Source organism: Trichomycterus rosablanca, chromosome 16 (genome assembly GCF_030014385.1).
Source record: "Trichomycterus rosablanca isolate fTriRos1 chromosome 16, fTriRos1.hap1, whole genome shotgun sequence".
Taxonomy (NCBI): domain Eukaryota; kingdom Metazoa; phylum Chordata; class Actinopteri; order Siluriformes; family Trichomycteridae; genus Trichomycterus; species Trichomycterus rosablanca.
In genome coordinates this window covers 23,541,389-23,604,576 of record NC_086003.1, presented here as the reverse complement: position 1 = coordinate 23,604,576, position 63,188 = coordinate 23,541,389, and the positions used below count along the sequence as shown (strand labels likewise).

The 63,188-nt window shown below is 39.7% G+C and overlaps 1 protein-coding gene across 1 annotated transcript; it reads left to right on the top strand.

Annotated features, from left to right (window-relative positions):
- The first annotated feature begins 17,845 nt into the window (after positions 1–17,845).
- On the top strand, positions 17,846–49,883 carry cxxc5a (CXXC finger protein 5a). Its single transcript, XM_063011645.1, has 3 exons — positions 17,846–18,057; positions 30,134–31,240; positions 49,527–49,883. Exons 2-3 carry the CDS (start codon positions 30,377–30,379, stop codon positions 49,569–49,571), a joined length of 909 nt encoding a protein of 302 aa, XP_062867715.1. The 5' UTR covers positions 17,846–18,057; positions 30,134–30,376; the 3' UTR covers positions 49,572–49,883.
- The last annotated feature ends 13,305 nt before the right edge of the window (positions 49,884–63,188 follow it).

Sequence of the window (63,188 nt, the reverse complement as noted above, 5' to 3'; positions counted from 1 at the left end):
TTGGGTATCCTGAAAGGCGCTTATAAATTAAATTCTTCTTATTATTATTATTAAATCACTGGTTCTGCTGAGTAAACTGTAAAAAGACAATTGTAATGACTCAAAAATCATCAGGTCTTTAGAATAAAAGTAAAAATACACACAATGAACTAATTAGGTCATAAATCTAAAAAAAAAAAAGAACTCTCTCAGCATCATAACCTAATAGGCCCATTTGCTGGACTCATGTTGACCGACAGGGGGAGTAGAAGCATAGATTAACTAAGCATTGTGTGCCTAAGTGTGTTCGCTTAAGCTGCAGACACCCCTTTCTAAACAGTTTTTAACATCAGCTCAGGGCTAAGTTCTTGTCTTGTCACCTGCTTGTTTTTCTATGTGTCTCTTTGTTTGTTTGCTAGGTTGCTAGCCCTGGCTAGAGGTTGGACTCGATGACCTGCCTGGCTTCTCCCACCGGTCCTGTTGATCTGGTTTCTGGGAACTCAGCCGGTGGCTCTTCTTGTGCACTGATGTCAGCATTTCTGAGTGTAGCTGTCATGAGAGAATGATCCTGGATGCAAGCTGCCTCCAGAGGTCTAGAGGCAATTCCTGTGTGCAACTGTCACAAGAGAACAATCCTGGATGTGAATGTAAATGTAAATGTGAGTAACGTCCATTATTGGCATGGCAGTCTTTTTTGTATAAAGTTTCCCTTTCTTGTTGTTGTTTTTTTTCTTTGAGAACCTGGCTTGTTACTCGCTGGTGGATCAAGTAGCTGAGGGAAGTGGAAATCCAGCGCCCCTGTATTTCTTCTCTAGTCTACCTCTCTCAACATTGTCTTTAACTGGGTTATCTTTGTCTAATATAAAAGTGTTTTGATGATCTAAAACATATAAGTGGTAGCAGTGGTCTGGGGCAGTGGTAGCATACAAAAATAGACCACTGCTAAATTGCTAATGTTGGGTCCCTAAGCAAGGCCCTTAACCCTCAATTGCTTTCACTGTATTCAACCACAATGGATAAAAGCGTCTGCTAAGTGCAAAAATAAATCAAATTGCTTTTCCACATCATTATAACTCAGCAGTTAAACTGGACTAGTAGTGAAAAGGTTGATGGTTCAAGACCTACCACCACCCGGCTGACACTGTTGGGCTCTTAACTAAGGACCTTAATCCTTGTACTTATTTAAATGTAAGTCACTTTGAAAAAAGCATCTACACTGTGAGTCAAAAAGGGACCTTTGTATGTTTGCCCACAACTTTTACTGTTATTATTCTCTAATTATTTTACTGTTGCAATCAGAATTAAATTAGCAAAAAAGTGATTATTATATTGTACACCACATCTTAAGCATGTACAGTGTATCACAAAAGTGAGTACACCCCTCACATTTCTGCAGATATTTAAGTATATCTTTTCATGGGACAACACTGACAAAATGACACTTTGACACAATGAAAAGTAGTCTGTGTGCAGCTTATATAACAGTGTAAATTTATTCTTCCCTCAAAATAACTCAATATACAGCCATTCATGTCTAAACCACCGGCAACAAAAGTGAGTACACCCCTTAGTAAAAGTTCCTGAAGTGTCAATATTTTGTGTGGCCACCATTATTTCCCAGAACTGCCTTAACTCTCCTGGGCATGGAGTTTACCAGAGCTTCACAGGTTGCCACTGGAATGCTTTTCCACTCCTCCATGACGACATCACGGAGCTGGCGGATATTCGAGACTTTGCGCTCCTCCACCTTCCGCTTGAGGATGCCCCAAAGATGTTCTATTGGGTTTAGGTCTGGAGACATGCTTGGCCAGTCCATCACCTTTACCCTCAGCCTCTTCAATAAAGCAGTGGTCGTCTTAGAGGTGTGTTTGGGGTCATTATCATGCTGGAACACTGCCCTGCGACCCAGTTTCCGGAGGAAGGGGATCATGCTCTGCTTCAGTATTTCACAGTACATATTGGAGTTCATGTGTCCCTCAATGAAATGTAACTCCCCAACACCTGCTGCACTCATGCAGCCCCAGACCATGGCATTCCCACCACCATGCTTGACTGTAGGCATGACACACTTATCTTTGTACTCCTCACCTGATTGCCGCCACACATGCTTGAGACCATCTGAACCAAACAAATTAATCTTGGTCTCATCAGACCATAGGACATGGTTCCAGTAATCCATGTCCTTTGTTGACATGTCTTCAGCAAACTGTTTGCGGGCTTTCTTGTGTAGAGACTTCAGAAGAGGCTTCCTTCTGGGGTGACAGCCATGCAGACCAATTTGATGTAGTGTGCGGCGTATGGTCTGAGCACTGACAGGCTGACCCCCCACCTTTTCAATCTCTGCAGCAATGCTGACAGCACTCCTGCGCCTATCTTTCAAAGACAGCAGTTGGATGTGACGCTGAGCACATGCACTCAGCTTCTTTGGACGACCAACGCGAGGTCTTTTCTGAGTGGACCCTGCTGTTTTAAAACGCTGGATGATCTTGGCCACTGTGCTGCAGCTCAGTTTCAGGGTGTTGGCAATCTTCTTGTAGCCTTGGCCATCTTCATGTAGCGCAACAATTCGTCTTTTAAGATCCTCAGAGAGTTCTTTGCCATGAGGTGCCATGTTGGAACTTTCAGTGACCAGTATAAGAGAGTGTGAGAGCTGTACTACTAAATTGAACACACCTGCTCCCTATGCACACCTGAGACCTAGTAACACTAACAAATCACATGACATTTTGGAGGGAAAATGACAAGCAGTGCTCAATTTGGACATTTAGGGGTGTAGTCTCTTAGGGGTGTACTCACTTTTGTTGCCGGTGGTTTAGACATTAATGGCTGTATATTGAGTTATTTTGAGGGAAGAATAAATTTACACTGTTATATAAGCTGCACACAGACTACTTTTCATTGTGTCAAAGTGTCATTTTGTCAGTGTTGTCCCATGAAAAGATATACTTAAATATCTGCAGAAATGTGAGGGGTGTACTCACTTTTGTGATACACTGTATGTACTTAAGATATATAATTACCTTTTAAAAAAACATATTTACCTTCTAATATGATCATTTACACAAACAAAAATATTTTTCTATTAATGACACATTACAACTTTAACTATGAACAATAAATGCCAATTTATGACCAAATTCAACATCGTTTTTTGCAATTGTAATAGAGTCCAGACTTGCAGTTGTGGATGCAGACCACAAACTGTGTTTACTGACATGGCTTTCCAATCATTTCTGAGCCCCTGGGATTATATTTACTACTGAAGTGTGCTGATTTTTAACGCAGCGCCGTCTTATCACAGGCAGTCAAGTCACACTTCATTACTTCATAATGCACCATCACATCTGAAGAGATAGCAGCGATCCTGCAAGCCTACCCTTTAATGCAGATTCTGAAGCGATAAAGACCAATTTCATTGCTAAATAGTGCATCTTCTTTCTTAAAAGCATCAGTTTAATCATGAACATGTCCATGCTGTGCATTAGTTTAAACGAGGTGTGCTTCTAAACGGTTTTCTTTAAAAAATCCACACCAAAGTCATCACACTATTTCTTAGTAATGTTACCCTACGCTGAAACAGATACATCTTTCACACAATGTTGCCAAAGTTAAAAGCTATGTATGTTTTAGCATTGATATGGATCCAAGGTGTCCAGTCTCACAGTTGCCTCTATGGTGTTAAGCAGGCTGTGTTGTCCTAAAGATTGCTAAACAGCAAGAATTACCGTATGTATGTCAAGTTTTTTACCACCCAAGCCAACGTTTGGTATTGCACATGATGATCCTAAGAGTGTGTGTCTACTCCACCGTGGAAACCTAGTTCATGAAACTCCTGATGAACAGTTCTTGTAATAACATTTATTCTTGTAATAGCAAAAGCAGTTTGGAAACCAACAGAGTTTAATTAGTACAAATGTGGTTGTAGGTTGTCAGAACAATAAGCTGTGTAGTATGTTATTTTTCCTCCACCCATCAGATCATCATATGGTCATCAGAGTTGTGCCCCACCACAAGTCAGATCCATAAAGCTGTAGATGAACAGTTATAGCACTGATGCTGCATTCAGATGCAGTTTGCAACTTAGTAGTAAAGATTAGACAGTCAGAGAAGGACTGAAGAGGTGTGAAACCATTTAAACAAATACAAATTTAAGCAAATAAATCTTTCATACCTGAATATCCCATGTGTATTAAAATGTCAAGGGACCAAAGAAAGTAGCCCACCCTCTGCTGTTGCCAGAAAGAAAAGTGTGCTGATTGGTGGTCCAGCTCTAGATTTTCAGGCCAAGCAATAGAAATGCAATCAGAAACTAATTTCTAATGAGAGTAAAATTGACCAATCATATCTTCCCTCTAAATGTGTGTTTTGTTATCGATAACTTTATGACTTTGTCACTAAATTTTGCCTGCTGTGCAGGCTGCAATAATATCTGTCTGCTGACTCACGTGGGCATGAGTTTTGAACTTAGGTCCATTATCTAAAGTTTTGGTTCCATTTCTAAGGCTGAACTATCATCTATATTTTTGTTTCCTTATATTTCTCTAATAGAACAACAGACAGATAAGCAGGTAAGCTTTTCTTCGTATTTCAGTGCAATTTACCACACGTTGGTTTTGCAATGCAAACAAAACATTATCAAATATAGATTTTTTTTGGGTGGGGGTGGGGGGTTGGATGCTCATTTATTTAAAAGAAAACAGCCAGGATAAATTGTTGATTGTTATAGTTTTTGTTTGTTTTTTATTCTAATTTTAACGTCATGTTTTACACTTTGGTTACATTTATGACAGAAACAGTAGTTACTTATTACACACAAGGTTCATCAGTTCACAAGGTATATTGAACACAGTCATGGACAATTTTGTGTCTCCAGTTCACCTCACTTGCATGTTTTTGGACTGTGGGAGGAAACCGGAGCACCTGGAGTGAACCCATGCAGACACAGGGAGAACATGCAAACTCCACACATAAAGGACCCGGACCGCCCCCACCTGGGGATCGAACCCAGGACCTTCTTGCTGTTAGGCAACAGTGCTACCCACTGAGCCACCGTGCCGCCCCTGATTGTTATTGTATGATTGTTATTTGTTTGGTATAAAATTTGTCAGTATTGATATGCATACTATAATTGATCAGAAATGCATTTTTTTGTTTTTAAGCTAACCTATTACATTGCTGAAAAATACAAACAACAAATTGCACCTTGTTTATATGTTAATGATACAGTTACAGTATGAAATATACCAATTTATCCAAAATAATTTTTCACAAATTTGAGTGTATGTTGATGTTAGGTACTTGTTAATGGTACTTGGCTAATTAGTTTTTCAAAATAGACAATTTGCGAATTTTTAAATTTGTGGCAAATTAAAAGTAATAAACACTACAGAGATCCATTCCTATAAACGATTAAAGCTGTATGGTGAACATAACACCACTAGATGGCGCTCCATCATTGATGTATTACCTCCAAATGTTTATTCCACCAAGAAGATATTGTACTCACTGGAAAGAGGGGTCAGCATCAGCTCATATTCATATCAGTGGGGTTTGCTCACTAGTGTCACCACGAAATATGCATATAATGAAATTCACCTGTCACTATAAAACAGTTTAAAACAAAACACCAAGAATATATAAGCTGATAAATGTCCACTGAATTTCAGTTTTAGTGACACAAGGAAGATTTGAAAATGAATAAATTAATATAATACAGCTCTGTCATCAACACAGCTTATTATTACTCCTTATCTAACTTTTTTAAATTAGACTTACTGCCAAAAATGTCTAGTATCGATTTAACTTGTCAGGTAGCGTATTCATGATTTCTTTTAATAAAATGTGGTTCTGGGATGGAGTCTTTAAAAAAGACAATCTGATATCTGTTTCTGAATTATTACAGCCCACATACCTCAGATCAGATTGATGTCTTTCTATTTATAACTATATTCATTTTCATTACAAGTGGCTTATGCAAAGTTATTTGAATCGCGTGTTTAAAAAAACAAACGATATAAACACCAGCGAGTCAGGTCTCCACCCATCTTGTTTGCTGTATTTCTGATCTATGGCATTTTGTTCTCAACGCCTCATGTGTGGACATAAGTTTTAGGCCCCACCTGTCTCTGTGCTGACAGTGTAAATCACTAACATACTACAATGAAAACACACAAACCTTTGCCTTTCTATGGGGACCGCACAGTGCTCAGCTGCCCCCTAATTTTGTTTTTCTTCTTAAATATCGTACCTCTCTGCTGCTGGGTTGAGTCAGAGTCTATTCTCCTCTTTTATCACTAATTTGTTGAAGGACGACTTGGAAAAGCACATTCACAGTCTTAACACCTGAAAAAATTTTTGCAAAATGATTTGCAAACAAGGTTCATGCAGGAATGAGTCATTCAAATGAACAAAATAACATATTTAGGCTTGTCCTAATAAATATGCATTTCGGTAATACAGTGCAAAATAAATGGTGGGGTCAATACAAATGTCTGACCCAATAAAATATGATTATATAAATTAATTCAAAATAATTCATATAAGTAAAACACAGATACTAATCTTCTGCATTCTGTACTTCAGATGCAGTCATTGACTGGGTCTCAAATTGTTTACTAATATGTTTAAATATTATGGCAAATAGTAGTGACCCAATTGGGAATCTGGGCTGCTGATTTGACAGTTTAGACTTGATTTTTGGGTTTGTCTATATGGTCTAATACACTTTAAGATTACATCCACCCAGTCTACATTAACATGGCATTGGCTTCGATGTTGTTGGGCGAGAAAGAGGCCATTGCTCCAAAATTGGCACTTTAGAGCCCAACAAAAGTTTGTTGCTGACTAAACAAAGAAAAAGCAAAGAGGGGTCTTACTTGATCGGTCACCTCTAAGTCTTCTTAGAACTTGAATGTGGCCAGTGTCATCCTTGTTACATTTGCCCATTATGGCATAGTTTCTCTCAGTATGTATTTGACACAGATGACAGTTTGGGTTACATTTCTAACTTTGGCAAAAGACTACTGTTCCATGTGCTTTGTAATGGGTACAAACAAGCCCTATTTACCTGAGTACAGAGAAGCCACCATCTGCAGTCACAAGCTGTATTGGGCAGTAGTGGCTCAGTGGTGGCCCAATGCTTAAGGTACTATGCTATAATAGTAAAGGTTAAAATTTCAGGCCTTGCAACTGCCAAATCGCCACAGTTAGTCCTTGAGCAAGGCTGTTAATCCTGAGTTGCTTGAAATGTATTATGTCTCCATTGTAAATTGCATACGATAAAAGCATCTGGCTGATGCCTAGATGTAATCAATTAGAAGTACAAACAAGGTATTAAGAGGCAATGCCGCAAGGCTAAATGGCACAAAGAATTGTTTTAAGAGCTTATATCCATGTACTGTATAAGGGGCTTCTACTAACAATTAAATTAAGGGACTGAGTCAATGGTGTCATATATATTACTAAAGCATTTAGAATTTTTAATGCAGTTCTGTCTGTGGGATCAAAGGTCATAAGCATTCAATACTGTTTTATGGTTTTGCCCCTTTAACACATAGTTCACTGGAATTTTACAATCTTTTACTAGTGTTATGGACTGTAGATGGTAAAATCCTTAAATTGCTTGTCCATGAAGAAACATTGTTCTTTAACAGTTTGGTATTTTGTTTAAACAGTGGCCTATATGAGTCCATCCTTAAAATGGAGTATTGTGTTAATGCTCCTTTTAAACATAATAATTCTAGCATTACCTGTAAGAAGAAAACAGGTCCTTTTGGGGCTGGGCTGACATACTTACTGACAGCCCAAGCATATTGGAGGGACTAGAAATGTGTTGGACCCACATCCTAATAAGAACTCTATTTTGATTTTGTTTTCTGCTTATATCTTCTTTTAAAGTCTTTTTGAGATTAGCAAGACCAGTAGAACATCCAAACCTTATGTAAATATTCCTACCTGTCCTTTGCAAGATACCCAAAAACAATACAAACTATCTGGTTGCACATACAAATAAGTGAGCTGTGTTGAGGCACCCGGATTACGAAAAGCAAACCACTGGAATAAAATAACCAGGGTCCATCCTGTCCTGCTGTACTATCACGAGTCCAGCAGCAGGCCTGAAGGAAGCCTGTGTGCTGGGGCGGTGGTAGTGGTGGGGAGTTAAAAGGAGTTCACAACATTCCTCAGTGTTTGAAAAGCTGTACGTCTGTCTCTTTCTCTATCGTTGTCTGCGTCTCTTTTTCTCATTTTCGGGCGGTATTTAGGGGTGCTCCTGTGGTGCTGGTCTTGTGTACAGCTGGAGCGGGAGGCAGTGTAACACTAATCCCCCCCCCCTTTCAGGAAACCGCTCTGCCTCGTCTCGCACACGGCGAAAACAACAAAGATCTGAGTGTGGCCGCAGCCTTGAGGCTCAGCGTGCCCACCCAAACCTCCCCTTTGTCACGGCTCGCTGTTTTCTTTCTCTCAGCCTGTGATTCTCTCTTCAAAAAACATGCAAACCGATTCAGTCAGATCTTTTTAATTTTTGTCTTTAGTTTAAAGACGTTTTTTTAAACTAGATTTTGAAACATGACAAATGTAGCCACAGTGACACTGGGTACTATAATTGAGTGAGTCATTTATTTGTGTTCTTAATTTATCATTTATATGTCATTGTATGGGTATACCTGTTTACTCCCCTCATTCAAAATTAAAAGCACCTTTAAACGAAATTATACACCGATTAGGCATAACATTATGACCACCTTCCTAATATTGTGTTGGTCCCCCTTTTGCTGCCTCATACCAACAATCTGTGATGCACTGTGTACTCTGACACCTTTCTATCAGAACCAGCATTAACTTCTTCAGCAGTTTAAGCTACAGTAGCTCGTCTGTTGGATCGGACCACACGGGCCAGCCTTCGCTCCCCACGTGCATCAATGAGCCTTGGCCGCTCATGACCCTGTTGCCCGTTTACCATTGTTTCTTCCTTGGACCACTTTAAATAGATACTGACCACTGCAGACCGGGAACACCCCACAAGAGCTGCAGTTTTGGAGAGGCTCTGACCCAGTCGTCTAGCCATCACAATTTGGCCCTTGTCAAACTCGCTCAGATCCTCACGCTCGCCCATTTTTCCTGTTTCTAACATCAACTTTGAGGATAAAATGTTCACTTGCTGCCTAATATATCCCACCCACTGACCGTAATGAAGAGATAATCAGTGTTATTTACTTCACCTTTCAGTGGTCATAATGTTATGCCTTGTCGGTGTACATTTACATTTTCGGCATTTAGCAGGCGCCTTTATCCAAAGTGACGTACACTACTGGGACAGTATACAGTCTGAGCAATTGAGGGTTAAGGGCCTTGATCAGGGGCCCAACAGCAGCAACCTGACAGTGTTGGGACTTGAACCAGCAACCTTCCAATTACTAGCCCAGTACCTTAACCGCTAGGCTACAACTGCTAATTATAACTTATAAGTACCTGCTAAATCAAACAATTTGTATTCTGATTTCTGATTTTCATCCTTTTCTGGTATTCTGTTTCATGCATAACTATGTATTTAGTTTGATTCCTCATATTTAAATAACTTGTGCTTTAGCATCAAGTACCTGCCACGTGGCTTCCTGCAGCTAAACCTGTCAAATGCGTTGCCACCTTTATACTTTTCACCTGCAGCTGAGAGCCAAGAGCTTAGCTTTGTGTACCTGTGGAATTTCACACATCCCAGCCCCGAGGTGTCAGAAATGACACTACCATGTGTTCACGCGTATACTACGTGTTGGGCATTAGAGACAAGTATAACGAAATCCTGAGGGAGATTGTAACAGGCAAAAAAACACAGCCAAATTTATGTATAACAAACTTAAAAGTACTGAGAAGTGGCTGTTAACTTTAGCCATATAGGCAAATGCCATATAGGCAAATGTTTTACACGGTATAAAATCTAATATTAAAAATAAAGTATTGCCTCCTGCTTGCCTCTGTTATTGCAAATCTGTCATGCTGAAATGTTATAATAAACAAAACTTTTAAACACAGGAACCACAGCAAAAACAACACATTTTTGTTTATTTTATTTATTCATTTTCTCCCAATTTAGCGAAGTCAATTTGTCTTCCGCTGCTGGGGGATACCTGATTGCAGTTGAGGTGGGTATATTGCTGCTCACGCCTCCTCCGACCCACATGCAGCCCTTTGCGGAACCCTTTTTCACCAATGCATTCTGCACAGGCGCCTCTCTATGTGCCAATCAGGGTCCTTACAGAGCTTTTGAAGACCCCACCCACGTAATCCGGTCAACCCGCCCTAGCAGAACCGTTTCTGCAGCAGGCACTGTCTATTATGCCTGCTAGATGGCGCCCAGCCGACCGGTGGCAATGCCAAGTTTCGAACCAAGGAGCTGGTGTGCTAGCAGAATATCCTGCTGTGCCACCTGGGCGCCAACAACACATTTTTGACATAATATTAATTATTAAAAGGACAAAGGTACCCATCTTTAGGTAAAAGAATAGCTTCTTAACCTTATAACTGGTTCAGCCACCCTTAGCAGTAATGCATCCTGCAATTTAATATTAGTCTTTCACATTTATGTAAAGAAATTTCAGACCACTTTGTGGAATTGCTTGAAATCATTAAGCTCGGTAGCTTTGGTATTTCAGATCTGAGTCTTGCTGCACACCTCTGTAAATTGCTCATGAAAAGGTGATTCTATATTTTCATTAGGAACGTTTTGAAACAGTGTTTACTTCATCAGATCAGATTTATTAGACCAGGCAACACTTTTTAACTGCCAACTCTTCAGCATTCTTAGAGCCTTAACCCATTGCAGACCAAGATTCCTGTTCTTGACCGACAGCAGTGGAATTCAAATGCAGTATTAGGCTGTTGTAGACTATCTGCCTTATGGTTTGACGTGTTATGCATTTAGAAATGCTTTTATTGATCACCACACTTGTAAACATTGGTTATAAGTAACAGTAGCCTTTATCCAAGCTTAAACCAGACTAGCCAGTCCCTATAAAATATCTCTTATCAACAGGGTGATTCTGCTGAAGAAGTACTGCAGTGTGTCTAATACTCATTTAGTCAAAAAAGTATTAGTAATGGCAGGCATTGATGCTGCATAAATAGCCTAGCTACCAATGAATGTTTTAGTTTATCTCCAAGATGTTCAGTGGGGTCATGTGCAGTTGACTGTAGTTTTCATCTACATTAAACTTGTCAAATTATTATCAATATGGACCTTTCCCAATCAGTTACCAGAAGACTGGAAGTTTATTTCTTTATGTAGTTGATTTTATACACCTGTTAGGAAAGGGTGTGGCTGAAACACTGAGATAGAAAGACTGACACACAAATAGAGAGGGAACTGAGGTCATGACTTAGGTCAAGTATCTATAATCAGTGTGACCATTTATAGACCCGCTCAGTGTGCTCTATTAAAGCAGGCTCCGCAGGACGTTCAGGTCTGTGGTAAACAGTGACTAAAAATGGCGTCATCAGTGCAGTGTTCAAGACCAACGTCTGGCTAACACTTTGTTTCTCTGAAGAGCAGAGAATGGTCAGCTACTTCAGCATGTTTGTGATCTTAACAAGCTAAAAGAGGATGTGCAGACGGACATCTGCTTAATGTAAGACATTGTGAAGTCGGTATTTTTGCAAGGAATGCATGTCCAATGTTTTCCCCCCCAATGGACGGACTGTTTAAAGCCTTGAGGTGAGGAAAAACCCAAGCACAAAACAAGTCTGCAACAAAAATATCAGTGATTTCAAAGAGTTTACCTCTCCTGGATAGCTGACTTGTTTATGTACAAGGGTTTTTTTTGGCATAGACTTACTGAGTACAATGAGAAAACAATGATTCAGGTAGCATAGCATTATCAGTTTAGTTGTGATATCACACTTCACAACTTCTAACCAATCACATTTATTACTTTCAATGATTTATTTAATATAATAATGCACTTTTCTGAAACTTTCCAATTTATTATTAAGTTTGTTAGCTGACTGGCTTTCTGATAGTGTTATTTTTAAATAACCGTATCATCCTAGTAAGGTTCATTGAGAGTTAGGCACCACCAAAAGATTCTGGGTGCAAGACAGTGACAATACACAGTGAACTGGGCAACATACACACTAACTATAAATCATATAGAATAACCATTCAACCTTCCAGTATATTTTTGGAAAAACAGGAGTGTTGTGAGTATGCTACCCATGGATTGGCTCTCTTTTGTGTTATCCAGCATTACGCCCAGTGTTTCAAGATGGTGCCAGATCCACAGTGGCCCTGACCAGGATAGAAGTTATAAAATAAAGAATAATAAATACATTAATAAATTATAACCAAGTCTGTGTGTATTGTATTTGTATGATTGTATGCTTATTATATTAAGATGCCCTGTTATAACACTTTAAATTGTGGTTGGGTGCATCCAGGTTACTTTAATTTTCCTTAAGATGGGTCAAAGTAAGGATATAAAACAATCTATAAGGCTTTGAGTGTTCCCAGGACCACAGTGGCCGAATTAATTGTAAAAAAGCTTGACACAACTCTAAACCTTCCTAGAGTTGACCATCCAGCTAAATTGGGCATCTGGGCTACGAGGGACTCAGCCAGAAAGGCAAGAAAAAACAAGAAAAAAACTTCTAAGAACTTCATAATTTAGGTCTTCATGTCAGGGAGGCAAGATGAATTAAGTGACAGGTGAATGCAACCAAAAACAGGACCATCCTTGAAAAACAAACGTTTCCAGAGAGGAAGCAAACTCAGACTAGGGTAACGGCTCACCTTTCAACATGATAAATCACCCAAAGCACACAGTCAAAACAACACTGGAGTGGCTTTGGGGCAAGTCTTTAAACGTCTTTGATTGGCCCAGCCAAAGCTAGCATGTAACATCGGTGGAGAAACGTGAGAATGGCAGTTTACAAATGCACGGCATCCGATCTGACAGAGCTTGAGAGGATTTGTCATGATGAATGGTAGTAACTGTCCAAATCCAGGTGTGTGAACCGAGATTGTATTTAAGACTGGAACATCGACACATTACACTTGAACACAACTTAACTGGATTTAGTTCCACTCTTAAGTGTTTAATGACTGAGATGGCTCCAAAATGCTTTTTTCATTTCAGATACCTGTTAGATAGCTACCGGAGACGGTGATTCTGGGCATATGTTGGTCTAAAAGGGCAGAATTCTACAGCCATAGAATTATTAGCATGAAGCAGGTTATTGGTTAATAGCTGTGTTACTTATTAGTGACTTCCCACCCAGGTTCCTGTTAGAACTACTCTGTAAAATCCTGTGACTACATCATCAAAATCAACCATCCGATATATTTATCCATCAAAACCATGTTTTAAATTGGATGGTTTAATGGTAGACATGTTTACCTGAGAGGATTCCGAACAGAGTAAAAGCAAACAAAAACAGTGAGGTTGAGTTTGTGCTGACTGGAATAAAGAGGAAGGTTTTAAATGGGAGATAAACGCCTCATGAACGTGGTGATCTGGTGGTGTTTGTGAGAAAATAGGATCTCTCTCTCTCTCTCTCTCTCTCTCTCACGCGCTCTCTCTCTCTCTCTCTCTCGTTATTTTCCAGCTCGGAAAGCCTGGAGCCGCGCGGCCCGATCGATTCGCATCGATTGTCCCTGACGAGCTGCTCCACTTTCTAGCCAATGTCAGGCAGTGTGTGATGAGGAAGGAGAGAAATGAAGGAAAATCTCTGCCGCCCTGCCGGTGTCATTTCCACACACTCTGCCTGGCTGCCTGCCAGCTCAAGGGCTACCAGTAAGAGCTGGAGTAGACTTTCATTCTGTGTGTGGAGAGGAGTTCTTACTGTTCACGACATGCTTAATACCAAAACAAATACTGTGTACAGCCATTCATTCAGAGCTTACACCTTTACACTTACATACAGTATACAGTGCTACCTTGAAACTCGATGCCTATTGGTTCTGGGAGTGGCGTTGAGTTTAAAGGTCGTTGAGTTTCAAGGTATTTTTTAACATAAGGATGTTTTGGAAACCTGTTTATGCATCCATGGTCCCGTGGAACTGCATATACTTTAGGCTAATGTAAAATAATGGGGTTGTTTTGACACTTATACATTAAAAATAACACAAATATAATATAAATCACTGAAATACAATTGAAAAACAGTTAAAAAAAATACAATAAAACCTTATTATTTACTTACACCTCTTAATCGTGGACATGCTTGATCTTGGAATACTGTATATCGTTCAGGAAGGGTGCACTCACATGAGAAGCAGCAAAACAGCTTTTTCACTGGCTGTACCGCTATTTTCTATGGAGCGTGGTGATGCACAAAGCTTAACGTGACTTATTGTACTAAAACGAGCGAGAAATTTTATTAGTGGAGAGAACGTATGAGCAGTAATTATTAAGAGAAGTTTAGTGTTTCTATGTGATTCTTTCAATACATTACAAAAAAAACCTGAACACGTTGAGTTTAAGTGAAACGTTGAGTTTAAGGGTACAAATTTCTCGACGAAGGGCATCGAGTTTCAAAGATTTTGAGTTTAGGGGACGTTGAGTTACTAGGTACTACTGTATATATAATCACACTGCATACAAATCATACAGATATAATGTATGCAAATTGTATACAGAAATTGAATGGTTCCATTAATGTTTAGATTAAAAAGCAGTATAATGATCCCAGTGACTTTGACTGTGTTATTGTTGTTGGTTGCAGACAAGCTGATTTAAAATAATTAATAAAGCATGGTTCGATATACTGGGCGAATGGGGGGGCTGACCCTCTTAATTAACACTTGGACCTCCCCCAAAAGAGGTAAAAAACAATCGTTCAGAGGGGGTCGTTAAACTGCAGCTAAACTGTAAATTTAGGCAAAACTTAGCTGATGTGAGCAATCATCAATGCGCCATCAAGACAATCCAATTCAGAAACTCAGAAAGCAACAAAGTGTATTAAACAAGCCAGATAGCTAGCTACTAACCCTAACATATAGTGCCTTCTCTGGTTTGCGCAACTGCAATCTTAATGAACATATCTGGCAATAATTATTTGGCTATGACAGAAGTCAGAGGAAAAGTAAATGGCCAGACTAGTTTATGCTGACATTTAATAAACAATAAACAAGAAGAAATAACCACACACATAAGGTTACACTCCTATCAGCAAAAATCTATTTATGAACACAGTTATCCACAAAGGTATCCACAGTTCAGATTGATGGTGGTGGTGTACTGGAATGGGTCTAGACATGTTGGGCTTCCTATACCAATAAAACACTGTTTGAACGTTCTAGCATGTGTGAGTATTGTTGCTGACAATGTGAATTACGTTATTACCAAATTTACACATTTGCCAAATCACAAGCAAAACAATGTGTTTATTGCACCTCAAAGGCCTACCCAGTCACCAGACTGTAATTCAACAGAGCACATTTAGAAAGTGGCAGAATGGGAGATTTTCAGCAAGAATGTGCAGCTGACAAATATGCAGCAATTACATGATGAAATCATGTCAACATGGATCTAAATGGTGGAGAAATGTTTCCAACACCTTGTGCATTTCATATATTAAAGAAATTAGGCTAATCTGAAAGCAAAGTGTGCCCCCCACAGTACTAGTATGGTGTTCCTTATAAAGTGGCCTGTAATTGTGCATGTAATAATATAATACTGGTTACTACATATTACCAAGTAATGCATATAGAATTTTAAAGTAAATACAAACAAACGTCTTCCATTTAATGTCGTATACTTAGACTCTGCATTTGCATTATTGGATTACATGCATGTATAAAGTTAATAATTTCATTTCATTCATTTTGATTACACTACTATAAAGTATATAACTGCAGTCTATAACCGCGTTTGTATTATTTGCCTATTTTGTTTTATTTTGTCTTGAAAAACCCCACAATTGTCCAACATGGTAAATTATAATGAAAACAAAATAAAATCCAATAATTTTTGCAGAATTTAGTTAGCTTATGGCTCAGCTGTTGTCCTGTTGAGGTAATGAGCAGTAATGAGAAGTAATGAGCAAAAATGAATTAACATTACGAATTTGGACTATTTAGACTACTATGTAATTATATAACTTGACTGGATTGGGAGGTATTAGGAGTGAACTATTTCCATTGGTTTAACTTTCTCAATGTAATTTAGGTAGTGGCAAAAGTAGAATATAGGCCATGGTGCAGAGAAGTGTTGAAATAAGCCATTCATGTTTTTTTTTTCAATCAAGCAATGCATCAAGAATTTTAAAGCAAATACAAGCTGTGAACTATCCATTCATAAATAACCACACACTCAAAAAAGTATATATTACATTTAGTTCCCCTAACAACTATGTTATAAGATGTTAATGTTATCTTATTTAATACAGGTCTGTATAAAATAAATCTTTTTAACAGCTGTGGTACATATCTAACATGCGTTACTGCACCATGAAGATTTCATTTAAATACCAAAGTTGGCTGTGCCACATGAAGTCAGGGTTAAAAATTATGTAAGTATTTCAATTATTTAAAAAATAGTAATCAAGTTTTGACTTATAATCATTTTGCCTATGTTATTAAAAATGTATATCAGTAAATTATCATCTTAACTCATGGCCAGAATGTCAGACCACCTAATGTTGGATTAGCATTACAAAAACGCTTTGGTATATGTACGAGGATCTCTGGTCTCTTGCCAAAGTCAGAAAAAATCTTAAACTGTTACCTTTCGACCACTGTTCAATAACTTTTTAATGGGTGGATAATATTGACTGATTTTAAAATTGTTATAACTGTGGCGATGTGACGTCATGCATCACGTGACATTGGTAAGATGGCGGACGTAGTACGTACAAGGTTGCGTGGATACTGCACACTTGCATACTGAAAGAGCTTACTACTTTACCGGCTGAGCAGTGCACACTGCCTCAAATTTAGTACTTACTGTTTAAGTTTGTTTGTTTATTAGGATTTTAACATCATGTTTTACGCTTTGGTTACATTCATGACAGGAACGGTAGTTACTCATTTCAAGGTTCTTCAGTTCACAAGGTTATATCGAACACAGTCCTGGACAATTTTGTATCTCCAATTCACCTCACTTGCATGTCTTTGGACTGTGGGAGGAAACCCATTCTGTGTATATTCATAAGGCAGCATATTATCCAAAAACACAAAAAAATAGAAATAAACAAACAAGACACTGAACTCTAAATGAAAATCTTTGTCAAATGATAGTTTTATAACTTAAGTATTGATTGACTTATTTTAAATGAAGTATTTAAAAATAAGTATTAAAAATAACTTAATATCAGGTCAGAAATGATGGAAGTTTGCAATATAAATGAAAAGAAATCATTAGGTCTGGTATTTTTTTCTCCACCCTTAGAACATCAGATTCAGCATGCTTTGGAGTATGGTTGTAACCACGTGCTTTTCTGTTTGACATTGTTTGACTGTAAACATGAATGTGCTCAAAGAAAGTTCAGTCTTAAAGAGGTATGATATCAACTTTTGCTCATACACTGGAAAAACCCACAGGCTGTGTGCCATGCACAGGCAAGAGGAAAACAGCAGGATGACGCGCCAGCCACATAATAGCGATAAAATTGTACCGCTTTTGTATCGACTGTTCGAGATCGTGCATGAAATGTATCCGTTTATTATCCGACGTGAATAAAAAACGAGCTGTTATGATCGCGAACGTTTTTTGTCTGGTTCTTTTATTATTTTCCTGCCTCGGTTAGTGGCGTTGAAAGAAAATCCAGTTCGGGTTTTGCTTGCAGCTTCAAAAATCTATGCGATGTGTTTGCATGCTGGTGTGCGCGAGCGGGGATGTAGAGGTGGTGGGATTGCGCGAGTGGAGAGGTTCGAGAGCCCACGCGCTCAGGCGCTCATCAGTAGTGCGTTTGTGTGTGTGTGTGATTGACCGGCCGGTCCGGCGCTTCTCTCTCGCCATCTGGCTCCAGGACTTCGCGATAATTAGGAGAAACTAGACGCTTCTTGTGCAGCCGTCTCAGCGGATATCTGCGCGCCAGGGCTCGGAGACGGACCGCTCGGACACTCGGCGCCCTCCCCTCCGCTTGATGGTAGGTACGGATAATAAAGACGGGGTGGGAAGAAGGGTGCTTCGGTAACATACAGGTTTATGGAAGGCGTGGGTGAGGAGGAATCATACTTTGTTAAAGTGTGTGTAAAAGTTGAGGTGTCATGTTGATCAGATCAACTGGTTTGAGTGAATGGGGGGAAATGGAGCTGTTTTACGCTCCGACTGCACGCTGTCCGCCGCTGCTGGAACTGCGCGTTCTCATCGGCGAGCTCAGACAAAAGGGATTCGATCCGCTTTTAAAGCCCGTGTGCTTCCATGGCATACCTGATGCGTTTCTTTTTGAACTTGCCAATATTACCAATTAAAAGTATTTCTTCAAGTTCCCAGAAATTCCCTTCTTTGTAATTGGGATTGGGCTGGCAAATAAAAGGGTGCGCACTAGGGAACTTGGTGTTGCACTGAAATATTTGCCACCGTGACTGCTGCGTGTACGGACAGGTGGGTTTGGAAACGGAACCTCAAGCTGCGCACCTGTGCGGTTTGAAACCTAATAAAACAACGCGACCCTTTATATCCAAACCCGAAATCGTATCAAATAATCGCCGTCGGATTTTCAAGCAGGAGATTTTAATCCAAAGGGAACGTGTTGCTGGATGGGTGGTGCGGCTGAAATGAAATGTTGGATGGGATGTGAGGTGAACTGTGCCCTGTATTGTTAGTCATTTTCTGAACAGCTGCTATTACTCATACTCAACTTCGGTCATTAGAAGCGCACTTGAACAACTTTTTATTTATTTCTACTAAAGACATTTAAAACGTCGATCACTCTTTACGCTGATGTTAAATTTCACACCCTTTTTCGTCGGTTTTTTTTTTTGTTTATTGTTATTTTTGAGGGGGCGCGGTGGCTTGAATAAGCGCTTTTGAGCGTTAGTTGTGTGTCGTTTGTAAACGAGTTGGTTCAAATGAATCGACTCTTTTATATGAGCCGACTCGCGGTGAAGAGCTGTTTTCAAAGACAAGTCAAAGTTACACCGGAAATCATTTAATGTAATACAGGAATAAAATATAGAAACTTACTTTGAAACCAGCCTAATATATTCATATTGAAAGAATATCTTGCTGTACTTTCACTTTTTCATAATCCAAGAATAAAATATAGAAACTTACTTTGAAATTAAGCCTAATATATTCATATTAAAAGAATATCTTGCTGTACTTTCACTTATTCAAAAGTGTTTTAATAACAAGTACAATTTAATACGGGATTTAGACCTCGTGGCACAACGATAGGGGTATCTGACTCCAGATCAGAAGGTTGCGTGTTCACATCACCTAGGGACCTAGGGACAGTGGTAGCTTAGTGGGTAAAGCTTTGGTCTATCAATTGAAAGGTTGAGAGTTCGAATCCCAGCTCTGCCATGCAGCCACTGTCGGACCCTCTCAGCTCCAGGGGCGCAGTATGATGGCTGACCCTGCGCTCTGACCCCAGCTTCCAAACAAGCTGGGATACGCAAAGAAAGAATTTCATTGTACTGTATATGTATATATAACAAATAAAGGCATTCTATTATGTTATTCTGTTCATTAGGAGGTAGATGGTAGACTAAAAGTAGACAAAACAAAATAAAGAGTTGGGAAGAATTGATTGAAATGTTTTATAACTAAATATGCTTTATGTGAATTCATTGAAAAAGACAATTATGGTTGGAAGAGTTGAAGGAACACGGAAAAGTATGGCCAGCAACAACATGGATAGATACAATTTAAGGAATAATAAATGAGCCATTATGAGGCCTAAAGACCCAACCAGAAGACAGGATGTTCTAGGGAAATGCTAACCATATGGTCTCCAGGAGCTGTCTGGGAAAGGGCTAGCCCTCACTTACATGATCTATTACAGTGTCCTATGCTATTCAGCATACCAGTCCACCATGAACTGATACATAGTAATGGTAATAAGTCTTGAAAGGCTAGCTGGCTTCTTTTGTTGCAAAAGATAGCTATAAACAGTGTTTAATAACAAGCCCAGGCTATGCTAAATCTGTAACACAAGCAAAACAGCTTAAACTTTAGTAAACAAGGCAAGTCTTTAAAGTTGGTGGTTCATTAAAAGACTTACTATTTGAATTAGGTTACTGATTGTTTGTTTGCACTGTTGGATTTTTTCATTTTTTCTCAGTTGACACTGACAGTACACAATTTAGCCTAAAACATACACATTAGTCTGGAAAAATACACATTTTAACACATTGTTTCCACTTGTGAGACACCACAAGTCAATTTACATCCACTTTAACTGAGAGCATTATTTTAAGTATGCTAAACAATACAATTACATTACATGATGACATTACAGACAGGCTGTGCTAAAAAACAAAAAAACAAAAACATGTTTAAGCGTGAAGAGTTGATCTCATTTCTGAGTCAGTTAATAGGACTCACTGACGAGCCCCCCCCCCCCCCCCCCCCAACTTATACACATTTGTGCGTGTGTGTAATTTGGAAGTGTGGGGTCAGTTGTGAGGTGGTGGATGGGGGGGGGGGTGTACATAGGAGATGAGTGTGTTCATGCGTGTGTGCGTGCTTGTTTGTGGTGGAGTGATGCCTTAGATTCCGCATTGCCTGGACTAATAAGCATCTGGCTGCGTGACGTCTGAAAGCAACCTCAAGTGGATTTTTTCCTTCCTGTTCATGCTGTCAGCCTCGCAGCCGTAAGCACCGCTGCCATTCCCTTACTGCACGTTGTTTTTGCAAGTCTGCTAAATTTCATTTCACTCGCTCATCGGGACAGTATGGTCTGTGATCAGATATAGAAGAGACTCTCTGAACGATAACTTGCAACTATTTTTGCGAAATTGTCAACTTGAAGAAGTTTTATAACCTAGATTAATTCAAGTAGTGTTTACATGCAAACTTCATTACTGCTGCAACACTGCTGACTTTATTATCTCTAAGAAAGTGACTTAAACTTGTGCTTTTTTTTTATATTGTGACACCACAGATTATATCAACTCAATTTGTGCTTTTCTAAATTGTCAATCATGCTAAATTGTCAATAAACCTACTCAAGTTTGTGTATTAACCTACTACAGGAAGTCAAGAGCTTATCAAAGGCTTAAAGACTTTGAAAAAAACTGGAACATCTGGGCACTGGGCACAAATTCCCACATACATACTTCAAAGCTGATCAGTGGGGCTGAGGTCAGGGCTTTTATGTGGTTAGGCCAATGGAGTGTCTTCAAACTAAGCTTTTATTAATGTCTTTATAGACATTGTGCACAGGGGCACAGAGATGCTGAAACAGGAAAAGGCCTTCCCTAAACTATTGCTGCCAAATTGGAAGCATAGAATCCCATTCATATAATTGATTACACCTATTAGCAATTACTGTGGCTGAAACACATAAATTTAAGATATAGAAGCGGTATCCCAACAAATTTTTTGATATAGTGTATAATTTATATGCTATATAATTATATAATACAATATAACACAATACAGCTTTAAATTATAATACTATTGGCATAAAATATTTTATAAATGTGTAATTATTTTAAATAGATATATCAGTTATTTTATTTAAGTGATGTTAATTATCCAATGTTGTTGACTAACTCATAATAATCAATATCAAACACTCATGTGAGTACCAGTATCGACTGCATTTTAGCTGAACCTGTAGATTAGTTTTGGGATTAATCTGGACAGGGACGGTGTGGGGTACGCAGGGACATGGGTTTGGATGAGATTGCTCTCCTGCAGAGGAAGACCAATTACCACCACACACACCCCTCCGGGGAGGAATCATGAGCTGTGGCTCATCATGTGGCTGTGAGCAGATCCTCCTGATGGGATCAGTGCAGGGCCGGGAGCTGCTGTACTAAGCAAGGAAAGTGTTTCAGCAGAATGGTGCTAGTTGCATGTACAGCTTCAGACTCAGACTCATGTTGTTAGCATGACTTGGTCTAGACAGCAGCTGGTGCATAAACGGTTACATCTTTAGTTGGTTTATAAGCTCTCAACTACCTGCCTTATTATTCGGCTGACCATATTAAATATTATTCATTAACATTTACATTTGCTGCATTTAGCAGACGATTTTTTCCTCAAACAACTTACAAGGAATGACTGAAAACAGTTTGAGCAGTTATGGGTTAAGGGTCTTGCTCAGGGGTTCAACAATGGCAACTTGGCAGTGGTGGGGCCTGAACCGGCAACTTTTTGATTATTAGTCCAGTGTCCATCACCTTAACCACTGATGTACCACAGCCTCGAATAACAAGTAGGAACTATTGAGTAGCTACAGTGTAACAAATAGGGAATGGAGTTAGGTATGTAGTCTAGGTGAGTCTGAACTAGCCAACAGGACCCATGGTTAATGAATTTGGTAGATAATATGTTAATGGGTGGTTTGACCAGTTGCTCAAAGTTTAAATCAGTCTAAACAGTCTAACCTGACAGCCTTTCTCACCAGGTTTGGAAAAACCTTCGATAACTTTCCTATAGTGCTAAATGCACTCATAACTTATTAACACTAATAATAATGCATGTAGGACCAACAATAAAAGGCCAAACGTACCAATATATTAACATCAATAAGCTTATTATTAGTAAGATCATTCTTTGCTTCAATCTAATCATAAATGTTTTGTGGTGGGACGTTAGACCAGTCTTCAAAAACACAGTTACACACTGGACTTCAGAACCACTTATTATGGTTCACTGACTTTAAATACTTTTATACTGGTGTTTATCAAAGCACCTTTGTATGGGTTTAGGAAAAAAATAAAGGGTAACTATCATTTTTAGATCACAGGAACATTATGAAAAAGCATTTGAACCATAGGGTGCACCTGGTCCTGTAAAACTGGCTCATTTATTGGCTGTTTTTGTTAACATGTATAAAATAAATGATATAAAATAGATTATATGCTTCCAACTTTGCAGCAACAGTTTAAACAAGGCCATTTCCTGTTCCATGACTGCATAACTGCCCCTGTGCATGGAAGAGCGCCACATACTTTTGGCTGTATGATGTAGCTGAACAACATGAACCCATATGAACCCATACTCTGACAATGTCCTCCTTTAACATTACATGGCCTAAAATTACAGAAAAACAACATCAAACAATAAATTAACACCAGAAATTTAACAATTTTAAATGTTTAAGAGCCATGGCACAGCAGGCACACTATGTGCAGAATGTACTGTAGTAACCTGCAATGTATTGGCACTTCGTGCAGTACCCACCACCGCCAGATCAGAATAAAGCAGTTGCCCATGATGAATGAATGATAAATGTGTATTTAACAGTTCTAGCTATCAGCCTACCAGTATGTTAGTCTTAGTATTTTGGTTAAAGTAGATTAACACAATGTAGTCATCAGTTTTTCTTCTGCTGTGACCACGTCATTAAATAAAACAATGCAGTGATACTTTTAGTTTTTGGTTACTTAATAAATACTTATAGATGTAGTCACTGTAAACACTATGGATTTTAGCGTTATTATTCGGATTAAATTTAAACTTTATACATAGTGAACACCTGAAGTAATCAGTGTTCATTTGTTTCTCATGGATCAAAATAAACAAAAATATTTAATTAAATTTAATTAACATTCTTGAGTTAATGAGTATTAACGGCTTGCTGAACATTCATTACAAAACCATGCATGATGAATATGGATTTATGGGTTTTTGCAGTTATAAGAGCCTCAACTCCTGTGCAGAGCCCTTCCACCAGCTTTCTGATTGTCTGTGTTCGTTTTGATTGTGTCCGTTCAATCAAAAGAGAATTTGTAAGGTCAGGCACTAGGGTTGGATAAGAAGGCCTGGCTGGCAATACTCACACAAATTCATCCTAACCTTGGTCATTATGGTTGACGTCATGGCTCTGTGCAGGTCAGTGAAGTCCTCACAACAAACTCTTTATGGGCCTCGCTTTTTCACTGTTGATACAAAGTTTAAAGCATATGATTTTTGTTGACTTGTTAGCCATGGGTGTGGCTGAAACACCTGATCCATGTAGTGTATCTAGACCTTTCATCACAGCCCAAAAGTTCTTAGGGGTAACATTCTAATAAGAGATGAGTTGAAATAAAAAAATGCTGCAATTACAGCTCAGTGAGTAATGAAAAAGTGTTCTGTTTACTGTACACTTATCCTGGTGTCAGACAAACAGATAAACCATAACTGAGTTTTACTTCAGAGCCAGCTCATTTTGATTGTTTAATAAGTATAATTCATAAACACTAATGTGCAGCAGTCACAAAACATTAAAAAGTGCCAGGCAGGAACAAGATACCCACTATAAACACAATGAAGAGCTGAAGTGGTCAAGAGTTGTAACTCTACTTGAAAATGCTCTATAATCTGGGAATTAGACTTTTCATCATTTTAGCTTTATGCTCCCAGTGCGGCAGTGAAACATATTGTTGGTTCTAGCTGTTATTCATTTGACAATCAGAGCGCTCTGAAAAAAACAATGTCCTTTCAGCAACTGAATTCTCTGGATATCCTTGCATGGCCAGTTCTGGCATTGCAGGTCTCATTTGCACCTGGACATTTTATAAAACTTATGTATATCCTGATAAGCCTATAATCAGATGCTCCGATGCTTAAATAAACATCTGGTTAGCAAGGCCAGTCCTCGGCATATGCAGTATGAGCAGTTTCCCAGAGTGGCTTTTGGAGTAGAGACATCAATTGTCTGGCCACACTTGCTCATTAAGGAATTTTAAAGGGTCAAAATATTCAATTAGATCAAAGCACTTAATAGATTTTTTATTCATTTAACGTCACTAAATGTTTTATTCTGGGTCATGGTCCAGCTCTACATAACAACCGGGGTCATGGCTGAAAGGTATTCGCGACAGAATACCAATCCCTCGCAGGGCACCATATACACATCCAGTTTAAGGTGCCAGTCCACTTTTTGAACATTGAACACAGCCACACAGATGCAGGGAGAACATGCCATGCTCCTCACAGACAATAACCAGCAGAGAGGATTAAACCCAGGACTCCAGGACCTATGCTGCTGTGTCCCACCACACACACACACATATGGACCAACCTATGTTAACACCTGACCATGAGCTTGTTGTACATCCCATTTCAAAATCGTTTCTATCAATATGGATAAACACTGATCCCTTATAACAGTCTTCACAAAGTATTTCAGGTGTGGGTCTGTGGGGAGTATGTGCTCATTCATAAGATTGAAAAGAGCATTTGTAAGATCAGGCATTTGTGTTGGACAAATAGGCCAAGCTTGTAGATGATGTTCCAGTTTATACCAAATAGGTGCTGTGAGGTTGAGGTCAGGACTGGTCACTGGAGCTTCTTCACATCAAACCATGTTTTTATGGACCTTACTATGTGCACAAAGGCTACAACAGGAAAGGGACTTACCCAAACTAGAGCTACTAGTGCTACATGCAACCATATAATAATATATTAAGTAATTAAGTTGCTGTCCTTGAGTTGGTTGGACAAACAATTGGTTGGGAGTTCCCCATTCACAGGCATTAAAAAGAGTCGACTTCAAAGCTAAAGCTATTTTTCTTCTAAAAAACATAAGCTTGATGGACAAAAGTATTGGGACACCCTTTCTAATTACTGAATTCACGTGTTGCAGCCAGAACATTTGGTTACAGGTGTAATAAATAAATTATATAAAAAATATATGTTTCTAACTTTGCAGGGACAGTTCATGGATGGTCCTTTCCTGTTCCAGCATTACTGTGCCTTTGTCTAAAAAGCAAAGTCTATAAAGATATGAAGAAAAGTTTGGAGTCCTGACCTTAGCCCACTGAACAGCTTTAGAATGAACTGGAACATCAGTTGAGATTTTCTTGACCAACATCAGTGCCCAGCCATGGTCAAGCATCCTACAATTGGGTTTGTTTTCAATTCTTGCAGGTGTGGGGCTTCACCTTGCACTTTATTAGTGAGGCGTGACCTGCCATAGTCTCCAGCTGTGCAATAGCAATGGTCTTGACTTTTTGTGAAGTCTGCATAGGCATCAGGTTTGTCTACAGAATTGTCTGAGAAAGATAGAATTGTAAATACGTAGGCTGGAGGGCCTGGAAAACTCAATTTTGGTATCATGTGGGTGTTGCTTAACCAATGGAGACTTAGGTCTCTGCATGCTTCTGTTGCCACGTTATGCAAAACTTCACAGGTATGATAACAACTGTCTGTAGTGAACCTCGCCTCAGTGATCCATGTAGCCCTCCAGACTAGGGTCAATTAATAATAAGTAAATAACTGCTAAACAATAAAAATTCAGTTCTTGGTTTGTTTGTAAAAATGTCTCTAACTTTTTGTGAGCAAATTAAAAGAATCAGGAGAAATCAGGATTACTATTAGGATATTACGGCCATGTTCCAGACTACCTTCTAAAGAATATGTGTGAATAGGGAACAACAAACTGCTAGTGCAGGTGAAGTGACTGCTGTGCTGTTTGCTTCTTGTGGAAATGACAACAGAATATCATGTTTATGTACTTATCATTTTCTGTGTTTATTTTTTAGAATATAGTTTTGTGCAGAACTGGTATAATTTGACAGTTTGAAGTCTCTGGAGCAGACCATTACACAGCGTTGTGTTATTCCAGCAACTGACAAGTGTTAGCAAACCCAATATTTAATTTCAGCTAAATGTTTCAATTAATGTGTTTAGTAAAAGAAAGAGGAATATGGACAACCCTGTTGTTCCCAATGCAAAGTCCCATCATATTTTAGCAAGACAATGCCAAACAACATTTTGCATGTGCTAGACTAGCTTGTCTGCAGTCCTGGACCTGTCTCATCTCTCCTATTAAATCTGTAAAGCATTGCGAAGTGTCCGATTTAAGTCAAAGGTCCAGTACAAGTTCTCAAACCATTACAAAATAAGGCCCCTGTCCCAACTTTTTTGAAAAGTGTTGCAGCCTTCAAACTGAGAATGAGCATATAAAAAGTAATCTGAAGCATGACCCCCCATTTCCTTTTAAATATGATTATGAAGATAGTGTCTTCTCTGTGCCTATGTAATATAGGGCTAGTTTGTCTCCATTCATAATACAAGTACTTGGAACAGTGGCCTCTTTGCAAGGGTCAGACCAATTATGCTGGCTGGAAATTTGATTGGTAAGTCAGATATAATTCAAGAAATACTAAAAACAGGTCTGCCATAAATTAGAAGTGGCTAAAATATGATCGACACTGCCACGCAAGACAGACCCTGCTCCTAGGTTGGTACCAAAAAGCTCAACTGAAGTTCTGTCGCTAATCACAAAGACAAAGGAAAAACAGGAGCCGAGTCACCTTTCTTGCACGGCAGCTTCTAAGCCCATTGGGATATAAAGCTTTCTTGACTGTGAACTGTGTCATCATCAGCTTCTAACTTTTGTCAGACCTCTTTTTGAAGGATCTTGAAATACATCTGACCATACCATGTTTTTCTGCATTTATGTTAGTTGCAGAGTCTGGACTATACCCGGGCACTTAGTGAATTAGCCCAGTTAATACTTATGTATAAGGCTTATGTTGGTCTAGTGGTATAGACAGAAAAACTGAGAACTAGCATATTACTTTCACTTTTAGCTATTTGTGCCCAACCTCAAGCTTATTTAATGCTCTATTAACAAAGTGCCAGGATTCTAAGTTTAATTTAACGACTGACCCAAATAACAGACACATTCTAGATGGTGGTAAATGTGTGCTGGGGTGGATGGTTAGTCGCCGATGGTGCACGACCAACCATTGGCTCCATGAGACATCCAGACGTGTGGAACAAATGTAAACTGTGCCAGATTGGAATTCAGAATCAAAAGCAACCCCAAGACTGTCCATGAAGAGCGAGCGAGGTCTAAATAAGACGTGATTTTTGTAAAGTTTGAGTGCCCAAATGAAGGCATTGGCAGACGTAGCAAGTTGAACAGATAAGAAACGTGTTGATGGGGTAGAGCCACAGAGCTTGCGAGATCCGTGTGTGATAGGGCCAGCTTGGCAAGCAGGAGGCAAAGCTGCCTGGCATAGCGTGGTCCACTGGTCAGAAACGGAACGAGAGAGAGAGAGAGAGAGAGAGAGCAAAACAGAAAGAGGGACTGGCTGTGGTCCACTGGCGCCACAGACCCCTGAGCTGGGGAGAATGCGGGGGCTGCGTTTTTGCCTTTGAAGCTTTACCTCCCACTAATTCTGGCCTTCCAATTTCCACACGCTGCGTAGACACCCCACCACCATCACCGCCGCCGCCGCAAGCCCTCCCTCCCCTTCCCTTTGTCTCCCTTATAAGGCCAGGCCTGGTCATTTCCTTAGCAAGGATGTGTGTGTGTTCGTGTGCACGTTCGTGCTCGTTGTATATCGGCATGTGCTTGTTTTTTAATTCTTTTTTTATCCAGTTAAAGATAGCTATTGTGCTGTACCACTTTCTTTCATCGCTTCAGATTTCCTGCTTGCAGGTAAAAATATCTGCAGGTAGCTAGTTTGGTTAAAGGATTGACCGCCTACTTGTGTATGTCTCTATGACAACTGTTGGGTTAACTGGCAAGTTGTTCAGTGGTAGACAACATAGAAAGTCTTAATAGAGGTGGAGATTAATACCTTGGTGGAATGTAACACATACAATAGAAGGACTTAACAAAAAGGAAATTACATTACAGTACAAATAAGGTGTAAATAAAAGTTCATGACCACAGAGGTGTAATTAAACGTATGTAGCCTGAGTCTTTTCTCTAAACATTTAAAATACACATAGAATCTACACCGATCAGCCGTAACATTAAAACCACCTCCTTGTTTCTACACTCACTGTCCATTTTATCAGCTCCACTTACCATATAGAAGCACTTTGTAGTTCTACAATTACTGACTGTAGTCCATCTGTTTCTCTACATACATACCTGCTCACCCTGTTCTTCAATGGTCAGGACCCCCACAGTACCACTACAGATCAGGTATTTTTTGGGTGGTGGGTGTTGTGCTGGTATGAGTGAATAAGACACAGCAATGCACACTGTCACTGCTGGACTAAGAATAGTCCACCAACCAAAAACAGGACTGTGGGCAGCATCCTGTGACCACTGATGAAGATCTAGAAGATGACCAACTCAAACAGCAGCAACAGATGAGCGATCGTCTCTGACTTTACATCTACAAGGTGGACCAACTAAGTAGGAGTGTCTAATAGAGTGGACAGTGAGTGGACACGGTATTTAAAAACTCCAGCAGCGCTGCTGTGTCTGATCCACTCATACCAGCACAACACACACTAACACACCACCACCATGTCAGTGTCACTGCAGTGCTGAGATCATCCACCACCTAAATAATACCTGCTCTGTGGTGGTCCTGACCATTAAAGAACAGGGTGAAAGCAGGCTAAAAAAGTATTTAGAGAAATAGATGGACTACAGACAGGTAGTATATGGTAAGTGGAGCTGATAAAATGGACAGTGAGTGTAGAAACCAGGAGGTGGTTTTAATATTATGGCTGATCAGTATATATATATATGTATATACGTATATATATATTTGTTTTTATGGCTGGTTGTTACATTGTGTTAAAATGAAAGTGAAGTAATATATGGATGTGTATAATTATGTGTAAACCTAAATATACTGTAATTGTCAAGGGTCTTCCACGAGAATAAAAATTGGGTGGAACGCTCAGTGAATTGACCTGTCGGAGACGTGGGTAGGTGACTTGTTAAGTGTTTGCAGTAGAAAAGCATTTGCCCACTGAAAGATTGATTCCAAGCTTGATTACAAACAACAACAAGCTTGATTACTAACAATGTTATAATCATCTGTGGCCGGGAGTCCAAAATTGCATGATTGGCTATGCTACATGGGGAAAAGCTAAAGCCTTCCCATCTTACCTATTAATAAAAGAGACACTAGCAAGCCTCCAAGCACATTGATCTGTCTAATGACGTTGCTTGAGCTGCATTTTAAAAGGAGGTGGTAGCCGTCATGTAATCTTTGTAGCAACAACAAATTAGACCCATCAGGGGTTTTACCATTCTACTGCCTTCCCTGGCATATTCTTGTGCTACTAAAATGCATCTATTTAAAATCTCTCTTTCCTTTTTCCATCTCTAACACTATTTTTCTTTCTTGTAGTTTACCACTTGCAGGTGGGAAGATGACCGCTGACGTCTAGAGCAGCTTTGGGGCACTGGGGCCTGCCTTCCACTGGCTGGCCACCCTATCAGTGAAATAAGAAGCTCCTCCTTCACCTGAGTTTCAATTGGACATAGAGTACTGCCTGGTTTCAACGTTACCAGCCCCCCTACCCCCTCCCCAACCCTATCCCTAACCCACATACACATACATACATACACACACATATCCTGGGGCTGGACCATGTCTGGCCGACGGCCGGAGGGCAGCCGGACACCCGAGGCGCAGGACAAGGACAAAGAGCGGGAGCTGGACAGTTGCAGGGAGAACAGTCCAGTCATCGAGCGGCGCAATCTCAGCGGCATTATCAGTGAACCTCTTAGCAAGAGCTTAAAAAGGTCTCGAGCGCTTTCCCAGTACACTGCTGCATGCCCACAAAACACCAACAGACTGAGCCATAACAGCCAGGTCAAAAACAAAGTCCAGTCTGGCCAGCACAAACAACAACAACAGCAGCAGCAGCAGCAACAACAACCGCAGCAACAGCGTTCATCATCCACGGCTTCTGCATTAGTGCCTGCCAAAGTGGATCGGACCCTGGAGCAGGCGCTGGAAGGACACAACGGCCTGTTGCACTTTGCCCAGGCCGCAGCGCTGCTTAAGCGAGCGGGCATGGAGCACATGTTGCTTCCGGCGGGAATGGCCGCAGCTATGGGAGTGGGTGGAGCAGGTACGGAAGCAGTGGCTGACATTGAGGGTGCATCATCGGGTGATGCTGTTGGAAGCCACACGGACTTCCCGTATGGTGTTGGAGGTGGCTTTCCCTTTAATCCAGCGGGCCTTTTTATTATGACGCCTGCTGGTGTATTTCTCGCTGACAGTGCCCTGCACATGGCCGGCCTGGCGGAGTACCCGGCGCACAATGAGCTGGCCTCCGCCATCAACGCCGGTAAGAAGAAGCGCAAACGTTGTGGTATGTGTGCACCGTGTCGACGCAGAATCAACTGCGAGCAGTGCAGTAGCTGTCGCAACCGCAAAACAGGTCACCAGATCTGCAAGTTTCGCAAGTGTGAAGAGCTTAAGAAGAAACCCTCTGCTGCACTGGAGGTAAGATGCCAAAAAAAGAGCACTCCAAAGATCTAGGTTCTATGACAAAGGTTCTATGTAGTCTTTATTATCAGTTAATAATCTTCTGCCTGGTGCAAATGCAGTCGCATCACTGGGGCAATGATGCACCCCTTTGTACAAAACAGGTCTAGCTGCTGGGGTCACAGAGGTGCCAGATGAGGCTTTAAGGGGACAGTTGTCAGGAATAAGGGGCATGAATCGATGAATAGACTTGTACCATAGGGACTGAACAAATCAATCCACCTACTACACCTCATGTCACTCTCCATACTGTCTGCTTTGTTGGTGCTGCATGCTTAAAAAGCTTTAGACTAGTCTCAGGTTAGCCTTGGTTGTAGGGAGGCTCAGGTTTAAGGGTGTGATGTGTGTGAATGACATGTGTATGACATGATATGTGGCAATGAGTGTAATGAGTTGTAGATTGTAGTATGAAAGGAAGAGCAGTTTTGAGCGAACATTGGTGTATGGCATGGTACATCTGGTTGTTGGACGGTCATCTGGATTACCTTACATTAATGTTCATCTGACCTAATGCACCGCCAAACCTTCTGTAATGTTCAGTCAGTTTGTCTGCATGAAATACTGAAAACCGACAGTTATTGATTTAAACATTCTAACACCATAAGAAAGGTTGGGCTAATGCTAATCATTTTGTTGTTAACTTGTCACACTACCTTCTAATTTAAAATGCAATGTGAAATGACTTGAAACATGGGTGAATTAACCTTATTTTTTAAATTTAAGTTAAAACACATGGGTCAATTAAGCTCAAAAGTTCAATGCATACGTTTTAATGCAGTATCTTTCGAATAAAACAAACTATAACAAGTTATGTGATTATTAAATTAAAAGAAATCAAATTTGGCTGACCGTAGATCAGAGATGTTTGATTCCATCAGAAAGCAGTGCAAATACAAAATCCATAAAATGACCAGTTGTAAACTGGTAAACTGTTTGTGTGTGTCTGTGCTTTAGCTCAGCAGCTAACTTATGTTGCTAATAAGCTAGCTGTTTTACTAGTGAGACAATTAACTGTGTAAAAACAAGTTAACTAATATAATATAATAATGTTACATTTGTCTGTGTTGTAGCTCATCAGATGACTTGTTTTTGAATGTTAGCAAGCAGGGTAGCTAGCTAGGAAGTGAATTGATTTGGCTAATATTAGCCAACAGCACTGCTTGGGTACAACCAGCCTAACCAGCTAGAATTCTGTAAGTGTTTAAAACCCTCTAGGACAAAAGATCTGGACTAATATGACTAGTTAAAACCAGCCCTATTAACTACAACTAGTCTGTAAGGTTCCAAAACTCTTCTAGAACCATGGATTGACTTGACGACACCAAGTGAAATTAGAAAAGATGTCACCACCATCCTGTCAGGCTGATCAGTAATGCCAAATGCGTTACTTCCAGGAAGTGTATTTGGCATGTAAAAAATAAATACTTCTTTATTTTAAAAAAAACATCTAAAACTGGTGATGCTGCTGTGCAAGTTTAAGATTTGTTTTTCAGTGCACAACTGCAAGTAATTTAGGGATTTCACATATTATTAAACAATCTAAAGAATGTCTTTGCATAAAGTAGCAGATCATAGATCATATATAGACGCCCTCTGGCCGATAGCACCACTGAGATTCAAACCCCGGATCTCAGCGTCAACAGGCTTGTGTGTTTCACCGCTGTGCCACCTGTGCACTCTACTAAATAAATAGTGTAATAAAGACTATTTAAATGAATCAGTTTTAACACATTTCCCATGCTAATAAGCATTACTCTGTATGGGTACAGGTTTAAGTGGAATTATAATGTTAATACTGTACAGTGTAGACTGTACACACTCATGCAGAACGTAAGCTATATTATGCTTCATAAATTTAGCACTTTGTAATGCTTCTCAACAGTCACATGTTGTATGGGTCACTTCCATGTTTGCTTAATATCTGCTAATTAGTAACAGTACAGCGCTGTGGTGGGATATACCAGCACAACATAATATACACCTGATTTAAAGAGCATATTATAATTGATTATAAATGATTTCCTCTCTAGCTCTTTATCTCTGTGGTTTAACTCAAGCTGCATGTTGGCTATTTTAAATGCAGGTGGATTTTTTTGTATTCAATAAAGCCACTATAAATGTATATATAAGTATACATATTAAATTTCGCCTGCCACAAAAACAGAGACGTTTAAATATGCATCAGCTTCCTTATTTTTGTCACGAGGGTTGCCGTCACAAGCAGAGACGTACTTGCAGGATCCTGATAAAATAATGACTCCCTGGAGAGGGTCTGATCACTGATATAACCAAGCATTTAAAATAAAAAAAATCCATAGTGACTTCTACAACCTTCTTATTTTGTTCTTATTTGATTAACTTATTTACATTTACATTTGAATTTACATGTTTATTTAGATGGACATTACATTTATTCTAATGGTGAAGACATAATTAGCCAGTCGAACACAATCCAAGCACCTGTTTTGGGACTGTGATACAATTGTTGCAATACTAACCCAAGGCAATTTAAATGGCAGCATATTTAATTATGTTAAGTGCTGTTCTTTTAAATGTGTAGCTCAGAAAGCTTGGGAAATATCACCTTTTTTTGAATGCTCCCGAATTAAAGGGTCGCCACTGCAGATCTGGTCTGCATACCAGACTTGGCACAGTTTTTACACTGGATGCCCTTGCTGATGCAAGCCTCCTATTTTTATTTAGGCTGGGGACAGGCACTGATAGCGCACTGACAAGTGCACTTCCCAATGGCTAGACTGTTTCAGTCACCCACCCCCCTTCTCTTGTTTTGGACATTAGCCAATCATGTCCGTGCAGACGCCCAACTGGCCAGTATCACAGCTGAGATTTGAACCTGGGATCTAGAGCTTAGATATGGAGCTTGCTTTGTGCACGGGGGCACAGTCATGCTGGAATAGGAAAATGCCTTTCTTAAACTGTTGTTGCAAAGTTTAAAGCATATAGTTCATTTATATGATTGATTTATTACATTTGTTAACAATTGCTGTGGCTGAAATAAGAGGTGTCCTGTTATTTTTGTCCATATAGTGTATGATGGTACACTCATACATTAAAAAAAAAACGTCTTTTCTTATTGTTATATCATACATCTGTACTGTATCTTAAGAAAGGAGATACACAGCCCCCTTCCCACATTTTTTTGACTACCAATTATCTAGGGCTGCCACTAATCGATTTTTCTATCGATTAATCTATAGACTATTTTATCGATTAGTTGATTAATCTGAATGATTAATTTTTCCAAAAAATTTAATTTAGAATGTAATTTAAGCTGCTTTTATTTTAACAACTAACTGTATATCATATAATGGCACAAAACTAAATGTAAACAGGGTTTATGTCCATATTATCAAATTCTCAAGTGCTCCATATTAAACAAAGTGCAACATGTGTTTATGGCATTCCGTACACAAAGCAAAGTGAACTCACTAAGGAATACGGTCATCCAAGATCTCTGCGATTAAGAAGCATAATGAAACAATATAGAAGTAAAAGTTTTGACGCATCTCATGCGCCCTAACTGAACTCGCTAAGGAATACGGTCATCCAAGATCTCTGCGATTAAGAAGCATAATGAAACAATATAGAAGTAAAAATGTGCCCTAACTGAACTCGCTGAGGAATACGGTATTCCAAGATCCCCGCGATTAAAAAGCGTAATGAAACTAAATAGACGTGCAACATCGTGCTAGTGCTGCTGTGGTACCATCAAAGCTTTGCACAGTGTACAAACCACCTTTTTGTTTTGTGCCAGTTTTAAGTATTCCCAAACTTGTGATGATTTGGGTCTTGGGAAACTTAGCTTCTCTTTGAAAGCTCTCTACTATCGGCCTCTGACTCTGCTGCAGACGGCATTTTTTAAGACTGCGCTTAATGCCGCCAACCAGTGACTGGACCAAATACGACTTAGGTCAATCATATGAATGCTTATATGAATGGAAACATTGTAGAAATTAAAAAGGACCATTTATAAGCATAGTTTTAAAAACGATGCATCGGCTTAAAATATTGACGTCGACACATTTTTAGCATCGACGTCATCGACTAGGTGGACCAATCGCAGCAGCCCTACAATTGTCATTAAATAATTATTCATTTACACTCACAAACATAAGGAAGAGAGCAGCAATTCATCTTGAATAGAGGAAACAAATCTAATGTGGGTTGGGGGAAATACTCAGCAGCAGTACTTATGATCAATCATAGTGAACTGGATGGCACCTCTGTGTAATCCAAATACACATTGTAGTACTATCATATTTATTTTCTCTAACAGCTGCAATATTGCACATAGTGGGAACGGGAATCCAAACCGGTGCTTACAGGGCCAGCCGGTGTGTGTGGAGTCAGGCGAGGTCATGATGTGTAATTGCTCGGAGTGCCATCTTACATTACAGTAATTAAACTCCCTCTACAAGCCTTTTGTAAAACAGGTGACAGAGGCATTTGAGCTACGTTACTCTATGAAGTGCATGAACAGGTATAAAGTGTTTGTGCCGATCTGCTTATAGTAATTTTAGGATTTCTCACAGATGATCAAAAACGTCAAACCTGTTAAAGTGATCTTATTATTTAGTTGTACAGCTACAGCAGGTGTGATTCGATAAGATGCGCTACCGATTGTCTTGCAAAACTTAGTATTGCTAAGCAAATATGAATTGTATAATTAATTCATTCAATTTTAACCTCTTCATCCTGGTCAGGGTTGCAGTGGGCCTGGCGCCAACTTGTAGCGCTAGGTGCAGGGCAACATCCACTCGCTCACTCGTCATTCACTAACCCCTAGGGGCGATTTAGAGCAGCCAATCCATGGAGCTTCACATTCATACATTGTGATACATTTACATAGTTGGACTTTGTGAAAATGTTCATTTGGGGCGGCACGGTGGCTCGGTGGGTGGCACTCACAGCAAGAAGGTCCTGGGTTCGATCCCCGGGTGGGGTGGTCCGGGTCCTTTCTGTGTGGAGTTTGCATGTTCTCCCCGTGTCTGTGTGGGTTTCCTCCCACAGTCCAAAAACATGCAAGTGAGGTGAATTGGAGCTACTAAATTGTCCAGGACTGTGTTTAATATAACCTTGTGAACTGATGAATCTTGTGTAATGAGTAACTACTGTTCCTGTCATGAATGTAACCAAAGTGTAAAACATGACGATAAAATCCTAATAAACAAACAAACAAACAAACAGAAAATGTTCATTTACATATGTCTCTACGAAAATGCCTGAACTGTATTATAAACCACCTTTTGTCTGTGGTGTTACATCTGTTTCATTGTGATATTATAAGAGGGCCAAAGAAGAAAAAATTTACACAATTTTTAAAAAGTTAGTAAAAGACATTTTGCATCTGAGCTATAAAGCATCTGAAATATTAACATATAAAAAATATATAATTTACCTACAGCTGATATTTCAGTATAGAGTACCACAGAAAGCTTTGTTTTGATCTGTTTTAATGAATAACATGAGAAAGGTCATAATCACTAGACAATTTCAGGGGTAGTGGGTACTTGTATGACCTCTATAAACAAAAAATGTTTCAAAAAACATAACATTATGGTAACCCATGTTATTAAGGAGGTCATTTAACTAACATATTATTGTTTTATTGTTTGTTTATTAGGATTTTAATGTCATGTTTTACACTCTTTGGTTACATTCATGACAGAAACAGTAGTTACTCATTACACAAGATTCATCAGTTCACAAGGTTATATTAAACACAGTCATGGACAATTTTGTATCTCCACTTGCATGTTATTGGACTGTGGGAGGAAACCGGAGCACCCGGAGGAAACTCACGCAGCATTTTATAAGATGCACAGGGTAAGCGTTCCTAATAAAGAGGCCAGTAAGTTTAAACGTTATTTAAAATCCTTTCAAAAACACTGCTGCTGATACATTTATACCAGAACATCACACACTACTATTTTAACACTGTTTTTAAACCAGTCCATAGTTCATTTGGCTTTATGTTTTGGTTTGTTGTTTTGTATTTCAACCAATAAGAATAATTATTTTCTTACTTTTGTGTTTTCTTTAAAGAAATGAAATGGTTTAGTACCGTTTATTAGAATCAGCTCCATATTATGATGCTCCCACCTCTATATTTACACTGGGTATGGATTCTTTTTGGGATCATACACAAAACATGAATGATTGCCAAGTACCTTTGTCTAAATTTTAGATGTATCTATGAGCTTCTTTTACACAAGACATGTAGAAACAGAGATGATTACAGATTTCACTTATTGTTATCTGCGTATAACTGTTGTCCCTGCTGTTTTCTGGTCATCCTGCAACTCTTTTAGACTGGCTGTTGGCTTTTCAGTTACCTCTGTTATTGATCTGAGAGCACATTGGAAAATCTTGTGTGACGCACCTGGCTGTAGATGATTTGTGGTTCCATAAACTTTACACTTGCAGATTACTAAACCAGTAGCACTGCCACGGATGCTGGAGGTCTTTTGCTACGGTTCTGTAGCTTTTTCCATTTAAGTTTTTTAAATAGTCTTCTTTCGCCCAGTGAATCGAACTCACTGCCAGCCTGACCAGGTTAGAACAGACAATTAATATTTTGTCCATGAAAACATTCTTGTTTATTTGCAACGTCAGTATCTACACCCGACTGCATTTATAAAGTATGTTTGTTTATGCTTATAAACATCTGTGCCACGTGTATAGTGGCAGTCGTGTTTGAGTAGGTGTGTGTGTGTGTGTGTGTGTGTGTGTGTGTGTGTGTGTGTGTGTGTGTGTGTGTGTGGTGCAGTATTTGCAGGGTCTGCAGATTTTACAGTGCATTTCTGTTGCCCAAGTCAGGCCTATAAAAACACTGAGGGCGAGAGACAGACACAAAGCGTGTGTAAGAGAGATAGAGAGGTAAAAAGAGAGGGCGGCGGATGGTGGTGTGGTGGTGGCTGAGGGAGGGGGTGTCCAGAGCACCATCTCACACCTCTGATGTGTCTGGAGTTATTTTGGGATCACTTAGTTTGAACAGCAATAAGAGAAGCACGGAAGGAAAAACAACTGGCCATAATGCTGGATACTCAATTTCCCAGCACTTATCCCACCAAATAGCCAAACAACTTTCCCAGAATTTTACTTACCTTAACACTTACTCAGCTGATTACCTTAACACATACGCATAGGTAATTACTCACTTATCCCAACACTTATCCAACACTTCATTGCTTAATCATACACATATTCCACTGCTTACCCCAACACTAATCCATAACACCAACAATTCCTTCATTGTTTACCTTCCACTCTTCTCAATGCTTACCACTAACCTCAACACTAATCCCATCCTTATTCAAACACTTATCCCACTGCTCACCCAAACAATTTTCCTAAACTACTTCACACTGATCCCACTGCTCACCCAAACAATTTCCCCAGAGTTCTTCCTTACGCTAACACGTATTTAAACTTTTACTCAGTTAATTACTTTCACACTTACTGATTTGTATTAACTTACTTATCCCAACACTTAACCCAACACTTCATTACTTAATGTTACGCATATTCCACTGCTTACCCAACAATAATCCAATGCTTAATGACACACTCATCCTACTGCCTACGCCAACAGTAATCCATAACACCAACAATTCTTTCATTGCTTATTCATATATACAGTAAATATATACAGTGTATCACAAAAGTGAGTACACCCCTCACATTTCTGCAGATATTTAAGTATATCTTTTCATGGGACAACACTGACAAAATGACACTTTGACACAATGAAAAGTAGTCTGTGTGCAGCTTATATAACAGTGTAAATTTATTCTTCCCTCAAAATAACTCAATATACAGCCATTAATGTCTAAACCACCGGCAACAAAAGTGAGTACACCCCTTAGTGAAAGTTCCTGAAGTGTCAATATTTTGTGTGGCCACCATTATTTCCCAGAGCTGCCTTAACTCTCCTGGGCATGGAGTTTACCAGAGCTTCACAGGTTGCCACTGGAATGCTTTTCCACTCCTCCATGACGACATCACGGAGCTGGCGGATATTCGAGACTTTGCGCTCCTCCACCTTCCGCTTGAGGATGCCCCAAAGATGTTCTATTGGGTTTAGGTCTGGAGACATGCTTGGCCAGTCCATCACCTTTACCCTCAGCCTCTTCAATAAAGCAGTGGTCGTCTTAGAGGTGTGTTTGGGGTCATTATCATGCTGGAACACTGCCCTGCGACCCAGTTTCCGGAGGGAGGGGATCATGCTCTGCTTCAGTATTTCACAGTACATATTGGAGTTCATGTGTCCCTCAATGAAATGTAACTCCCCAACACCTGCTGCACTCATGCAGCCCCAGACCATGGCATTCCCACCACCATGCTTGACTGTAGGCATGACACACTTATCTTTGTACTCCTCACCTGATTGCCGCCACACATGCTTGAGACCATCTGAACCAAACAAATTAATCTTGGTCTCATCAGACCATAGGACATGGTTCCAGTAATCCATGTCCTTTGTTGACATGTCTTCAGCAAACTGTTTGCGGGCTTTCTTGTGTAGAGACTTCAGAAGAGGCTTCCTTCTGGGGTGACAGCCATGCAGACCAATTTGATGTAGTGTGCGGCGTATGGTCTGAGCACTGACAGGCTGACCCCCCACCTTTTCAATCTCTGCAGCAATGCTGACAGCACTCCTGCGCCTATCTTTCAAAGACAGCAGTTGGATGTGACGCTGAGCACGTGCACTCAGCTTCTTTGGACGACCAATGCGAGGTCTGTTCTGAGTGGACCCTGCTCTTTTAAAACGCTGGATGATCTTGGCCACTGTGCTGCAGCTCAGTTTCAGGGTGTTGGCAATCTTCTTGTAGCCTTGGCCATCTTCATGTAGCGCAACAATTCGTCTTTTAAGATCCTCAGAGAGTTCTTTGCCATGAGGTGCCATGTTGGAACTTTCAGTGACCAGTATGAGAGAGTGTGAGAGCTGTACTACTAAATTGAACACACCTGCTTCCTATGCACACCTGAGACCTAGTAACACTAACGAGTCACATGACATTTTGGAGGGAAAATGACAAGCAGTGCTCAATTTGGACATTTAGGGGTGTAGTCTCTTAGGGGTGTACTCACTTTTGTTGCCGGTGGTTTAGACATTAATGGCTGTATATTGAGTTTTTTTGAGGGAAGAATAAATTTACACTGTTATATAAGCTGCACACAGACTACTTTTCATTGTGTCAAAGTGTCATTTTGTCAGTGTTGTCCCATGAAAAGATATACTTAAATATCTGCAGAAATGTGAGGGGTGTACTCACTTTTGTGATACACTGTATATACCATTGTTTACCTTCCACACTTGTCAATGCTTACCACTAACCTCAACACTAATCCCACTCTTATTCACACACTGATCCCACTGCTCACCCAAACAATTTCCCCAGAGTTCTTCCTTACGCTAACACGTATTCAAACCTTTACTCAGTTAATTACTTTCACACTTACTGATACGTATTTACTTACTTATCCCAACACTTAACCCAACACTTCATTGCCTAATCGTACACAGATTTCACTGCTTACCCCAACACTAATCCATTGCGTCAACACTTCTTTAATTGCTTTAACACTTCATTCATTGCTTATTCATACGCATATACCGCTACTTACCTTCCACTCTTTCCAATGTTTACCCCAACACTAATCCAGTCCTTATTCACACACTTATCCCACTGCTCACCCAAACAATTGTCCCTAACACGTATCCAAACCTTTACTCAGTTACTTACCTTCACACTTACTGATACATATTTACTTATTTATCCCATCGCTTAACCCAACACTTAATTGCTTATACATATGCACAACTTACCTCCCACCTCTACCAATGTTTAATCCAGTCTTTATTCACACACTTATCCCACTGCTTACCCAAACCATAAAATTTTTTACCCAAACCATACTTATCCTACTGTTCACACTCTTTTGTATTTGAAACTTAATATATATCTGATTGTGTGTGTTTACATTTGTGAGAATTATTTAGGTACGCTCCTAGCCTTGTCTTTAAAGCTTAGTATAATGTCTATTGACAAATGATCTTTAATAGCATATTTCCACTTTTCAAATGTAAGAATGGCAAAACCACTGCCACTCTGCTCTCTCAGAGCTGAAAGTGTTTAGCATGAACATGCATTTATGTTTGGGGGTGAGGGGGTTAGAAAGTGGTTCTCAGCAGGTGGAGCTCCTCTCTTATATTCATAGTTAAACCAACAAACAAAGATCAAAATGCTGCAGCTGAAGGTTGGGCCTCTGAGGGTCGGTAAGTTGGAAAGCATCTGCTACCGCCGCAGGACCATGTGACAGGCTCGGCTATTTTTACAAGCCATGGGTCAAAGATTATGGGTCACGGGGCTTCAGTGGTGAGTTAGCGTCCTGTGAGAGGACGAGGCATTTTTATGCTGACTTCTAAAGTTTCTGCTGGTTCAAAGGTCACCATGAAGACATTAGGAGCGTGATGTGTAAGGAATACTCAGCACAATGGTGGACCTGTTTTTTAAGGTGTGTTATAAGAGGTAGCTACACCTTCATAACCTTTCATTCACACCAATTTCAAGAACAGGTGGCACACTTGATAAAAAGGAAGAAAGAGATCAGATATGCATATCTGATCAGTGTCCGGCCTTCTTTATATGCAGACTAAACATGTTTTCATTTACCTGTGAGTAAGACTTTTCACGCAAATGCTCCTTTAGCACATAGCATTTTTTGTTAAGTGTATTACTATTACTTATGTATAGGTATTATATTAACAACGTTAATGTGGTTTATAAAGCACCCCTAATTACTTTAATTGCCAAGCATTAAATTGGCCATATGCAACAGTGTTTGATTACTGTCCTGGGATATAATTTTTGTCATTGTCTTTCTGTGACTAAATGACTTAATGATAAAAAAGTATGTGAACATCCATCATGAAATGAAATTGTTGGGCATACTATTAAAAAACAATGAACATTAATACAAAGTTGCCCCCGCCAGCTACCGTTTAACAGCCTACACTGATATGGGAAGCTATAGTGTGTGTTTATAAAAATGTGTGCCCATTTACTCAAAAACACTTTTGTAAGCTTAGACAGCCAAGGGCTTTGTCAAACTCAAAAAAAATAAAATAAGTGATATTTAAGTTACACTGTTTTGAAACATTCCACAATAAGCAGGTGAATTAGTGACAGGTAAGGGGATCATAACTGGGTGCACCAAAAGACTGCAAGCAAAGATGGGTCACGGTTCACCACTTTGTGCCAAACAGGATTGTAAATAACTCAAATCTTTCAAAATCTACAGGACATAATATTGTGAAAAGATTCAGGGAATCCAGAGCAATATTAGTCTGTGTAGGACAAGGACAGAAACGACTGTTGAATGTGTGTGACCTTCGAGCCCTTCATTTCATGAGTAACTGTCTTAAATACTGTAATAAATATAGTTTGGGGAGTTTTGCATGAAGTGGATGAACAGAATGTGCAATTATTTGCTTATTAATGGTTGTTCATGCTGCTTTCTGGTCATCCTACAGTTTTTTCTTTCTGAGTGACTGTTGGATTCTCTTGTACCTTCAGTATCACTAATGTCTTTGAAGCTCGTTTAGCTACACCATAATTGTTACTCACTGAATGAATGAAATCTTTTTAAATGTCATTAATCCAACATAAATAAATGTAGAATATTTTATTTCTGCCACTGTATTTATACTTTTTTCCCAGACTGATTTAGCAAAGTCCTGAGATGTTGACTTGCTGTAATATCTTAATGTTTCTCCTGTTTCTGTAACAGTTTACCTGTCTCCAAATTGTTTTGATTTGAGGAATTGGCTTACAGATAATTCACTGAGAACCAATATTTTTTGTGGAAAAAGTGCTGAGGGTAACTAAAATGTAAATTAGAAACCAAACTTTTGCCCTAAAACATCATAATCTGAGCATAATCGTAATCAAATACATTCTTCACCAAAAGAGTTAATGATTAATTCTAGATTCTGATGTCCTGTCATCCAGTGATCCTGCTGCAGGATGTCATAGAGATATATTACTAAATCTTATTAAAATGGAAATAATATGCATTTTGCTGTGTGCTATCCCATAATATCCCTATAATCTATCCCATGTATTGATATGTTTCATTGCCTTAAAAAAGGAATACATTTATCTTTAAACAAGATAATCAATTTTTTAAAGCAGAGGTGGTGTGTAAATACAGTGTTTATTCAGCACTAACAAAAACTCTAACAGCACTAGCATGTTTTGCTGCCTTCATCCATATTCTGCTACTTAAATCTGCCATAAATAAATGTATATACATTTTTTTATATAATAATCATTTAAATAACATAGAATATTATGGAAAACATAGTTTTTAATTTTTTTAATCTATCAAAATATTACAAAATGTATCTGATTGCCATTAAGACAGACAAAACTGGATTTTATATATTTTCTGTTTTGAGGGTTTATATTCTCTATATATAAAGTGCTTGGGTGGCGCACCAGCGCTGGCAACCAGGATTTGAACCCCCAGCGTTGCTATTGGCTGGTCAGGCATTTCCATACAGACACGATTGGCTGCGTCTGAGTGGGGATGGTGGCCAAGGCCCCATGATAGATTGGTGTCCTGTGTGGTGTGTGTAACTGCAATGGGCCCAGTGATTCTGTGGAAACCGAAATCACTGTGACCCTGACCAGGATGCCTTCTGACCTGTACTTTCTTTGCACCTCTGCACGTCATGTGTTCATGATTGACATGCCAAAATACTTTTATGAAGCAATGGATAGTAAAACCTTTCAGTAAAAAACCTTTTCTAAAATCCTAACAAAATAATCAAAATACCATTCAGAAACTAACACGCACAAACAAATAATATGAATGATGAAAGTGATGGAAAACATATCTTAGCTGTGTGTAAATACATCTTTTGTGTTTGAGATTTTCATGTTATTTTATTTAGTGAATTATACCTAAGATTTTTAATCATTGGGCATGTTGTGAATGGATTTTGAAGATTTTGGAGACTTTCAAACCAGAATAACTTAAGTATACATTGTGATGTCATACTACATCATAATTAATGAAACTGAGTCCAAACTGTCTCTAACAGTAAAACTAATCTTTAAAGTGTCTTCACTGCAAATTTAGAAAGATTTTACTGGTGAAAATGCAGATCCTTCACTGCCATCATACCACCTGACATGCCAAACCAAATCAACCTGAGCAAGCTTTCGCTGCTTGATCTTTAAAGACAAAAATAGTAATGAAAAAAATAAAGAGTTAATAGTAATTGTTGTAATATGTTTGGGGCTGTCCTGTTGTGCAGCATGTACATTTTAAAGGTTATACAGGGTGGGCCATTTATATGGATACACCTAAATAAAATGGGAATGGTTGGTGATATTAACTTCCTGTTTGTGGCACATTAGTATATGGGAGGGGGAAAACTTTTCAAGATGGGTGGTGACCATGGCGGCCATTTTGAAGTCGGCCATTTTGGATCCAACTTTAGTTTTTTCAATGGGAAGAGGGTCATGTGACACATCAAACTTATTGAGAATTTCACAAGAAAAACAATGGTGTGCTTGGTTTTAACGTAACTTTATTCTTTAATGAGTTATTTACAAGCTTCTCTTTGTTTACAGCCATTGACATGTCGCAGAGGTTAACACGTGAGGAGCGGATAGAAATTGTGTTGATGTCTGGTGAACGCAGTACCCGGGTCATTGCAGCAGATTTCAATGCAAGACACCCTACGAGACCACCCATCTCCCATGCTACAGTTAGCAAACTGCTTGCCAAGTTTCGTGAAACTGGTTCAGTGTTGGATTTGCCAAAATGTGGACGCATGAAAACTGTCACTAATGAAGAAACATCAGTGGCTGTCCTAGCTTCATTCAGCAAGAGCCCACAGTGTAGCACTCGCCGCATGTCACTGGAGAGTGGCATCAGTCGAACATCCCTTCGGCGGATATTAGCTACTCACAAATGGCACCCTTACAAACTCCAGCTGCTGCAGCATCTCAACGAGGATGACCCAGATCGGCGCACCGAATTTGCAGAATGGGCAAAACAAAAATTGGAACAGGACCCTCAGTTTACACAGAACATTTTGTTCAGTGATGAGGCAAACTTTTATGTGAATGGTGAAGTTAACAAACAAAACCACCGCTATTGGTCTGATACTAACCCACATTGGATAGATCCCTCCAAGACTGTTGGAACACAAAAATTGATGGTATGGTGTGGTATATGGGGTACAAAGATAGTGGGGCCATTCTTCATCAATGGAAACCTCAAGGCCACCGGATATTTGAAATTGCTACATGATGATGTGTTTCCCTCTTTATGCACTGAAGCTGGCACGTTCCCTGAGTTTTTCCAGCAAGATGGTGCACCACCACATTATGGGTGTCAGGTCCGAGCATTCCTAGATGAACAGTTTCCTGGAAAGTGGATTGGTCGTCGTGGGCCAGTTGAATGGCCCCCAAGGTCTCCCGATCTGACCCCCTTAGACTTTTATCTTTGGGGTCATCTGAAGGCAATTGTCTATGCTGTGAAGATACGAGATGTGCAGCACCTGAAACTACGGATACTGGAAGCCTGTGCTAGCATTTCTTCTGCGGTGTTGCTATCAGTGTGTGAAGAGTGGGAGAAGAGGGTTGCATTGACAATCCAACACAATGGGCAGCACTTTAAACACATTTTATAAGTGGTCAGAAACTTGTAAATAACTCATGAAAGAATAAAGTTACGTTAAAACCAAGCACACCATTGTTTTTCTTGTGAAATTCTCAATAAGTTTGATGTGTCACATGACCCTCTTCCCATTGAAAAAACTAAAGTTGGATCCAAAATGGCCGACTTCAAAATGGCCGCCATGGTCACCACCCATCTTGAAAAGTTTTCCCCCTCCCATATACTAATGTGCCACAAACAGGAAGTTAATATCACCAACCATTCCCATTTTTTTAGGTGTATCCATATAAATGGCCCACCCTGTAGATATAAAGACATGTTATATTTATCTATTTAGATTAATATATGACAAAATAATGATTTTTTAAAAACAGTTTACCCTCTGGGTGGCACAGTGGCTTGGTGGGTAGCACTGTCACGTCACAGCAAGAAGGTCCTGGGTTCGATCCCCAGACTGGGCGGTCCAGGTCCATTATGTGTGGAGTTTGCATGTTCTCCCAGTGTCTGTGTGGGTTTCCTCCGGGCGCTCCGGTTTCCTCCCACAGTCCAAAAACATGCAGTCAGGTTAATTGGAGACACTGAATTGCCCTATAGGCGAATGGGTGTGTGTATGTGTGTCTGCGATGGACTGGTGTCCCGTCCAGGGTGTTATTGTGTGCCTTGCGCCCATTGAAAAGCTGGGATGGGCTCCAGCACCACCCCCCGAGATCCTAATTGGATAAGTGGTTAAGAAAGTGAGTGAGTTGTAATGCTAAAACACCTGAGGTTTCTTTATTTTTATGTCCTGTGTTGACAAAGGAAGCATGGTAGACTGTGGTATTAATTTTTATATCATTTTTATATAAAGTATTTTTTGCTGTGAGAATTTTAGTAAACTGGCTAAATAACTTGTAATTTGGATCCGCTGAATATTCAGGCGACTTAAGACTTAAATGTGTACTGCTAGTGTGTATGCTGCATCAATTTGTGAATGTGGGTTATTCTGACTGTGAGTGAGTTGTGTGGGCTAGCATGAGTCTGCCTCTCCATGTGTGTGTGTGTGTGTGTGCGCGCACGCAAGAGGAGACATGTGAGCTCCTCCTGGCTCGGGGCAGTGTTGGTGAATGTGTGAGATTCTCTGCCGCAGTAGTGTTGCCTTTGGGAGGGAGGCGACAGCTCATCTCCACAGCCATGCCTCAATACACACAGCCCTGCCCTAGTCTCAGTACTAACTATTGCACCTACACACAGTCCGGACGCCGCCGCAGGACTCAATACTGCACCTATATATAGCCTTAATACCCAATACTGCGCCTACACACAGTCCAGCCGCAGCCTCAGAACTCAATATTGCACACATACACCTCCAAATACGCAAAGCCTCACTATATTGCACCTAGACACTGTCTCACCACAGCCTCAGAACTTAATACCTCACCTATAAACAGCTTTAATATCCAATACTGCACTTGGACACAGTCCTGCTACAGCCTCAGTACTCAACACAGCACCTAGACACAGCCTTAACACATTAAAGTGAACTTACACAGTGACATTTACATTTTCTGCATTTAGCAGACGCTTTTATCCAAAGCCACTTACAGTCCTGTGACAATATACTGTCTAAGCAATTGAGGGTTAAAGATCTTGCTTAAGGGCCCAACAGTGACAACCTGGCAGTGGTGGGGCTTGAACCAGTGACCTTTCCATTACGAGTTCAGTACTTTAACCACTAGGCTACAACTGCCCCACACAGTCCTGCGACAGCCATAGTCTTAGGATAGAGTCTCAGAACTCAATACTTTACCTATATACAGCCTTGATATCGAATACTGCTCTAACACAGTTTTACTACAGTCTCAAGACTAAATACTGTACCTATACACAGTCTCAGAGCTCAATACTTCACCTATATACAGCCTTGATATCGAATGCTGCTCTAACACAGTCCTACTACATCCTCAAGACTAAATACTGCACCTATACACAGTCCTACTACAGCATCAATACTAAATACTGCACCTATACACAGTCTCAGAACTTAATACTTCATATATATACAGCCTTGATATCGAATACTCCTCTAACACAGTCCTACTACAGCCTCAAGACTAAATACTGCACCTATACACAGTCTCAGAACTCAATACTTTACCTATATACAGCCTTGATATCGAATACTCCTCTAACTACAGCCTCAAGACTAAATACTGCACCTATACACAGTTTCAGAAGTTAATACTTATACACCTACAGTTTATACAGCCTTGATATCAAATACTCCTCCAACTACAGCCTCAAGACTTAATACTGTACCTAAATGCACCCTTAAAATGCAGTACTGCACTTAGTCTCACCACAACCTCAGTACTCAATGCTACACCTACATATAGCCTTAATGCACAATAGTATACTTACACCTAGTAGTGCCACCCACTACCCCATACACCCATTCAATACACAATACTACATATAGAGACAGTCCTGCTACACCAACCATTCAAAACTGCACCTATATACAGCCTTAATACACAGTAATGCATCTACATAGACTCTGTACTGAATACTTCACCTTTACCAAGTGTTATATTTATTAGTACAAAGCCAAGACATATTGGTCATCCCCCTTCCTTCCCCCCCCCCCCCCCAAGAGCGTAAGTACCGCCTGCAAATAGTTGACCGTGCACCCGGTCAGCCTAAGCCTGAAATGCAGACGTAGATAAACAAGGCGGCAGTGGTGAGAAAGTGAGGATGAGACAAAGAGACGCTGATAAAGAGAGGGAGTGTGATGAGTGCGAGTAGCGGTGCGATAGCTCGTCGTGACTACGTGGTGACTAAATAATAAATGTGCTATATCAGGTTTCAGGTGGAGCTAGGACCGTGGCCCGTGGCTGGGGGATGGGAGCCAAATGGTCTTTAAGGGGACCAGACACAATAGATTAGGCCATTTTTGTATTATAACAGGCTGTTTATTTCCCCCAAAAAAATCATCTGTAAGAAATGGCAGAAAACTGAACTAATGACATGATATGACAGTGACTGTAACATTCAGGGATAGAACATTCTCTGATTCAACTTACAGTAAGCAATAAAATGGTACAAACTTAAAAAATGAAGAAATAAAGTTTGTTTATAGCTTGATTCTCACTCATTGATGTCATTGGTCGCCCCCCCCCCCCCCCCCCCCCGATGATTTGACACAAATGCTACTTCTAGCTATCTGATGATGTGTTTACCCTCCCAATAATTTGATGAAAACTATTGGGCTACATATCTTCCAGTATAAAAATACTACTGTGGGTCACCACAGGGGATCATTTGTCCACAACTTCTGTAGTTTTTACACAACCTCCTATTTATCTGGGCTTGGGACCTGCACTAAGAGTGCACCAATGTGTCCCCTAACCAATGGGGAATGTGGGGAAATAATTAAGATAAATGACAGAATCACTGCTTCTATATGTCATATAATTATGTCAACATAAAACATCAACTCATATTATTTTCTCTCTTCCTCCCTTCTGTCTCCTTCTTCTCTAAGAAGGTAATGCTGCCCTCGGGAGCCGCGTTCCGGTGGTTCCAGTAAGGCCGTGACCTCTGCCCTCCACCCAAAGCTCTGCCATCAAGTGCAATGCCAACCTTTGCTTGGACTGACTCTAGCACCAACACTGGCTAAACCACAATGGAAAAAAGAAAACAACTCATGGACATACCCAACAAAGCAGAAACACTACACAAATAATAAAATAATGGATGCACCTACTTATTCCTTGAACCAAAAATTCAACAGAAAGAAAAAAAATTGCAACTTTCATTCCCTTTTATATGTTTCCATTTTGGTACTTTTTTGTCCTTTTTCCAGCAGATTTTTTCTCATGCTTATACATGGAACAGTTCATTGCCAAACAGAAATAACAGTGTGGACAATCAAGACAATTTCTGTGTTTGGTGTTAATGTTGTTCATGTGTGGAAAGATACAGTACATGTGTAGAGAATGTAAATTTTACAGCTATATTTTAAAACCAGTGGCTCATGGCAAGCACTATTGTAATTTAGCACAGTTGTTCTTCATTGTTCTCTCTTTTTTTTAAGTCTGATTGAAATTTACAGCTTGGTTTAAATGATCAATGTTTGTCATTAAACAGAGGAACTATTCGTGATGTAAAAATCCAGTTTCTTAAATGAAATGAAAGAACAAATATATGTCGAGACCTTGCAGTGGTGTTTAGTTGGAATATGAGGCTTGTTGTTACTACTGGAAGCTCTTTGGCCACCAAATCATTAATCAGTCTGAAAATGTTAGTCTGTAATGGTTCATGTTCAACTGCAGCTACAGGTTTTGTTATGATGTTCCCATCCTGCAGGTGTGGCTATATCCTCCTGAGCACTTGGAGACAGCACTTGTTCTACTGAAACGCACTGAAAATGGTTCTTTTTTTTTAATATTATAAATTTCTTGGCTTTTTTCCCCCTCGAGACATTGCCAGTAGCTACATCTTTTTAAATGAACAGCGATGTTTGTATTGGAATTAGAAGTACAGGCTGGTTTTGTGAATAAAAACAAATGCATGTATTTGTGTCAAGAATTTACAGCTGACGTCTGTCTACCTGCATGTTTTTTAACAAACAAGAAAAGGTTTAACAAAAAACACAGAAATGTTCACAGGTCTAGGTTTCATTGTTTCATTTTCGAAAGGTAAAATAAAAAGTGATTGGACAAGAAATGTCATTTTATAAGCAGTCAAAAGTCTGATACTTTGAGTCTTTATTTTGGGTGGGGTGCATACAGTACATTTGAGGTGAGTTGTCAAAACTAAAGTGAGAATTCTTCGATTTTCTCAGCAGCAATACTGAAGTACATTTATTGATCATTATTATCTTGGATTATATAAACAGTTTTCTTATCATCTTATGCCATCATGTAACCAAAAAATATTGAAGCCTTTACATGCCCCACTCAAACAAACCACCACTGGAGCCAAAACATAAAAAATGTTGCTGTCTTTGAACTAACGTCTATGAGGCAACAAGTTTTTTACGGCACACAGCTCTTACACACTTTAAACAACAGGGTTTTCCAGTCAGATCTTCCGCAGAGGCCTGTCCTCCTGTTCTAATAAATCTGAGGCAGCAGGTTTGTGTTTTAATTAGTACAAATTTTTAACAATCACAGAGCTTTAAAAATTCAAAATCATGTCCCTAGTTAAAAAAACAGACATATTTGATATCTTTTTAAACTGGTGTAAACATGCACATAAGCTACTTCTAGCCACCTATCTGACGGTATGTTTACTCAAAGTTGGATTACTGAAATAAACCCTTTTTAATGTTTCCAAGTGGTTTAGTGCTACAAAATACAGATTAGAATTGAGAAAGACTTGGCATAGTGCTGAATATTCAGTATTTTTGTAGAGAACGTCTGAATCCTCAACAAAGTAACCGGGAATTATTGATTACCGATTTCACACAGTTTGGGTTAAAAGAAAATAAATTTGAGTATATTATTATTTTCTCTCAGCTGCTTCTCAATTACTGAAAAAGACACTAACATATAATTATAAGAAATACGTACATGTAGTGCAGGTCATAATACAGGCCAGTATCTCCAAAACTACAACAGTCCAGGGTTTTTTTTTTTATACTGTGGGTGAATCCTGAATGGTCTTTTACTGGGTATGTAGGCCACTCGGTATGTTCCTCAATGCCCCAGAGTTATAACCATTTTAGTCAGCATGTGTAAGTAGTAAAATTTACATAATTTTACAATTACAATTATAGACAATATTTTAATATATTATCGATCTACCATGCATAACAAAAATTAGTTCAGGGTCATAGCTAAATTTTAAATCCTGATTTGTTCAAATTTAAAGTAAGTACAGTAACATTCAAAACAATTTGCTTTATAGAATATTGTTACATATCTATATGACATCCACTACATGTCAAATCCATGGTGAAAATACTGTATTGGTACAAGCTGTTTAGACCCAAATAGAGAATACCATAACTTTTATTGTACTTCTCCCTTATGTCATCATAACAGCTTTGCTTATGCAAATTACACGAGTAAAGAGTGTGAATACTTATGTGTGTGGTCAGTACAGTGTGATTTTCATTTTTTACCTAAATAATAATCAATATAGTATTCTATTAAAAATATAAATATGCATGATTATTGTTTATAGTAATAAAGTAAATAAAAATCTGAGCAATCTTTAATCCCAGAAAAACTATTTCAAGAACTCCAGACTCAAAACACTATGGAAAAACACCCCCTGATTAATCTTCACCTCAGCAATACACAGCATTTTTTTTTCAACTAAAGAAAAACATAGACTACTACAGAAATATATATGTCTTGTCCATCATCTAATACTTCTGTACTAAGAATCTTCACGAACAGATCAATCTCTAACACCGCCTGACATTTACAGGCAAAAAACACAATTAGGAATGAATAAATAATTGACAAGCCGGTATCTCCAATAAACAGTCTAACAAGAAAAAAGGTGCTAAAAGGATCTGGAGGGTTTGTAATCTTCAGAGGAACCTAAATGGGGCAGTACATGGAAGCATAAACCTAACATTATTATTTTTTTGCTTAGCAGTGACATATTTGTGATGTTTATGACATATAGTATTATGAACTTCATTATTACAGAAACATTCTTGGTGTGCCTTGGTGTGTTTGTTTGGCATAAAAAGGCTTGAACCTCTTTGCTTAAGTTTTAAAACATGTTATTAATACCTGTATGAACAAAAATAGTGTTAACTACTTTAACAAGAAGACACAAAAGACACACAGCCTTCAGAAATCCACTGGTCAGTGTCACTATATATACAATACAGTCACTAAACACCAACTAATTAAAAAATGTATGCTCATGCTTATTACTATAAATCTCAGAAGCTGCAAAGCTGTTCCTGTCACAAAAGTTGGGTACAGCTTGAGGAAGTAAGCCACCAAAAGCACACTGCCTAGACTATCCATAATACCACCAACAATTTGTAGCATCAGTAGATCCTGGAGTTGGCACTGAGGTAACATTAGGAAAGAAGTAAAAGCACTTTTTAAAACAGTACGAGTCACACCTCATACATGTAGCTTTTTGCATAGCATGACATCTACAGTATTTATATGTACACAGATTTTACATTGAAAATAATTCAAGTTGACATCTTACAAGCATTCCTGACACTGTCCATATTCATACGAACAAGTTTCAAATAACTCCTTGTATTTAATAAATTTATTAAATAAATTGATGAACTTTATGAAAAAATTAGCTGTTTGCCTCAACTAACTTCCAGGTTTAGCTACTGTACTAACCCAATGATGTTTGTTTGTTTTTTAGGATTTTAACGTTATGCTTTTTACTTTGGTTACATTCATGACAGGAACGGTAGTTACTCATTACACAAGATTCATCAGTTCACAAGGTTATATTAAACACAGTCCTGGACAATTTAGTATCTCCAATTCACCTCACTTGCATGTCTTTGGACTGTGGGAGGAAACCGAAGCACCCGGAGGAAACCAACGCAGACACGGGGAGAACATGCAAACTCCACACAGAAAGAACCCGAACTGCCCCACCTGAGGATCGAACCCAGGATCTTCTTGCTGTGAGGCGAGAATCTAGTGTAAAAGAAGCAAAAAGTAGTTGCTAAAACTGACCAATCTCATTTGAATAATAGTTAACGGTCACAAATTAGAAGCTAGCTCAGGCCACATTATCAGGATTCAAAAACCTAAGTTAAGCCAACTAGCAAAGTAAACACAGAGTTAGGCCAAACAGACATAATTTAATAAACAGTTATGCTAAGCCATATCAACCATGGAAAACTGAGTCTAGCCAAACCAACCAGACAAAAGTAAACAAACAACTCAGTCTGGCAAAGCCAAACAAAAATCAAGACAAACTTCTATGTTAGCGAACAGCTAGCGAACCATTAAATGAAAGCTGTAATTGTGAAGACAAAGTGAAGAAGTGCTTTAGACCCTGCTAGCTTAGCTTATTCAGTTGCCCTGATACTAACCAAAACTTTCCACACCAAAAATAGTTTATAAATAAAGTTCAAAGCTAGATTACTTCCATTTTACTGTTCTCATAACCTGTGTAATAAAACATGAATCAGGGCAGCTGTAGCCTAGTGGTTAAGGTACTGGTCTAGTAATCAGAAGGTTTCTGGAAGCCTCACCTCTGCCAGGTTGCAACTGTTGGGCCCTTAAACAAGGCCCTTAACCCTCAATTGCTTAGGCTGTATACTGTCACAACTGTAAGTCGCTTTGGATAAAAGCATCTGCTAAATGCTGAAAATGTAAATGCATAATAAAAAACTTTGTGTATAAACTCCAGCTAATTACCTAATTACCAAAAGGAAGTGATGTCAAGTAAAGGGATTTGGAAAATTAAAAGTGATCTCCCAGCCATATTTCAAAATCTAACATAAAACATGTACAGACTTCATATCAATGCCCATTGTTTTGGAATGAGATTTACCAAGCAAATTTAAAAGGGACTTTAAGAACATGTTTAGAACACAGGACACTCAACAACATTGCTCATTGTGAACAATTCAGGCCACTTTAAAACTTTAATTTTCTTTATTTTTACATTTATATTGTCATTCATATTCAGATATGAACTGGCTTTTGTGTTTCAGATAATCCTATATACACTATATTGCCAAAAGTATTCACTCGTCTGCCTTCACACGCATATGAACTTGAGTGACTTTTTAAGCGTCTTTGAGTATCTTGAAAAGCGCTATATAAATAAAATGTATAAATGTTGCTTTGTGCAGTGGTGCGCAGTCATGTTGGAACAGGAAGGGGCCATCCCCAAACTGTTCCCACAAAATTGGGAGCATGAAATTGTCCAAAATCTCTTGGTATGCTGAAGCATTAAGAGTTTCTTTTACTGGCCCAACTCCTGAAAAACAACCCCACACCATAATCCCCCCTCCATCAAACTTTACTGAGCTCCTGAGAGCGACCCATTCTTTCACAAATGTGTGTAGAAGCAGTCTGCATGCCTAGGTGCTCCTGTGGCCGTGGAAGTGATTGGAACACCTGAATTCAATGATTTGGATGGGTGAGTGAATACCTTTGGCAATATAGTGTACAAATGTAGCTAAAACAGGTACTGACATTTGCAGCTGCAACTGAAGTTTTTCTTCAACTTTTAATATGATGTGTCACCAAACTGTAGGAGAAATCTTAGCAGACTTGCCAAGCCATCACTCATCACCCAAGTTTCCTTCATTTGGAGATAATGGCTCTCACTGTGGTTTGGCAGAGTCCTAGAACAGCAAAAAATTACTTTATAACACTTTTCAGACTGATAAATTTCTTTTTTTTTTTTTTTTCATTTTCTCCCTGATTTAGCGCACTCAATTTGTCTTCCACTGCTGAGGGATACCCGATTGCACCCGAGGAGAGCACGTTGCTGTACATGCCTCTGCCGACATGTGCACAGCCCTCCTCTTCTCGCCCCTGCATTCTGCACAGGCGTCTCTTCCACCAATCAGGGTCCTTACACAGAGTATGAAAATCCCCCCCAACACTGCCAGTTGTGCCCGCCAGATGGTGCCCAGCCGACCGGTGGCAACACCGAGTTTCGAACCGAGGAGTTCAGAATCTCTGCGTTGGTATGCTAGCGGAATATCCCGCTGCGCCACCTGGGCGCCTGATATATTTCTAAAACATCTCCTAAGCTTTGCTTCATTTTTTTAAACATAAGATTATTATTAAGATTAAGGTTATCTTTAAATAATACTTATGGCAACAGTCTGTAAAAAGAAACCTGTGTGGGGAGGTTCGTCGTGGCAAAAAAAAGCAAAAAAGTCAGTAAAATGAGGTCACCTGCCAAAAAGATTTGCACAAACCTACATCAACCCTTGTTTTCTATGTTGTTATTTGTTTACCATAAAAAACATCTGTAAAAACGTACCCTTCAGGTAAATTATTTTGTATGCTGTTTTCTATTCAGGTAAATCAGCCATAGATTTTATTTATTTAACTATTGGCCGATGATTGCAAGACCTGGATGTGGCAAATTTCAAGACCTGGTTGATGTCACCAAAATGCGAGCCATATAAAGCTACGGTGACTAGACCCTAAAGCTATGAAACAGTGGGGTGAAGGGTCAGGCATTGCAGCTAGAGGCCTACGCTGCTCTGTCCTGAATTGAGTCTTCAAAATGTAATGAGTCTAAGTCTGCAGTGTAGCCATCACAGGGGGATCAGTAATGAAGCAAATCTCTGGTGGGGACCCAGTTTGGTGCGTATAACGTGTAAGAGATTGCAAAGCAAGTGGGAGAGTGTGTGTGAGAAAGAGACAGAGTAAGAGAGATGAGATGCAAGAGAGAGGGAGCGTTCCCAGTCACCCCCCTCTCAACCCCACCCCCACCCCCACCCCCACCCCCTGGTGACAGCGATGGGTCGGTGCCATGGCCACGGTGCTGGAAGGAAGCTGAGGCTCTGCATTATTAATGTGCACCGCGGCGTCCTCACTCCTCCCTGCCACACTGCCTACTGCCCAGCCTGCCGTCACACGGGGGGAGAGAGAAGCCGAGCGAAAGGAACAGAAGATAAAGAAAGAACGACAGAGGAACGAGGGACAGAGTGTACTTGTGCTTATTAGTGCTTACTGATATATGTGTGAGTGCGTGAGCTGGCGTGAGAAAGAATGGAAATATTTTTTACTTTAGGTCAGTATTAAAATTAAAAATTCCCCTTTAGATCAGTGTAAATACACAGGTCAGATTAATGGGTGCCATACTGTCCATGAGGAGTGCTCAATGTCTGTATAATATCAATCTATACAGGATATATTTACACTATAAGTCTAGAAGTATGTGAACACCGCTCTTTATTACTGAATTTTAGTTTTAACCACACCAGTTGTTAACAGGTGTATAAAATCATTAAATGAAATACATTTATTTATTTATTAGGATATTAACATCATGATTTACACACTTTGGTTACATTCATGACAGAACAGGTAGTTACTCGTTACAAAGATTCACGGCATGGTGGCTAAGTGGGTAGCTCTGTCGCCTCACAGCAAGAAGGTCTTGGGTTTGATCCCCAGGTGGGGCGGTCCGGGTCCTTTCTGTGTTAAGTTTGCATGTTCTAGAAGATGACCAACTCAAACTGCAGCAATAGATGAGCGATCGTCTCTGACTTTACATCTACAAGGTGGACCAACTAGGTAGGAGTGTGTAATAGAGTGGGCAGTGAGTGGACTCGATATTTAAAAACTCCAGCAGCGCTGCTGTGTCTGATCCACTCATACCAGCACAACACACACTAACACACCACCACCATGTCAGTGTCACTGCAGTGCTGAGAATGATCCATCACCTAAATAATACCTGCTCTGTGGTGGTCCTGTGGGGGTCCTGACCATTGAAGAACAGGGTGAAAGCAGGCTAAAAAGGTACGTAGAGAAACAAATGGACTACAGTCAGTAATTGTAGAACTACAAAGTGCTTCTATATGGTAAGTGGAGCTGATAAAATGGACAGTGAGTGTAGAAACAAGGTGGTTTTAATGTTATGGCTGATCAGTGTGTGTGTGTATATATATACAGTGCCTTGCAAAAGTATTCAGCCCCCTTGAACTTTTCAACCTTTTGCCACATTTCAGGCTTCAAACATAACGATATGAAATTGTAATTTTTTGTGAAGAATCAACAACAAGTGGGACACAATCGTGAAGTGGAACGAAATTTATTGGATATTTTAAACTTTTTTTAGAAATAAAAAACTGAAAAGTGGGGCGTGCAATATTATTCAGCCCCCTTGCGTTAATACTTTGTAGCGCCACCTTTTGCTGCGATTACAGCTGCAAGTCGCTTGGGGTATGTCTCTATCAGTTTTGCACATCGAGAGACTGAAATTTTTGCCCATTCTTCCTTGCAAAACAGCTCGAGCTCAGTGAGGTTGGATGGAGAACGTTTGTGAACAGCAGTTTTCAGCTCTTTCCACAGATTCTCGATGGGATTCAGGTCTGGACTTTGACTTGGCCATTCTAACACCTGGATAAGTTTATTTGTGAACCATTACATTGTAGATTTTGCTTTATGTTTTGGATCATTGTCTTGTTGGAAGATAAATCTCCGTTCCAGTCTCAGGTCTTTTGCAGACTGCAACAGGTTTTCTTCCAGAATGGTCCTGTATTTGGCTCCATCCATCTTCCCATCAATTTTAACCATCTTCCCTGTCCCTGCTGAAGAAAAGCAGGCCCAAACCATGATGCTGCCACCACCATGTTTGACAGTGGGGATGGTGTGTTCAGGGTGATGAGCTGTGTTGCTTTTACGCCAAACATAACGTTTTGCATTGTGGCCAAAAAGTTCGATTTTGGTTTCATTTGACCAGAGCACCTTCTTCCACATGTTTGGTGTCTCCCAGGTGACTTTTTATAGATATCTTTGAGAAATGGCTTTCTTCTTGCCACTCTTCCATAAAGGCCAGATTTGTGCAGTGTACGACTGATTGTGTCCTATGGACAGAGTCTCCCACCTCAGCTGTAGATCTCTGCAGTTCATTCAGAGTGATCATGGGCCTCTTGGCTGCATCTCTGATCAGTCTTCTCCTTGTTTGAGCTGAAAGTTTAGAGGGACGGCCGGGTCTTGGTAGATTTGCAGTGGTCTGATACTCCTTCCATTTCAATATGATCGCTTGCACAGTGCTCCTTGAGATGTTTAAAGCTTGGGAAATCTTTTTGTATCCAAATCCGGCTTTAAACTTCTCCACAACAGTATCTCGGACCTGTCTGGTGTGTTCCTTGGTCTTCATGATGCTCTCTGCGCTTTAAACAGAACTCTGAGACTATCACAGAGCAGGTGCATTTATACGGAGACTTGATTACACACAGGTGGATTCTATTTATCACCATCAGTCATTTAGGTCAACATTGGATCATTCAGAGATCCTCACTGAACTTCTGGAGTGAGTTTGCTGCACTGAAAGTAAAGGGGCTGAATAATATTGCACGCCCCACTTTTTAGTTTTTTATTTCTAAAAAAAGTTGAAAATATCCAATAAATTTCGTTCTACTTCACGATTGTGTCCCACTTGTTGTTGATTCTTCACAAAAAATTACAATTTCATATCGTTATGTTTGAAGCCTGAAATGTGGCAAAAGGTTGAAAAGTTCAAGGGGGCTGAATACTTTTGCAAGGCACTGTACATATATATATATTTACACTTGTATAAAATAGAAAGTAAGAATGTCTTTGCTTCTGGTATAACTTTGTCCAAAAAAAGCATGTACAAAATTTTAATGGTTAATGGTCCAAAAGTTTTTGGTCACCGTTTCATTTCATTGCAGATGCCACAGAACAAGTATATGTCATTAAGAAGACGCAGCTGTAACCCATGAGAAGTCATCGTGATGGTGAACAGGAAGGACGCGTGAGGCTGTGATGCTTGTCGAGGAGGGTTAGCAGGGTTAGGTGTAGAGAGAAGGGTCAGAGTGGCTTAGCGGACCTGTCATGGCGGGAGAAACGTGCAATCTTATCAGCTCCTCGCAGACACGAAGCGACGCTGATCCGCTCGTCCTCTCGGCCAAGCCTCACACCCCTCCCCCACCCTCACGCTCGCCTCTGGCCTCTTCTTCCTGGTCCTCGCCAAGACCACAACCAAAGCCCTAGAAAATCAACTGCGCACCAAACCAAAGACGCCACTGATTGTTGCACAGAAATGCATGGAATGAGTGGATTAAATATCTTTCACACATGCACATATACCTGGATATAGCATTACGTTTGAAAATACTGAAGCATTAATAATTAACTGTTCAAATTATTTTTAAACATGTCTCCTCTGCATCTACACCGATCAACCATAACATTAAAACCACCTCCTTGTTTCAACACTCACTGTCCATTTTATCAGCTCCACATACCATATAGGAGCACTTTGAAGTTCTACAATTACTGACTGTAGTCCATCTGTTTCTCTAAATACTTTTTTAGCCTGCTTTCACCTTGTTCTTCAATGGTCAGGACCCCCACAGGCCCACCACAGAGCAGGTATTATTTGGGTGGTGGATCATTCTCAGCACTGCAGTGATACTGACATGGTGGTGGTGTGTTAGTGTGTGTTGTGCTGGTATGAGTGGATAAGATACAGCAGCACTGTGTTAGGAGTCCACCAACCAAAAATATCCAGCCAACAGCACCCCATGGGCAGCGTCCTGTGACCACTGATGGAAGTCTAGAAAATGACCAACTCAAACAGCAGCAATAGATGAGCGATCGTCTCTGACTTTACATCTACAAGGTGGACCAACTTTTTAGATATTTCATAGAGTAAATAACTACACACTATGTGTGCAATATTTTTTACTTAGTTGTATTTCTTGTATTCTTGTCTTCATACTGCTGTAACAAGTTAATTTCCCTAAGGGGATCAATAAAGTCTTATCTTATCTTATCTTATCTTAGGTAGGAGTGTCTAATAGAGTGGACAGTGAGTGGACATGGTATTTAAGAACTCCAGCAGCGCTGCTGTGTCTTATCCTCTCATACCAGCACAACACACACTAACATACCACCACCATGTCATTGTCACTGCAGTGCTGAGAATGATCCACCACCTAAATAATACCTGTTCTGTGGTGGTCCTGTGGGGGTCCTGACCATTGAAGAACAGGGTGAAAGCAGGCTAAAAAGTATGTAGAGAAATAGATGGACTACAGTCATTAATTGTAGAACTACAAAGCGCTTCTATATGGTAAGTGGAGCTGATAAAATGGACAGTGAGTGTAGAAACAAGGAGGTGGTTTTAATGTTATGGCTGATCGGTGTATGTTTCAGATTCTAAAGTAAAGTACTTTTAATATTGGACAAAGAGAACCCAAAAGTAAACACAAAATGCTTTTTTATTTATTGACTGAAAAATGCTGTTCGGCCATGCCTAGCCCTAGTGTAAAAGTAATTGCACCCCTAAGTACTAAGTAACAAGTCAACCAAATTCCATCGACAACTGGGTTCAGTTTTACTAGCCACATCCAGGCATGATTACTAACAGTCCAGCTAAAACTAAACATGACTAAACTAAAGCAGACTAGTCTCAAAAAGCAGGAAAGGATCCCACGTTCTGAGATTCAAATACAGATGGCAAACAAAGTTAATGAAATCTATTGGTCGGAAACTGTTTCAATGAGCAACAGTGAGAGACATTATCTACAGATGGAGAAAACCTGGAACAGTGGTGAACCTTGTCACGAGTGGTCGGTCTACAACATCTCATCCAGGAGGTCAAAAAAGAACCCAGATGAACGTGTAAAAAATTTCAGGCCTCATCTACAATATGAAAGACACAGAGCACTAATGGCCTCCATTTGAGAGTTACAAGGTTTAAACCACTGGTGAACAAAGAACATCTAGATTACCCCCAAGACTTTTGGGATAATATTCTGTGGACCGATGCGTTAAAGGTGAAACTATTTAGAAGACATGGGACCCATTACATCTGCCATAAAGCTAACACTGGTCTGGGGCAGATGTGACACGTGTCGGAGGGCGTGTGTGGTGATACTACTCTTCTTGATCAGAAATGACTAAATTGGGAGATAAACAAGAGAAAATTCCAGAAAAAAAGACCTGAAACCGTACTAATACTGGTTAGGACTCCCAAAGGAGCTACATGTTTTGGTTTCATGGATTTTGGGGGGTGGAAACTTTTCTTTAGGATACTGGCATACACCGATCAGCCCTAACATTAAAACCACATCCTTGTTTCTACACTCACTGTCCATTTTATCAGCTCCACTTACCATATAGAAGCACCTTGTAGTTCGACAATTACTGACTGTAGTCCATGTATTTCTCTACATACTTTTTTAAACTCCTTTTACTCTGTTCTTCAATGGTCAGGACCACCACAGGACCACCACAGAGCAGGTGTTATTTAGATGGTGGATCATTCTCAGCACTGCAGTGACAATGACATGGTGGTGGTGTGTTAGTGTGTGTTGTGCTGGTATGAGTGGATCAGACACAGCAGCGCTGCTGGAGTTTTTAAATACTGTGCCCACTCACTGTCCACTCTATTAGACACTCCTACCTAGTTGATTCAAAGAGTATGTAGAGAAATAGATGGGCTACAGTCAGTAATTACAAAGTGCTTCTATATGGTAAGTGGAGCTGATAAAATGGACAAGGAGTTTAGAAACAAGGAGGTGGTTTTAATGTTATGGCTGATCGGTGTATGTTGACATTGCATCATGCAGTTGCTACAGATGTGTAAGCTGCACATTCATACTGCAAATCTCAGATTACCAAGTGTTCTTTGGTGAAAGGTGGGTATTGAAGTACACTGTCATGGTCATGGTCATGGAAGCAGTTTCAAAAGTTTTGTGAAATGGTGCATTATCTTGCTGGAAGTACCCATATTAAGATGGGTACATTGTGACCATAAAGCAATCACTACACCATTACATCACCATCACCAGCTTAAAATATAAATAAAGCACAGGTTTGATCCAACTATGACCCTACCATTTGATTGTGGCAGACTTTGTGATTCATCAAACCAGGTAACATTTTTTTTAGTCTTTGTCAGGTTCCAGTAAGGCCATGCCGTAGTGAGCCTCAGATTACTGTTCTTGGCTGACAGGAGTGAAACCTGATGTGGCCGTGTACTGTTGTAGCTCTTTTGCCTCAAGGTACAAGGTGCTGTGTCGTCTGAGATGTTTTTCTGCTCATCATGGTTATGAGTAGTTGTAATTTAAGTCACTATAGTCGTCTTGTTAGCTTGAACCAGTCTACACATTGTCCATTGATTTTTCAGACTTCACCTGTCGCAATGTGAATTAACTGAACACAGTTTGGTAAGGTATGATGAGATGAGCATTAAATCCTATTGGCAGAACATCAAGCACTATTTCTGGTGAATAACAGACACTGGTATTACCATATACCATACACCGATCAGCCATAACATTAAAACCACCTCCTTGTTTCTACTCTCACTGTCCATTTTATCAGCTCCACTTACCATATAGAAGCACCTTGTAGTTCTACAATCTATTTCTCTACATACTTTTTTTTTTTAGCTTTCACCCTGTTCTTCAATGGTCAGGACCGCCACAGGACCACTACAGAGCAGGTATTATTTGGGAGGTGGATCATTCTCAGCCCTACAGTGATACTGACATGGTGGTGGTGTGTTAGTG

Excerpts from the sequence above, each read along its gene's own strand:
- cxxc5a (XM_063011645.1), top strand. The coding sequence starts at position 30,377 with ATGTCTGGCCGACGGCCGGAGGGCAGCCGGACACCCGAGGCGCAGGAC. Across the intron at positions 31,241-49,526 it reads AACCCTCTGCTGCACTGGAG|AAGGTAATGCTGCCCTCGGG; the intron begins GTAAGATGCCAA and ends TTCTTCTCTAAG.